Raw genomic sequence first — 72,089 nt, forward strand, 5'->3', positions numbered from 1 at the left:
TGTGCATGTGTAAACAAAAGAGAAAATCATAAACGATAGTTCTCCCGTGTTCATCTAATGGTACCATGAAAACTGCGGAATAGACCGACAAGACGGTTAATGATCCACACATACAAATAATCAGCCAAGTCTACGTCCTCAACACATGGGATACTGCGCGACTAAAGTTCATAAACAAGTTTAAGACTCTAAGTTTGTATGAACACATGAACATCCCAAAACGTTAAAAGCAAAAAGGGATTAGGTACGAGATTACTCACTTGATAAACGATGCGGTGTAAGATAAAGCAAGAACCAACTTTAAACAAGCACAAGTTAACCTATAATTAAAGATTATTGTTTTAATGATTGGTTTTAAGTCTTGATTACAAGTTAGCGTAGTTAATAAGTAAGTTATTATATATAATATATTACCGGAAAACAGGGCAGAACAGGGAGGAAGACGGAGGCAAAGAGGGAGGCGGCAGAGAGAGCAAGGAGGAGGACAGGAGAGATTGAGTGTTTTGTGTGTGTAGTGTTAGGAAAATAATACTATTATTTATAGAGAAACCCTAGGGAACACAATCCCTAGAAAAAGGGGAAAAGATCTCAAAAAGTAAAAGATTCCAAAAGCAAAAGATATCAAAAGATATGGCAGCTGCAGGGGGCAAGATAAAGCTGTCAGGGAACAGTAAAAAGGCATGGGCGGTCAGAAAAAGGTACTGGTCAAGCATGGCAAAAGCAGATTCTCAAAAGATTAAGTCAGTCACTTTATCTGTCAACCAATGGGGTTGGTGCGCATGCTGCGCCGAAAGTAACTTTTCAGACATAAAGCAGATTAGGTCAACAGCTCAAAAGATAAGACAACACAAAAGCAAACGGCTAGATTAAACAGAAGAAAACTCAAAGGGTTTAGCGCGAGAAGGCTAAGGCGCGAAGGCATACACAGAAGGTCAAGAGAGCGCGAGCGCGAAGGCAGACAGAACTAACCTTAACGCGTCGCGGAAAGAACTTCATTTCTAAGCGCGCCGCGGGAAGAATCACATTTCTTAGCGCGCCGCGGGAGGAACTAAAATTCCTAGCGCGCCGCGGGAAGAACTATAATTCTTCGCGCGTCGAGGGATGAACTACGATTCTTAGCGCGCTGCGAGAAGAACTACAAATCCTTAGCGCGTCGCGGGAAGAACTACTGTTCTTAGCGCGCTGCGAGAAGAATTACAATTCTTAGCGCGCTGCGAGAAGAGTTCGTCTCGCGTATCGCTGAAACAGGTGGTCTTCACGCAGGATTCCTTGTAAGGGGTCTGGCGCGTGGAGCTGCGCAGACAACCTTAGGCGGGAAGGAACAAAGGACAAGCAAAGAGTTAGAAGAAAAAGAGGGAAACAAGGCTTAAGGGCGGGACGGCGACAAGAGGGAAAAGAAGGCGGAAAGAGAGAAGGAGAGGGACGGGACGGCGGAAAGAAAGAGAAAGAGGCGGGAAGGAAAATATATATTATTATTAAAAGTAAAATATAAGTATAAATAAATATTAAATCATAAAAGAAAGAGATCGGATAAGGGAAACGGGTACCTGGGTCGGGTCGGATTCGGGCAGATGTTACATTAAGTGCCTTGTGCGTGTAGCCTTGCTGCGCGGGTAGCCTTCCCTGATGGCTTGTATCCGCAGCTGCGGGAACAGGCGGGGTACTTCACCATTGGGAGGCTTTTCCTGCGGGAACAGCTTGCGTACTGCGCGTAAGGACGTCACGTCTCTGAGCATGGTAGGTCCTGCGGATCCAGTTGGTTTCTGCGCAGACGTCCCTCTTCAAGGTGAGTTCTGCGAGTTTAGCCTTTGCGCAGACGTCCCTGTTGAAGGTGAGTCTTGCGGGTTCAACTACGCAGGCTTCCCTCTTTGAGGTGAGTCTTGCGGGTCCAACTGGGCTCTGCTGGGACCTACCTCTTCACACAGATAAGTTGGCAAGTAGTGGCGTCATCTCTTCAAGCCTAGCGTTAAAAGTAATAAAAATTATCGAAGTAAGTGACGCCGAACATAGAATAAGAAGTCATTTCTTGGGAGAGACTTTTACATATTTGTGACGCTACTCCATCAAATTTTAACCGTTTTAAAAGAATAGCATGTCATATATATATTTTTAAAAAATTTCACAACAAATTGTATTATACGACTTTTATATAAAAGTTAAGTAAGACACTTAATAATTAAAGTAATTTTTTTAACAATACTAAAAATCTAAGACGTCATATGTCAGCATGTCGCACAATGCTTCTACATGAAGATTGTTTACTACACATAACAAACAAGTTAGATTTGTATTTTGTAAGACAAAAGCAACATGTAAAGATGAGGAGATAATGATAAATTAGACTCATACATAGGTTGCAAACAAATTAAGAAACAAAATAATATGTTTCATAAAATCGAGGCATTATGTCATACTAGGAACAGATGACAAAACTATATCAATCACAAAACACGAGGAGTTATCAACACCACCCGTAAAACATGAGGAGAATCAGAATCTGTACTTTCTTTGTCTTCTTTAATTTTTATATCACTTTAACCACTAGCATAAATATTTGTCTACACAACATAAACATGAATCTCGATTTTCTTACACAAATTGTTATTGCTTTAACTAGGGTGGTTAACGAGCCGAGTTTGAGGTTATTGCTTTAACTAGGGTGGTTAACGAGCCGAGTTAAGGCGAGCTCAAACTCGGCTTGAAATTTAAATCAAACTGAAAACTTGACGACTAGGTTTACTTTGGCTTTAAAAAAAGTGGCTCAGTCTGGTTTAAGGTAGTTTAAATTGCTATAACTATGAAAAATTAAAATCTTTTAATGTGAATTGAACCAAATAATATAAAGAGGTGTCAATAAGTTTTAACTCGATTAACATTATAAGTGAAGCAAAGATTTGGGACCGCAAGGTCTTAAGTTCGAATATGTCTTAATCAGGTGTTATCGTAATGAGTCTTCGGGTGGCGGGTTTTCTCCGAAACAGGAGATGGTGGGCTTTAGCTGCCCGACGCTCTATGCGATTGAAGTTGTATGTGATCACCCTTTGCCATTGGGTTATCCTGGTAGCCAGACTTTAGTTGGCCGTTCAAAGATAATAATAATAATAATAATAATAATAATACGGAGTTGAGTTTGAAACATTGAGGGAGTGTTTCTTTATTAAGTCAATAAGTTACAAAGTGTAATTTATGGAAATTTTTCTCTCAGAATATAAGCAATCCCAAAAACCTTATTACTTGTTAAAAGTTTATAAGTTATAAGTTGGTGAAAATAAGCAATCCCAAACACCCCTTGAACGCGTTTTACTTTTAATATCAAACGTTAAAAGTCGTGGTTATGCTAAACAAGTCAAACGAGTGAGCCAACGTTCACTTGAACTCGACTCGTTTACAAACCGAATCATCCTTTAAGTTTTTTTCTAAGCAATCATCGAATGATGCGAAGAAATTAAAAAAAAAACTTTATAAATTTGGTTCTAATTTAATTTAGAAATCCATAGAATAATGGTACTTTCACCTGCCCTGAAAAATTTAAAGGATGGCAGTGTAATAACGTGTAGTAACAGCAATGGTAGACTGAGGGAGGTCAGTGGTTTCTGAGTCTTCAGTTTTTTTACTTTAAATATGCAAAGTAAAATCATAAATCTTTTGCCAATATTCCTTTGTTACTGGCATAGTAAATATACTAAATGGATGGTAGTTGGATTCAATTACTCTTCTTGTTACTTTTACTTCACTTCTTGCATTGCATTATATATTTATAGATAAATTTGGTGCTATGCTTTAATGGGACTCAGATTTTTTAACAAAATAGCTTAAATGATTATGTTAACTGAAACAAACTTGTGTAAATGAATGCACCTAGACATAAGTCATGAGCCAAACTGTGTTTGCGTTAAGGGTGTGCGTGGTGTGGTTTGGTGCGGTTATTAACTAAAACCGAACTTTTGGTTTTATGTTCTTTTAAAACCGTTCGGATTTGGCTTTTCGGTTCGGTTCGGTTTTGGATGCGGTTTTTTCGGTTCTGCTAATCGAGCGAGAACATTTTGGGCAAAAAAAAAATACTTACCCAAAATATTAAAATTGGGCATGATATAGATGTTAAAAGGATTGATGTGTAGCCTCAATTATGTTTTAAACTTGTTATAGATGTGTTAGCAAAGTATGTAACAAGTTTAGAAGCGTTCACGAGTCCCATGGGATTGGAATTGCTTGTTTGAAACTCACACAATGGCATTTCACATATCATTGAAAACCTTTTACGAGCAATCCAACTTGCTACGCCCAATGAAAACGCCAAATGGGTGTACAATACGCCGACTTGGCTCACTTTGTGCCTTTTGCGGTGTGTTTAATCCGTTTCACGCACCATCATTACTTATTCAATGTTTTTACATCATATTACTTATCCTTATGTTATGTTTGTCCTAGGTAAAGCCAAAAGTTAAATGGATGAAAGATCGAGAACTCGAAAGGTACAAGAACACCGCGTCTTGAAGTCCAATATTTTGTAATTTTAATAAAGATGTTAGTATGTATGTAACAATGACACGATGATGAAACTAAACTTCTATATATCCAAATTAAAAGAAAAAAAATGGAATAAACTTTTTCACATTAAACAAATGTAAAGTCATTTCTAACTTAGAGTGTTACAATACCTAACCTATTCAGATAAAGTAAATTATGTTTTTTTATCTGATTTCCACTAAAAATTGGCGGATTTAAACGGAAATCTTAAGAATGCTCAAATATTATTATTTTTTACAATATTTCATACAATGTAAACGGAATTTTTTTTACCGTATTTCGTACATCAACCGACTTTTTTTACTATAGTTCGTATAATAACTTTTTTTAAACTTGTTGGACATATATCATTATTTTATTAGAATTTTCTGCTAATAATATGTTGTTGTTTCATCTTCCAAGTTCCCTAATTTAAAAAAAAAAACCTAATAAATTTCAATTTACAATGTCCAAATATCCAATAATCCATAATCAATCATTCAAATATTTAATTGCCCATAAACAAATCCAAATTAACAATTTATATAAACAAACTAGCAATTACAAATTTAGATAAAAGTAGAAATTTACCTAAATTGAAAAGGTAGAAGTCGAACCGTGGATGAGGGACTGAGAACACCAGTCGTCGACTGCAGGGTGGAGGTTCGATGACCGGAGGAGGATAGCAGGGGGCGGAGCAGCATGGGGTGGAGGCAACGTGGGGTGGAGAGTAGCTGAATGAAACTTTGTTTTGTTGAATGTTGAAACCCAGCCTAGTCCAAGCGTAAGGGAGCAACGAACAATGGTTTATTTGGCTTGGGCTTTAATTGGTTTTAGCTTTTAATTTGGTTGAACTTTAAACAAATAAGGGTAACGTTATATTTTTTCAGAGGTAACAAAATACGAAAACCGACTAAATAATTTTTTTTTACACTACGACGAAAAGTTGAGGGGTAGCGAATGTTACCCCTGGTTAGAAGTTACGTCCGCCCCTAATATCAAATCTGTACTAGATGCTACTTGTTGCAAGTAGAGGTGCACAGTCTAACCGGTTAACCGATTAGTAACCGTTTCTAACCGTGTCTCTAACCGGTCCATCTCTAACCGGTTGCTAACCGGACCGGAAAAAACGCTGGTTAGAAACCGGTTTATATTATTGATTTTGAAACCGGTTAACCGAACCAGTTAACCGATTTTTTTTATAATTATTCTATTAAAAACTGATTATTTTTCGGTTATTCACCGGTTAACCGGTTCAGTTATACCCGAAACTGGTTAGACTGGGTAGGGGTTTCTTATCTCAAAACCGGTTAGTACCCGACCCGATTAACCGGTTAATTCCCACCAACTTACTAACCGTTTAGAAAATTAACCGATTATTGGTTAACCGGAATGTGCACCTCTATTTGCAAGCAACTTGTATGCTTGTATAGTGGCATAGTGCTATTCCAAACTCAGTAAACAGGCCTTGGCCCAACAAGTGTTGATACACATTACATGTTCCTGAACCTATATCCAAAAATTGGGTTTTAAGTTATTAACTATGGGCTATTGGGCTGGGCCATTTCAAAATCAAGAATTTTTTAATGAACACAAAAGTCACAAACCTTTAGTAGTAGTAATGTAGTATACTAGTATAGTACTTTTGGATCAATCTGAAAAATATCATTTGATAAAAGTCATAAAGATAAAGTTTGTTTGATGGATTAGGTTGGAGCTCATTAATCAGACACCTGTCACACTTTATTGTGTCGGTTAAGAAAACAAAGTGAAAAAGAATGAGACAAAAACATATGATGGACCAGGCATATTGCATTATGTTGTTTACTGTACTTAGTTGATGCATCTTATTAATCTCTGGAATTGACTAAAAGCCCTCCCACCTGGATTAAAGAATCCCTTGTTTTCTCATGTTTTCTTCCTCTTTCCACGTCTATCTATTTTAATCATATTATTTATATATTCCTTTATTCCATTATACCATTTCTCATTAATCGATCCATCTATATTATGCTACATAACAAACATGTATCTCTCAATCTTATTCACAAATTAAGATTATAAAGGGCTCTTTTGTTTACCAAAAAAATAATAAAAAAAACTACAATCTAACCCATTATAGTTTCTGTCTAGGGCCGTCTTTAAAAACGCACGGACTCTCAAGAGCCCCGTATGACTAAGAAAAATGAGGCCCTAATATAAATGAGGCCCTAATATAAACATATATGTATATATAATCGATAATAGAACATAAGTGTAAAGATGCAAAATTACAAACTAGTTAAGCTATTGTTTCAAGCGTAGGGACATGTTTAAAAAGAAACCATATAAAAGTGGAGAACTGAGAATCATGTATTTTACATGTAAAAAAAAAGTTCATTTTTACATGTAAAAAACACATTTTTATATAAACACATGCAGAAGCCGTTTTCATAAAAAGAAATTAAAAAAAACATTTTAAAAAAAGGTGATATATATATATATATATATATATTACAAAATTATTTTTTTTTACATGTGAAATCGAGCTTTACATTAATTTGTTACACCCCCCCTTTCCCTTTTTCAAGTGTATTTATAAAATATATAGATTTAAGAAGAAAAAAATAAGGCCCCTGGGTTAGTGGGCCCTGTGCGTCTGCACACCCCGCACGAGGTATTGAGACGATTCTTGTCCTTCAAGCAATAACGCAAGAACGAATTCTAATTCGCCAAGAACAAAACGAGTAATAATTCGACGGTGGGAAAATGGAATGGGGAAACAAAAGGTGCTACCTTTATTCTTGATTTACAATGTATTCTTTTGCAACCAATTAGCATTTGACATAATAACTTCCAGATTTGGTAAAAAAAGGTATGATTGATGCAAACTTGAATATGGGAATGAATCTTTTTAGCTTATATGATTAAGCCACCCAATACTGATATTTCCATGCATTTGTACTATAAAAAGGACTCTTAACAATCTTACACATTATCACATTATACAATCTACCATATAACAAGTGATATATTACTATATTAGTGTATAAGCATGTCACTTGTAGTAGGGAGGGTGATAGGAGACGTTGTTGATCAATTCACGCCGAGTGTGACTATGGAAGTCGCGTATAATTCCCAATACACGGTCTCTAGTGGTCACGAGCTGATGCCTAATATCATTACCTCTAAACCTCATGTTCATATCGGCGGTGTTGACATGCGTTCTTCTTATACCATTGTAATTCATTTCATTACCTCTTCTCTTTACAGTTTTTTCACATATCTAGATTTATAAATTGTACTGATTTATGTATCTGTTTTTACTTCAAGATCTTGACCGACCCCAACGCACCTAGTCCAAGTGATCCTTACTTAAGAGAACACCTCCATTGGTAAGTCTATATATAATTTTTTCATGTCATTATGTTATTGATTATTGTAACATTATTCGATCTGATAAAAGAGTTCGAATAACTATATGTTACAGGATTGTCACAGACATTCCTGGTACAACCGACGCAACTTTTGGTACGTCGTGCATGGGCTATACTTTTTATAATAAACCGTCCTTTAAAAATTGACATAAGCTGAATTTATTTAAAATATGAAATGTAACAGGAAGGGAAATTGTGAGCTATGAAAAACCTAATCCGGTTATCGGAATCCACCAATACGTGTTCTTACTGTTCAAACAGAGAGCAAGGAAATCAGTTAGACCACCTGCTTCCCGAGACTATTTCAATACACGGGTCTTCTGTCAAGAAAATGACTTAGGGTTACCGGTTGCTGCTGTCTACTTTAACGCGCAACGTGAAAATGCCGCACGTAGAAGATAACTCAATTTTATAACATAAGTATGCTGCTATGCATTTTGCGCGAATAAAACAATAAAACCTTATAACTAATAGTTTCATTATGCATTTTTCTTATTTTGATGTGTTTATGATATGTAATTTGCTTCCATGTTTTAAGTTGATTTGTATTGTATTTATATAAGTTTGGTATGTAATGCAGAGACGCAGTGATGTTGTTGATTTAATCTAGATAGGGTTCGGTGTTGTGAAAATCACGATTAAGTGCCGATTAATTGGTGATTAAACGGAAATCGGAGGGCTACAATTCGATTTCACCTAATCGCCCCGTCTAATGTTGGTCAAAATTGGTCAAATTTCGGTCAGAGTTGGTTAAAAGCGGTCAAAATCATTTGGGACCTGTACCTATCCTAATCCCGAAATTCGGAAATATTTGGTACCTGTACCGGTATCGGTTTGGTACCGTGCAAAATTTGGGTAATACTGGTACCGAAAACTCAAAACTTGGTATCGATTCGGTACCGACACCAAATTGGTACCGAAAACGCTCATCCCTAGGGTGACCGCATCAATACTTATAAAAATTTTCAAATAAAATCACAAAAATTGACACTACTGAGCGAAAAAACAGGGGTGACCAGGGACACCCCTCCCCATCATAAGCCACGCCGTTGGCTCAACTGATCGATAGTCTCATTAACTGTTCAAGACGATAAATAAAGTTATCGCTAGCAACCAAACTAACTAACTAACTAACTAACCAACTACAAAAGCTACACATTCAGTCCCTCAACTAATTACAAAATTACAACTAAGCAAACAGATAGGGTTTCTGAAAAGGGGCTTTAGACCTAATTACTACAATTTAGTTAATAATCAAACTATAATAATAATATAAATATATGAAGATAATCAGTTTAAATGATTTGATTTTTCTGTTAACTAAATAACTTCAAATGCAATTTCAAATAAAAGCATATTGAGTAAGCCTAATTATTTATAAATCAAATTAATTACCTGATAACACTAAATTATTCGTACAGCAACATCGGATGATCCTTTGTCAACCAACAATGACATGATTCATAATCATACGAGATCTCTGTCTTCTAAGAGAAGAGGATGTCATTTAACTTTAAAACTTAATCGAATCGAACACATATTTTGTGTTCATGTTCGTTTATTTAAAAAAAATGAACATGTTCGTATTCGTTTATGTCCGTTTGTTTAAAATCTAAATGAACAATTCACGAACATAAGTAAACAAAAATTAGCAAACATATATGAACAAATGTAAATGAACATAAACAACCATAAACGAACACAAATAAATGAATATAAAACTATTAAGAAGATAACTCATGCAGATAAAATTTAATTATTTTCTATTAATACGTAAATGAACATGAATAAACGAACATAAAAGAAAATAAATAAACGGAACATAAACTAACACAAATTTTTTGTTCATGTTCGTTCCCTTATTAAATAAACGAACATAGATGAACTTTCCGCCGAACAGTTCACTGAACGTTCAGTTCGTTTACAAGCCTAGATTTGAAATTAATACATAAAAGTTAAAAAAAGTAAAACTTAAAACGCACAAGGCTCGAGTTCGGCTTGATAATTAAAAAAACTTTTTATCGATTCGAGTTTAAGTAGATCCCGAACAGCTCGACTCGTTTGTACCACTAAGTTTAACACTGTTATATTCATGTTTGAGCTTAAAACACAATAATGTGAAACACGACACGATTTTAAGCGAGTCTTATAATTAAAAATAAAAAACTAAAAATTTCATAGTTCATATTTGCTCTAGATCTCTTTATTTTTTATTTTGCATATGGGCTTTCTACATTGGGCAAGAAAAGCGGGCTTCTTTTTTTGATCTAATTAAGGGTGTGTTTGGGACTGCTTATTTTCATCAACTTGTGACTTATTAACTTTTTGAAAAGTTAAAAGGTGCTTGGGATTGCTTATGATGTGAGGGGAAAAGTTTCACAAGTTACAACTTTGTAACTTATGACTTTTCTATAAGTCATAAGGAGGTCAAAATAAGGAATCCCAAGCACCCCTAAATGTGGTCTCCGGCCTCACACCGCCAGTCTTGAAATTTCTACTCCTCGACGACAGCCCAAGTATCCATCGGTCATAATGTCTAATTAATATCAACTTGTTTCTATATTTTGGTTTGTATCAATCGGATTCATCAGAGTAATTTAATCCGACAAAATCTTCTTTTTGACAGTGGGTCCGACATACACGAACATGCATATTTGAGTTTGTGTTTAAGTTATCATTTTACTAACCCATCACGATTGACACCCCTAAATCCCTAATATAGACATGAATGCAACAACCAAATCAATGACTTCACTTAATATCGACCTTCTAACACCTCTTCCATGTTAGCAAAAGCTACAAACGGTATTCCAAATTTCTAATGGGTTTTTCATAACCCCTCCAAAATCACCTTTGGCTAAATTGAATGCCATCGTCACATTTCTCCGTTCAATATATGATGACATAACTTATGTTTTGATTCCCACAATCCGACTACAAGATAAAACTTGATCCAACTACTATAATGAATTTAATCATAGTAAAAGTTTTTTACAATCAAAAGCAGTTATATTCAAATCACTAAATACATGCATGCATGTCTTTATAATTGTTTCAGTTTGAAAATTTGATTTGTTGGTCAGTTTAATTTATGGAAATCTTATTATTACATATATTTCGTTAATATTTCGTTATTAATAGTTAGGAATATCTCTATCAATCAATACTTTTAATTAATTAATTAATTAATTACATTATAGTTTTGATTTTTCATCATCATTTTTTCAAAAATGATATTTTTCCTTTCCATATTATAATGTAACTTTGATGCTAACTAATCTACATGCGATAGATTTTTATATGTATGCATCACATAAACTCTAACAATAATATATCCTCTTAATTTTATGTCTAAAAATGTTTTTATTTGAACATTTAACCATAAACTTAAAAAAAATCACCCTCACTCACTCTCATATATGGATACCAAAGTATTTATGAGAATTAAATTTATTCCTACATTTACATTACCAATTTCAATACATTTTTTTTAAGAATAACTCGATGAATTGAATTTTTCTTGAATGACGGATTTCTTTTAATCATTTTTGTTTGTGGACATGAAACCAAAACATCTCCACTCAAATCTAGGTGTTTTAACATTTTGTCTTGGTCAATGGATCACCACTTCATTCATAGCTTGATAAATAGATAGAATACAAAACAAACAGTTAGAACTTTAAGAATAAAAAGAAATATAGTAAATTACTTAGATGCATGGTCATATAAATGAACAAATGTAAATGAACACAAATAACCAGAAACGAACACAAATAAATGAATATAAAACCATTAAGAAGATAACTCATGCAGATAAAATTTAATTATTTTCTATATATACATAAATGAACATAAATAAACGGGTATAAAAGAAAATAAATAAACGAACGTTCATGAACATAAACTAACACAAATTTTTTGTTCATGTTCGTTCCCTTATTAAATAAACGTACATAGATGAACTTTTCGCCGAACAGTTCACCGAACGTTCAGCTCGCTTACAAGCCTAGATTTGAAATTAATACATAAAAGTTAAAAAAAAGCAAAACCTAAAACGCACAAGGCTCAAGTTCGGCTTGATAATTAAATAAACTTTTTATCGATTCGAGTTTAAGTAGCTTCCGAACAACTCGACTCGTTTGTACCACTAAGTTTAACACTGTTATATTCACGTTACGATTTAAGTGAGTCTTAAAATTCAAAACAAAAAAAACTAAAAAGTTTATAGTTCATGTCTTTACAGTTTACATATTTATTCTAGTTCATTTTATTTTGCATATAGCATTTCTACATTGGGCTAGAAAAGTGGGGCTTCTCTTTTTGATCTAATTAAATTTAGGCTCTGGCCTTACACCACCATAATGTCTTATTAATATCAACTTTTTTCTATATATTTTGCATAATGTCTTGTTATTTAATCCGACAAAATCTTCTTTATGACATTGGGTCCGACACGAAACACACACAAACAAACACGAACATGTATATTTGAGTTTAAGTCATCATCTTATCAATCCGCCACGACTGACACCCCTAAATCCCTAATATAGACATGAATGCAACAACCAAATCAATAACTTCACTTAATATCGACTCTCTAACACCTCTTCCATGTTAGCAAAAGCTACAAACGGTATTCTAAACTTGTATGGGTTTTTTATAACCCATTCAAAATCACCTTTGGCTAAACTGAATGCCATCGTCACATTTCTCCGTTCAATATACGATCACCTTACGTTTTGAGTCCCACAATCCGACTACAAGATAAAACTTGATTCACCATCAGGCGATCAACCACTATAATGAATTTAATCCTAGTAAAAGTTTCTTACAATTAAAAGCAGTTACATCCAAATCACTAAATACATGCATGCATGTCTTTATAATTGTTTCAGTTTGAAAATTTGATTTGTTGGTCAGTTTAATTGATGGAAATCTTATTATTACATTTATTTCGTTATTAATAGTTAGGAATAGAGGTGCACAAAACACCCGCAACCGGACCCGAAAAAAACCCTGGAACCGGTTTTTTTAAACCCCGGTTTTTAATACCCGAACCCAATCCTGACCCTACCCAGAGGGTACGGATAGGGTATGACTTTCAATGCTGAAACCCGTATCCGATCTAAAACCGATAATACCCGAAACCCGGTTCTAATTGTACCCGAAACCCGACTCTAGTTATACCTGAAACCCAGGTTTTTTGCATACCCGAAATGGAATTTTTTGTATATCCGGATATTAGTGTTTGTGCAAATGTGTCTGTGTGGAACTTGGCAGTGTTTGTGTGGCTATCCGCAGATCTACAGTCATTCTCCAACGGATATTTTTTGAATCACAGATTTTATATAAACACTTATTTAGAGCAGCGCCTTTTGATATACCAAACAACAATTTAGAACACATAAAAGATTTGTTTTTTATATCAATTGTTTAGTTGTTTATATATGCTTGAATGAAATTTGAAGTTTGTATGCGAGAAAACGGAGTTAGGATAAAGAAAATGAAGTGGGCCCAACAGAAGAACACTATCGAAAAATGTTTTTTTTAATACCTGAAAATAGATTATTCAAATACCAGGAAAACATGTTTTTTCAATACCCGAAAATAGGGTATTCAAATACCCGGGTATTGAAGGCTGGTTCAATACCTGACCTGGACTCTATACATAGGGTATGGTTTTTCAAGCCAATACCCGAGCCTGAACCCAAACCCGACGGGTATTACTAATACCCGATTTTCAATACTCGATTATACCCGAACCTGGTTCCATACCCGAACCCTTCTAATATCCAGTATGTGCACCTCTAGTTACGAATATCATCAATTAATACTTTTAATTAATTAATTAATTACATTATGGTTTTGATTTTTCATCATCATTTTTCCATAAATGATATTTTTCCTTTCCATATTATAATGTAACTTTTATGCTAACTAATCTACTTGCAATAGATTTTTATATGTATGCATCACATAAAATAACTAAAAATCCTTAAAGATATATCCTCTTAATTTTATGTCTAAAAATGTTTTTATTTGAACATCTAACCATAAACTTAAAAAAAATCACCTTCACTCACTCTCTCTCTATATATATATATTATATAAGGAACTACTGAACTCAATCACTTCCTGCCGTTACTTTTCAGTTTTCTGTTGAGGTCTATCCTGTAGAGGTACTCAAATTGAATCAGTGATCGATTTCTAGGTTTCGTCGTAAACCTAATTGGTGTATATATATATATATATGGATGCCAAAGTGTTCATGAGAATTAAATTTATTCCTACATTTACATTACCAATTTCAATACATTTAAAAAAAAAAAATAACTTGTCAATGAACCCAAAACATCTTTTAATATTTTTAATATTTCAAAACATCTGTCTATATATATATATAGACAGATTTCTTTTAATATTTTTTTTTTTGGACATGAACCCAAAACATCTCCACTCAAATCTAGGTATTTTAATATTTTGTCTTTGTCAATGGACCACCACCTCATTTATAACTTGATAAATAGAGAGAATACAAAACAAACAGTTAAAACTTTAAGAATAAAAAGAAATATAGTAAATTACTCAGATGCATGGTCATGTCTAAGACAATGCCTAGTGGAGCGAGAAAAAAAGGCGACGTGGGCGCTTGTTTTGAGGAACACCGCCTCATGCGATATTGGGCCAATTTGTTGTGGTGGTGGGGTGGGGGGGGGGGATGAAAATTTGTCGCCTGTTGTTGTTGATAATGTTATATTATTATAATATTTTGTGTGTGATATATATATATATATATATATGGCTACAAAACCATTACACCCCTAAAATAAAAACCCACATTTGACCGGGTGCCACATGACCCAAGTCGCCCCATTTTGTAGCCCCTCCACTACACATAGCCTAAGGCTAAATTAAATTTTATCAAAAAGTATTTATTGTTTTAAAATTTTATCGAAAAGACAACTCATATACACATTTACGTGATATCAAAAATAAATTTACAATACTAAAAGAATGTAAACGATATTAAATAAATCCACAATAATAACAAATAACTGAATAAGGATCAACCCTTGACACTAATACTAGACTCAAATACATAGTTCAACCACCAGTCTACTCTTATTGTCGAATAGATCGAACCATTTTTTTTAATTCCTAGAACTGTTCGTGACACTAGATCATTTATGGTGCTGATGGTTTCCGTCTTGAGGTTTGGGGTAGCTTGTAATATTTGGTATCCCACAGTCACCATGGATCCACGTTCACCACCCGGTGCACCTGTGCTATCTTCACCATAACCCGGGACAATAGATATCCCTGATGGCAAAAGTGCCACCGAAGAAGTGTCTTTGCTATACATCAGCAAGGACACTGTTGGGTAATCCATTGTTGCATAGACAATGAGTGATCCTGTCATGTCACTCGAATTCTCCTGGAAAACCATAATTTGATCATCTGCCGCGAGTGTCTACATGAGAAAAAAAATGAAGTTAGAAAATAAGCATTTGATTATTAAGACTAGTAAGTATAAGTAGAAAATAGCTATTTAAACTTACATTGGAATTCAAAATCAAGATGCTATTAGAGTCGGTTTTATCTTGACCCAATGGGAAGTTGATCATGTCATTTGTAGCAATCCTATGGCATATCAAATCCCACATACACCTCAAGTCTTTTCTTAGCAACAAACCAAACAAGTGTTGATGGTTTGTTGGTATCCATACTGAATAGGTTGCACTAGTGATTATTCTTAATGATTCGCTAGAACCAACTACGCACTTGCGTGCCATGATCCTTGGTCTTCCTGGTGCTTCCGAAATTAAATCCCATCCATGACCACTAGTCAAACAAATCCCAACACAAAAGATACTCTTCATGCGTTGTGCTAGGCATTTCAAGCTTCTTTTTGCATCTTTAAGCAAGTGGGTGTTAAGAGTGGGTGATGTGGTGGCTCTTACACCCTCACAATGCCGCAAAAGTGCGCTAATCAATCTTTTCGCCCCAAAGCCAAGACCCGACCTAATTAACTTGCGATACTGATCGGGGACCAATTGCTCATTGTATTCAACATGTTCGATCCAGGTAATCTACACATATATAATTATATTTTAATCAGTGATTATGCAATAAAAATATATATATACAAATTATTTTACACACACATATATATATATACACCTTTGATAAACCCTTTGGCATATCATGTATGATACAACCAGACGGACACCTTCTTGTTACATGGCTATCCATTCCATAATTAATGGATACATCAGCCACAATCCATAGCCCCTCTGCTTGTTTGACGAATCTTACAAACTTAAGGACTCGAACTGGTACTAAAGGTGAGATGACTTGGATTTCATCTTTCATCTGCATAAAAAATTGATATTTTAGCATATGCTAAACAATAACTTTAATAGAGGAGATTAAAAGCAAAAAAAAAAAAAATCCAATAAGGCTTACTAGTTGGAGAGCACCGCTTCTTGAACCTGCTACGCCTTGAGAAATCACTTCCGTTGTAGTACAACTTCCGATCAAACCCGTAAACATCTCTCTCCATTGATCCTGTAGTACACAAAATTAATCAAATTTTCGTATAACTTAATAAAATGTTGGTTTTGGTTTTCTTTTAAACTAACAAAGACAAAAAATAAAACTTACCGCATTGAGTAATGCTTTCACAAGGGTTGAACCACTTATTGGTACCACACTACTAGCCCTTGTAGCCTCGGATACGAATCCAGGTGGTTTGGTGCCAAGGCAAGGAGTAAAAGCCTTTACATATTCGACGAACTCAAGGGTTTCTCCTCCACCTTCCTTGTTTCGTTTCCATAGCGGAGCATTAACTAGCCCAAGCCTCAAGATCTCTTCCACGGCCCTTGATGCTTGCTCAAAATATCCATTCCTTTGAATATCTACTTTGTTGCGTATTTGTGATTGCGACTCCGTGGGCTTATAATATAATTGTTGGAGCTTCCTTCTGTGAATTTGACATTATTATTTGTTAGTAACAAAGCAAGAAAGTTTATAAAGTGAAACATTTGTAATATATGAGATGTATTAAAATGTAAACATTTATGTATACCTGTTGACTCTTCCATGTTTGTGTCATTAGACTTGTCATTTTGTTTGGCAATGGACTAGAAAGTGTCGAAGGCGTGCTAAGCGTTTTATTCAAGACCCTCGTCACTCTACTAAGCTTCTCTTTTAATCGCTCGTTCTCTATCTTGAGCTTTTGTTGTTCAATGAAACTGTCCGAAATTGTTGCTTGCGCACCGCATTTGCTGCAAATCGGGTTCTTTATAGCTTCTTTCAATGCTAAAATCTCAAGCTTAAGTTTCTCATTCTCTTTCTTTAGAGAACTAATTTCATCACGCTCCATTTGAGCCTACACAAATGTAGTTAATAAATTATAATACCACTTAATTAGATGCCATCCAAATAATAGTGGGTCTAGGTCTAGGAGTAGGGCGCAAACGAGCCGAGCCGTTCGCGAGCTACTCGAGATCGGCTCGTGAAAAAGCTCAATCTAGCCGAGCTTATCGAGCTGGAGCCTAAAAATAAGCTCATTTAATATACGATCCCAAACCCGAACCTCACTTATCGAGCTCAATCCGGCTCACGAGCCTAAACAAGCCTGTCATTTATATAATTTTTTAAAATATAAATTTAATAACTACTAATTAGTATATATAATATTATGGAAAAATAACTAAATAATATATATTATTTTATACATAAAATTATAATTGAAAAAAATCTATACAAAAGAAATTAAAATATATAAAAAATAATAATAATAGTAAACGAGCCAAGCTCGAGTTTGAAAATATACTCATGAGTCGAGCCCAAGCTTTGAGAATAGAGCTCGAAACAAAACGAGCCGAGCTCAAGCTTCATGTAAGTTAAACAAGCCAAGCTCGAGCCTAGTCGAGCTCATGTTCGGCTCGTTTGCACCCCCATATAGGAGTGAATAGTAGAAGCAACATATTTGTTAAAAAAAAATAATGGGTCTAGGGTTCTTTTTCAAAACCACATATATTAATTTCTTTTCCAAAGCCATATATATTAATATTAGAACATTATTTCAAGTTTATGCATTAAAATGTCAGATATTTGTATATTTCTTGAACTTAAATTTTTTGCCACAAAAGTATTCCAAAAGTAAATATATTATCAAACATTACCTTTATTTGAGTTCTTTTATTTTGAAACCAAAATTTGACCTTTTTCTCTTCGATATTGAGTTTCCTTCCAATATCTATCATTTCTTTCTCACCAGGGTGATCGTTCTTCTTAAATAACCTAGTAACACAAAACAAAATAAACAAAACAAAATAAATAACTATATATGCATGGACTCTAATTTAATTTAGTAAATACCAGAAAGAGGAAAAATGAGTATTACTTTTCGAGTTCTTCAATTTGATATGGTGAATGTTGTACCCGTTGTGAACCTGAAGAACGATGGATTTCCTGTTCGTTACTTGATGCTAATGTTGAATTCTCGTTTCCACCAGATGCGGTTGTAGGCACTATTTCTTCCCCATAAAAACTATATCCTTCCATTTTTGACTTTCGTCTGCAGAATCGTAAAGCAAAATGCACTTTATTTAAAATCCGCTACTAATAAAGTTGAGTGGATTCTTAAAAAAAAAACTACACGAGAAGACAATAATAAAAAGATGTATGTTTCTAGTTTTTGTGAAACGTATTTACTATAAATTAAATCAAATATTAATCTTGAATTATTTGAAGCTTTTGTAACAAACAGCTAGACGTGATAATATTTCATTTTATGTTATGAAATGACAAAAAAACAAAAAACTTTTCTTTTTCATGCAGTTAAAATAATAAGCAATAAGTTATGACAAAACATCATTGTTTGTTTAATTTCACCAGCTAAAAGATCTAACCAACAAAAAAAAAGTTACAAGTTTGGGTGTTATATCGAAAGACTTGATTTTTCATAACAAAAAAAATGTAGTCTTTAATATATATTTTTTTCCTGAAAGGCAAGGATTATATTAGAAAATCTTCATCGGTAAGAAACTAGAAAAAAAAAAGACAAAATCTGATAGAAATATGACCCATTGCTAAAGATTCACAAAAACATAAGCAAGACTAAAAAGATAAAATGATATGTAACAAGTACAAAATAAAATTGAAGAAGATACTTTATCACTTGTTAAGAACTACTAATCGACAAATGAGCTTTCTCCTTAAATTATTTTAAGTAACAGGACAAATTGTGCAAGTGATGTACTGATGTGAAGGGATGCAAAGATATATATGCACACACATACACACCAAGAAATGAGATGTAAATAAAAATATGTTAAAACTTTTATTTTAATTCTTTTCCATTAGCTTCAAATTTAAGATTCGTTCTCAATATGAAAGTATATCCCATTTCACATAGTCATTGCATTTAACCCAATCTAACTTTTAAATATAAAACAATTCTCATAAATTAGTTATTTAAACCTTTTATGAGAAACCTAATTAAGTCTAACTTGATTATGTAATATTATAGAGATTAATTTAAAACCTCTTAAACAAATTAGGAGTAATTATGTATCTACGAACTCATTTTTACATTAATGTATATATATATTCGACCGATTCAGTTAAGTTAGATGTTGTCATCACCAATTTAGTGGGGGTGGTTGGAGAGGTTTTCCCAAATGTTCACTTCGTATGGGTGGTCAGGGGGGTCATTGTAAGGGAAAATTTGTTAAAAGTACATTTCAAGAACAAAGATGTATTAGCTGTTAAAACAAAGATTAAATCAAATGTTGTAAGTTTTCAGAAACAATAAGTATTTAAGTGATTGTTTGGTTAATATAAACAATGAAATAAAACAACGATTTCTAAAAAAAAATGTTGAAGTTTATCGTGTTGTATAATAATCTTATAGCTATCATACTAATAATTAAATTCATATTTGTGGTCAAATTTTCTTTACTTTGACACTTTTTTGTTTATTAAATTATCTTAAATGTACAAAGCAATCATTTTTTTGTCTTCCCATAAATAAATGAAAATCTGAGAAATATTAAATGATGATTAAAATTTTTTATCCAGTAATTAGATGTAATCATTCAAATTAAAATATCATTTATTTTTTATTATTATTATTTTTTATTTTTTTTCTTTATCATCTTATCTAAAACAATTTTTTTTCTTTGAAGTTATTACACTATAATATTGTCATCTACTACTTTTTTTTTAAGGAAATGTAAGATAAATATAATATTTTTTAAAGAAAAAATAGAGTTTTTAAGGTGCAGACTACTAAAGATAAAATACAAAATCAAAAAATAAAATGAAATAGAAAATCGTAACGATATAAATATATTTCCATCTCATAAACCAGAGATCATAATAAAATTTTTGAAACAATTATAGTTAATTATTATTTTCATTGTATTATCATTTTTCCATTAACTATGTTTTTTTGGTTAAATTAATTACCATAAACTATTGATATTTAATTAGTAAAAAAAAGGATGTTTAACTTTTTTAGGCATTGAAGTAAAAATTAAAATCTATCATGCATATATTAATACATTCTTCTAATATATTGCATGATAATAATGGTTTTTATTTTAATCATCTTACCAAATTTTTAGAAACTTGAAAATATTTCGGCAAAGAAGGAGATGTAAGCATGGTCCATTGAAATTTGAGGTAATGACAACTAAAACAATATATTAATGACAATAAAAACAATATACTAATGCCAACCCAATTATATTAATTAATGCTTGAATAAAGAGAATATCACACATTATATTTTTATACTATTTTTTTAAATGGCCAACAATCATAGAATGCATACGTATTTTGTACGAGGTGATCCAATAGAAAAAGGTCCCCACAAGCTGGCCCAACCTGTCGTACGAAACCCTTAAGTGCTTCCAAGTTATCTCTGGTTCCGGTAAAAACCCACCCGCCGGAAGACCCATTGGTGGTAAAACCCGGACGCCCTCAGGATCGAAATGAAGATTACAAAGATCCCAACCTTCCTTCATTTAGCAACCCATGTCTCCCCCAAAGTATTGTAAGTAGGATTTGAACTTAGGTATTCATTGAGAAACCCATATTTCCTACCACTCACCACATTTAAAAATGACACTTTTACACTATTTAATAAAAGAATAAAATATACAACATTTTAAATTATCAATAAAATATACACCATGTTACATAATCAATCATCCTAGAATTTGTTTATTTAGTTATTATTATAAATATAGGCATTTTTGTTTATGTTTCTTTTATTATATATGTAGTTCAATTCATCATGACCATATGTCTTGAACACCTTATGTAGAAACCAGTTTGAAACAAACTGAAACCATAAATTTAGAACCGGTTTGTAATTCTTTCTACCCAAATCGGTTAATTGTATCGAAAACTGTCCAAAACTGGTCGTAATCGGTCAAAAACCGATCATAAATCAGTTTTGACTTTTGACAGTTGTAGACTTAGCGAACAAGGTTCAGCCCAAACAGGTTAAGGGATTAAAATCAGTTTGTGCATCTTTACGTATAACAAGTGAAATACTAGTGCATTTTCTAAAGATCAACTCCCAAATAACTATTTGATCATCAACACGTTAATCTAAAAAAATAGTCATAACTCTGATTTGTTTACAAACGAAAACCAAAGTATTAACCTAGATTATGATTGCCATATATAAATGTCTTTTGGATTAATATACATATGTAAATAAAGAAAAAAACTCGCAATAGATTTTTTGTATGCATATGAATAGAATAAAATGAATGACATGCGATAACCTGAATGTGAGACGGATTCGAGTATTTCGTAGCGGAAAACCATATCGATATAAAGAGGCCTTTGTTGGAGTCTTCAATCAGATGACAAAGGTATTTGATCGCGTTTTAAGAAGTAACAAGAACTTGATTGTGTTACAAATAATGTTATAGAAAAACAAGCGAAGAAAGAAACTTTGATTTAGGGTAACGAGACTGACAATAGAATATTTTTTTCGTTTGGGTACCAATGCTAATATATAGAGCGTTTTTTCATTGGGGTTATAATCTTCTGTGTACGCAACATACTGTATCGTATTTAAACGCTAGGAAAAAATCATAGTTTAGTTGTTAGAAATAATTAAATAAAGAAGTTACATATTTGCTACATCTACTTTTATTATATTATTATAATTTAGGTACATTGGTTTTAATTAATCTCAACTGTCATCTTCTGGTCGATGTCGGTATCAACTAAAAAAATTGGCTGCTGACGGTCCCATCTTTTAACGTTTTCATTCATAACGGTCCGCGACTGACAGAATCATAACGACGTTACTTGCCGGTTACTGGAAAACGCTTTTGTCCGGACAAGTCACATATTTTAAATGACTAATTTCTACTTGGTTATTTGTTTTATTTTATCGCATTCGAAGAGACCCATCATAATTACATTATAGTATGATCATCCGACCGTCGTAGTAGCCAAAGCCCGATTCGCTAAGCAATGGTTTACCGACACCCTTTGATTGTTCATACTCACAATAACAGTTTTGCGTTTTAATATATATTGTATTAAAAACTGGTGACTTTCTCACTCAACCTAATTTTGACAAATATATGTTGTTTTTTACGCATTCGTAGGTTATCAGTTGGTTTGAAGTCAAGGTGAAGAACACGTAGAGATACCTTCAGAATTTAAAACTTATTCCAAGACTATTTGTTTTTATTTTGGGTTTGTTTTGGACTTTCTTTGAATTTTATGTACTTGGATGATATTTGGTTATTTAAAATAATTAATTAGATATTGTCACATTTTAAATTGCATGATAGTACCTTATGAGCTGTGAACCAACGGTTCGCACCCCGACATTCCGCCGTAGGTTGGGGTGTGACACATTTGGTTTGGCCAACTACGTAACTTTAGTACATATTCTTTATTTTGTGCAAATGGCTACCTCGGTTTCAAAAAATTGCATTTTTAATACTTTTTTTCTAATCCCGTCTATTTTTTTGTTAAGTCAGGGTTGGTAACTTCCTTATTTTCTTTGTTTTTTTTTCTTTTAAACGCTTATATCTTGTAAACCCTAAATCCCCAAATCATAACATAAATTCAAACCCTAAATCCCCAAACCCTTTCTCCTTTATCAATCATTGATTCATTAGAAGTACACACATGTATTCAATTAGCCTCTCGATTACCAACATTTTGACATCGACTCCATAAACCAGATCCAATACACACCGGCGCCACCGCCACCTCCGTCACCGCTAGTCAGTTTTCCGGTGAAACTCTGACGACACGTTATGATTCCATAAACCCAAATCCAACACACGCAGGTAATCGAATTTTTTTGAAACCCATACAGCTGGTTATGATCCCGATAATATTCGCACCTACGAAGTCGCGATGTTTAATTTTGATCCAAATCCCGCCTGAGAAGAGAACACCGATGAGTTCCGGTGTTTGGTTGAGTGTATAGCGGGTGAAGAATGGCGGTCACGACATGACTTAATCTGATGACAACATTCCGACGAAGCCGCCAAAGAAGACGAAGAAGTATGCTAGCTTGAAGGTATGGTTTACCCATCTCAAAGAGAAAATCGTGGAGGCTCGTCGGCAGGAGACCGTTAAAGAAAGAAGGCCGACGATTAAGGTTGTTACAGATGATAATAATATGGAGAAATTGTTTGTGGATTTAGGATTTGGATTTTGATATTATGATTTGGGGATTTAGGGTATATAAGATATAAGCGTTTAAAAGAAAATAAAAAAACAAAGAAAATTATAAAGTTACCAAATTATCTGTGACTTAACGGAACAAATAGACGGGTTTAGAAAAAAAAACTAAAAATGCAAGTTTTTTGAAACTGAGGTAGCCATTTGCACAAAATAAAGAATATGTATTAAAGTTGCGTAGTTGACCAAACCACATGTACTAAAACGACACTTAACTCTTTATTTTTTTCTTTCCTTTCATTTTTTTATTCTTATATTATATTTATCATTTTTATTTTATAGACTTGACAAAATTTAAATAATCAAGTAATAATTTTTTCTATTTTATAAAATTGTTTACTTTTAATAATTTATAATTTATTTATTGTTTCTTTAAATAACTTATAAGGTCATGTGAGATGTAGAGTATCAAATAACACAAAATGTGCACCCCAAGATTAGATAGATGGTTTAATATTGAGTTCTCAGTTCACCACTTTTTTAATGTTCTCTTTTAAGCACCCCCCAACGCGTGCGCGCGCGCGCACACACACACACACATATATGATTAGGATCATGTAAGAACCATTTTGAAAATTAGAACTTTGAGAACCATTTTGGACCACAGAAAATTCTTTTTAAGAAAAATAAAAAAAATTATGAATATTGGATTTTAATAATCCATATTGAATGATATTGGCCGATAATAATCCCTATTCATTTTATCGCCACTGACGGTCCCAAATTTAAAAAAGTTGGCCCCCAATGGTCCCCCGTTAAAAAGGACTTAACGGCGTTATACTTTTTTCCGAATTTCAAACTAACTTTTAAGGACTATTAATCGGAAGAAAGATACGAGTCGAATGATATAAAACTTAGCTCCAAACAATGATCTAAACGACTTGATTTTGGTTAATTGTAAGTTCAAACACCCGAATTGAAGCATTGCTTCGTCATTTTGAAACATTGTTTCGAACTAAGTTTTACACCAATCAACTCGTATCCTCCTAACGATCAAAAGCCCTAAAACATTGGTTTGAAATTCAGAAAAAACTATAACGCCGTTAAGTCATATTTAACGAGGGACCATTGAGGGCCAAATTTTTGGAATTTGGGACCGCCTGTGGTGATAAAATGAATAGGGATTATTATCGGCCAATACCATTTAATAGAGATTATTAAAATCCAATATTCCAAAAAATTATTAAAAAACGAAAAATAAAAAAAGTTAAAAACAATAAACAAATAATTTAAAAAATACGGGTTTTAGCAAAATTATACATATATGAATAATACGTATTTTTTAATTTTATACAAGCTATTCTTTATACAGACATGTACAATTAAGATAAATGATAATGTACATATTTGTACATTGTGTAAATCGAGATTAAATAAAAATATACATATGTGTATAATTAGGGTTTTTTTTTATGAAACCGGAATGAAAAATAAATTGTTTTGGTTTTTTTACTTTTTAAAAATTTTAGTTTTTTTTGTTTTATAACTTTTTTTAAAAAAAATTTTAAGGGTTTTTTTGTGGCTCAAAATGTAAGTTCTCAATTTTCAAAGAGTTCTCTTAGGATCCTCACCATATATATATATATATATATATATATATATATATATATATATATATTTATATATCAACCCATGGACATAAGGCACCTATAATTCAACCATCGGGGCCTCGATTGGTGCATGTATCCTTCTCTTTCGGCTATCAACGCCATCACATGATGCATGATTATTCTTCTGCCAGTGTTAACGTTATTTTCACGAAATTAATAAAAAAAATATCAAAATTAGTGCAATTTGACTTTTCCCCCATGCCCACACATATATAGATTATATACCCATACCACAAGCAGGGCATTTGGTTTAGTAGTTAAATTCACACATAGATTATATGAGATGGTAATATCTTTATATCATTTAAATTTCTATTTATTTATATTTTTTTATTTTGTAATTTATCTTTAGTAGTTAAATCCTTAACAAACTCTATTCTTCTTCAAAATATATTATATTTATCTTACATTCATTAGAAAAGTAGTAAATGAAAATATTATGGTGTAATAACTTCAAATAAAAAAAAATATTTTTGATAAGATGATAAAGATTAAAAAAATAAATATAGATAAAAAACCAAAAGACAATTTTAATTCGAAGGGATTACAGCTAATTACAGAATAATAAATTTTAATCACCATTTAATATTTCTTATTTCAGATTTTCATTTATTTATAGGATACAAAAAGTTGAATGCTTTGTATATTTAAGATAATTTAATAAACAAAAGAGTGACCAAAGTAAAGAAAATGTGACCACATATATGATTTCAATTGTTAGTACGATGACTATAATATTATACAATACAATATACTTTATTTTTCTAAATCATTGTTTTTATTAACTTTGTAATTACTTAAATACATATTGTTTCAAAAAAACTTAAAATATTTCCATTAAAGCGGTGATGACAACAACTGATTTAATTTAATCGGCCAATATATATATTAATTCACAAATGAATTTGTAGATAAATAATTACTAACTCATTTAAGAAGTATTAAATTAATTTTACACAATAATAAAATTGGAATTAATTTTATTTCTCATGAAACATTTAAGGTAAATAATTTATGAGATTTATTTTAACATTTAAAAATTAGGTTGGGTCAAAAGCAATGATCTATGAAATGAGATATTTTCATAGTGAGAAGGAATCTCAAATTCAAAGTTAAAAGAATACAATTATAATTTTAACATATTTCTATGTACACACGTAAAGATACAAGTTCTCTTTCTTGTTTCACACCAAACACCCCCCCGCCTTCTTTCTTGGTGTGTGTATATATACCTCTTCCTCTCTTCGCATCATTTACACAAATTCATCATCTTGGTTAAAAGAATTCAAGAAGAAAGCTCCTTCATTGATTAACTACTCTACTGGGAGAATTACTAGATGCGGTAACTTATCTTTTTGTTCTTGTTAGTTTGATAGAATATCGAAGATCATATCGACTTATATGAAAAAATGATTACATGTATTACAGGATAAATATAGAGAAATGTTTACAAGCATGATCGGAAGTTGTAGTACCATGGAAGTGTTTTCAAATGGTATAGGAGGTTCAAGAAACAGTGCTCTACAACTAGTAAGTCCTTGTATTTAAATTGATGTTCTTGAAATACAAAAAATGCTAAAAGCTCAAAATTTAAATTTATGCAGATGAAAACCGAAATTCAATTGATTTCGAATATCGTGCTGGTTCAATCAATGAAGTTTATTCGGTTCATTGTAAAGCGAGAAGGGGGGCCATGGATTGTCATTGATTTGTCCGTTGATAATGGTACAGAAGAGCACTTAACAAGAAGGTGTCCGTCTAGTTGTATCCTAGAAGATATGCCAAATGGTTTTACAAAGGTATAATGTGTATACATAATTACATCTATGTATATTCGTTTGTGCATATGTTTTTGTATCACATAATGTCTAAGTTCTAACAATGAATTTATTTGTATCAAATATGTAGGTTATCTGGATAGAACATACAGAATACCCGGATCGGTCGATCCACATTAAGTATATTCAGCTAATCAGATTTGATGTGGCCTTTGGTGCACAAAGATGGATCAATGCACTTTTGCGTCATAGTGCGTGCTTAAGAGATGTCACGTTAAACAACAACAATTTGTTTGTAAATGTTAGAAAATGCTTAAAAGGGCTAGCACGTAGATTTTGTGATGCTATTTGTTTGACTGGTGGCCAGCAATGGAGGTTGGTTGTGGTTGCACCGGGAGCTTCGAAGATCATGGCTTGCAATAGCGTTGGTGTTCGTGAACCAGCAGAGTAGTCTTGTGTGTCACCTATTCGTTCTGGACCGTAGCAAAACATCGACACTTGTTTAATATGTTGATGAATAAAGACTTAAGAAATTTGTGGGACATGATAGCCCACGGGTTTGCGATGAACCAACTGATGGACCGTGTAGTTCGGGGGATTAATACATTAATTGCTCAACATGGTCAATAAAGAAGAAAGTAGACGAGTGATTGAGTCGTGTTTTAGCGTCTAGGGTTAGTGAACACCCGTTGCTTAGTTTCGGTTTGGGTTCGGGCATTGACTGCTGTCTCAATTGTCCTTTGGTTCTGTAGGTTTTTGTTTGCCAACTTAAACTTTGGCTTGTTGTTTTATGTTGTATGAGTTTGATTGTTTTTCATTTTATATTTATAGGATTGATGACTTATACATTATGAGTATGAGTTTTGCTATTAATCGTAAATGAAGTTAGTATTGAAAACAAGAATGATATATAAACTTATTAAAGTTTAAAATCTATATTAGAATGAATGCATTAGATAGTTTTTGAACGAAGATGAAGATAATCGAGTAGGTCCGAAAAGAGTTAGCTTTTGAATTGGTTCCAATTTACATAGAAAGTCATATGGAGTTGAAATGTGTAAGATAGTTATCAATATTAAAAATACAAGCTATAGTCATAAATTAACTTTAAATTAAAATTATATATAACAGTAATAATAATCCTAGCTAAAATAATTAATAATACTATTCCAAATCGTAATAACAAAGTTAAAAGATAACAAAAAAATAAAAATAAAAACAAATAAAAGCTTTTATCTAACTTAGTAACTGGGTATTAAGTATATGAGTATCGTTTGAAGTAATTTGCTCCTGATTGAGTAAGGGTTATTTTTGCTATGGGTTTTCTCTCGGTGAGTCAAGTCATCACCTTTTGTTCTTCAGGTAAAGAGTGATCTATTTGTTAAGGTGATCCCGAGTATATGAACCTTTTTGCTGTTAAAAAAATTAACTATTAAGTGAAACAAAGTTGAAGGTTGTGATAACTGATGAGTCAATTAAAAGGATTAAAGTAAAAACATAAAAATAGATTGATGAGTTAAGAGTGGATGTGGAACATATGATAATAGTTGCATTTAATTATATTTAATTATGAATCAATTCTGTTATGATTTAAAGTTGGTGGAGTTATTCATTTGTCTTCATCCCAACAAACAACTAATTTGTATGTAACTTTTTATATTTGATCTCATTACAAGTAACTTATATAATTTAAAGAGAGTAAGGTTGTGATATAATTTAATAAGTTTATATATCATTCTTGTTTTCTATACTAACTTCATTTACGATTAATAGCAAAACGTTTACACATAATGTAAAAGTCATCAATCCTTTAAAATGAAAAGTAATATATCAAACTGATACAACATAAAACACCAAGCCAAAGTTAAAGTTGGCAAACAAAAACCTACATAACCAAGGGAAAATGAGACAACAATCGACACCCGAACCAAAACAGACACTAATCAACGGGTGTTCACTAACCCTAGACGCTAAAACACGACTCAACCACTCTCTTCTTTATTGACCATGTTGAGCAATTAGTGTATTAATTCCCCGAACTATACGGTCCATCAGTCGATTCATAGTATTGACGGTGTGGATGTCGATACTCCACATATCTTGACCTGGGTGTGATAAATTGAACCCCACGGTCACCATTGATCCATCTTCACTACCATTTTCACCATAAACGGGGACAATACCTAACCCTGCCGGGAAGAGAGTTATTTGAGAAGTACTTGATGCCTCGTTCATCGCCGCAGTTGCTGAACGAGAACTCAGAGCTGAATAAACAATGAGTGACCCCGTCATGTCACTCGTGGCTTCTTGTAGTACCGTGACCGGGTGCTCCTGCCAAAAGATAATAAAGTTTCAATTAACTAAAAACATAAAAGTCGTAATATGTCCACAAAAATATCGAAACATGTTCGGTTTGTTATTCTATTTGATGTTAATGATAATAATGAATATTTATTTAGTAACAAACAAAAATATCGAAACCTGTTTAGTTTGTTATTTTATTTATAACTAAAATCATTAATAATTTTTACTTTTATTCTACTATCTTATAAAATTTAATTAACTAAAATATTAAAAACAACAAAACCAAATTTATATGTGAAAGTTTATATAGCACAAAAATTAGAAAAAAAATGCAATATTAATATATATAGATATATAATTACTAGTATACCTTTAAGGTATACAAAGGAACTTTGTAAACTTACATTGGAATCAAAAGTCGAGATGCAATGAGAGTTGGCTTCATCTTGGCTCAATGCAAAACATATATACTCCCGGGTAGCAAACCTGTGGGCTATCATGTCCAACAAGTGCCTTAAGTCATTATTCATCAACAGATTAAACAAGTGTTGATGTCTTGCTACGGTCCAGTACGAATGGGTGACACACAAGACTGCTCCTGCTGGTTCACGGACGGCAATGCTGTTGCGAGCCATGATCTTGGAAGCTCCCGGTGCAACTGAAACCAACCTCCAATGTTGACCATCAGTCAAACAAATAGCATCACAAAATCTACTCGTCATGCGTTGTGCTAGCGCTTTTAAGGATCTTCTAACAGATACAAACAAATTGTTGTTGTTTGAAGTGATAGCTCTAAAGCACGCACAATGACGCAAAAGTGCGTTGATCCATCTTTGTGCACCAAAGGCCACACCGGATCTGATTAACCGAACATATTTATTGTGCATCAATCTATTTGGGTATTCGGTATGTTCGATCCAGGTAACCTACATAATTGTTACATATAAATTCATTATTAGAACTTAAAAATTATGTGATACAAAAGCATATGCACAAACGAATATTAATACACGTATATGTAATTATGTATACACATTATACCTTTGTGATACCATTTGGCATATCTTCTAGGATACAACCAGATGGACACCTTCTTGTTAAGTGCCCTTCTAGTCCATTATCAACGGACAAATCAACGACAACCCATGGCCCCCCTTCTCGCTTTACAGTGAACCGAATAAACTTCATGGATCGAACCAGCACGGTATTTGAAGGCAATTGAATTTCGGTTTTCATCTGCATAAAATTAAATTTTGAGCTTTTAGCATTTTTTCTGTTTCAAGAACATTAATTTAGATACAATGGCTTACTAGTTGTAGAGCACCGTTTCTTGAACCTCCTATACCATTTGAAAACACTTCCATGGTACTACAACTTCCGATCATGCTTGTAAACATTTCTCTATATTTATCCTGTAATACATGTAATCATCTTTTCATATAAATCAATATAATCTTCAGTTTTCTATTAAAAAAAGCCTAACAAGAACAAAAAGATAAGTTACCGCATCAAGTAATGCTTTCACAAGAGTTAAACTACTCATAGGTATAACACAGCTAGCCCTTGTTGCCTCGGGCACAAATCCTTGTGGTCTTGTGCCAAGGCAAGGACGAAAAGTCCTTGCATATTCGACAAAATTTAGGTTTTCTGTTACACGTTGCACGTTTCTATTCCATAGGGGAGCATTAGCCATCCCGAGCTTCAAGAGCTCATCCACGGCACTTGATGCCAACTCAATATATCTTTCCGTTTGAGAGATCTTGTCCATACTCATTGGTGACGAGGCGGGCATACCAAACATGAACCGGTTGAGTTTACTAATCTCCGATTTTATCCACACATTTTCTTGTCTCAATCGATCTAGCTCTGTTGGTGCTTGTACTTCTTCCCTGGCCATTTAATTATAATAATAGAAAAGTATGTGTTTTAGTTTTTTAGGAAGTAAAAGGATACTTAAATAAATTTTATAAATTCATCCTTAACGAATAAGTTTAAATTTTAATAGTGTTTTTAAAAGCTAAATGTAACGTGGAAAAAGAGGAGAGCTGAAAAAGGATTTGAACCCCCCTTGACCCTATAGAAAGAGAAATTATTTAACACACCGAGATATAATTGCATTAAATGCATATATATTCTTTGTGGTGATTAAAGATATTTTTTTTATAGTTTGTGAGATCTAATCAACTCTTTATTTATATTATAACCTAACTAGTTCATTTAATGTGTCTGTTATAAATATTAAAAGAACTAGTTCATAAATTAAGACAATAGTTAAAAAAATAAATATTATAATTAACTATTGAAAATTAATATGAAAAATAAAATTGTCATTTCAGCTTTGGTTGGTTTTTATATCCTTTTGCTTTTTTAAGAGAAGAACATGGTTCAAATTCTGACATGACGTAGATTTCATCTTTAAGTAATTTAGTAGTATGAGTAGAGTAGATGGTGTATGAGTCGTCGATCAAAAATATAAATTTAGAAATATACCTTAATCACAATGCTAAATTAATTATGTCTTTTTTTATTTTTTTTATTAAAAACACACCCTTTTTTTATTAAAAACACACCCACAGATGTTCACCACCTGCCCACAAATAGATTAGATTTCTAACCACTTGGAGGATTAACACCTTGATACCATTGAGCTATAAGCCGTTCTAGGAAAACGGTTTATTTTTCTCAAAAGATTTTAGCAATCGAACTATTTTAGAGATCCGCTATTAGGTATATTCGAATTTTATCAAAAAAGAAGGAAAATCCAATGTAAATTTGATCTATTTATTAACAATCAATCGAAGCCAATTATAAGTGAAGAAGAGATCAATAACCTGATTTGGAGACTTTGTCGAGTATTCGATAGTGAATCACCACATTGATTTGAAGATCCGTATGTTGGAGTATTCATTATGCGACTAAAGGATTTGATCTTGTTTGCGTGAAGAGAAAAGAACTTGTTATAGAATGGTTGAATGTTATGGAATGGTCGACGAAGGAATACAATTTGTTTCTAGGGTAACGAGACTCGGTATTCAATATTTATTTCGTTTAAGGATTGAAATTAATATATAGAGCGTTTCTCATAGACAATATAATATTTTATGTATAACGTACACTACATTGTATTAAATTCTAGGAAGATTATAATTTTATTCGGTATGTTACAACTAAAATGTCGAGCTGTAATAGAGTGGTAAGAGAGAGACTTGATGTTCCATGTGGCCCATGTTCGATTTATGCCTCAAAAAAGTTAGTTTTAGAGGCACATGGGTGATGATGGGAGACTAGGCGAGTATGTGGATTTTTCACTAGTTGGATTCTTGAACTGAACGAGTTTTATTTCACCGTGATGTCGTGCCTTCAAGCGAGTGTTGGCGGGCGTTAGCCTCGAGTGAGGGTTTTTCCCTGATCGAAAGAAGAGTGTATCCCGATGTGATGAATTTAGGCAGTAGCCTATTTTGAGGATTCGTTGGCCATTCAAAAAAAGATGTTACAACTAAATATAGGAAAAAAAAACATTTTTACATTATAAATGTTTTTGTGTATTTCATATGCAAATAACTGTTTTAAGTTAAAAAGAATTACATGAATAGTCCCTAAGATATATTTACTTTACCGATTTGATTACTGTTATTCACTAGTGGGTCTTTGAGACTAACTGAGAATAAAAAGTATGTTAGGTTTTTGTAACATGACTATATAAAGACTGCTGTCTAACTCAGCTAACACTAAATGGCAAGAATGTGTTTTCTTCCTCTCTTCGATGTTTGCCATAATATCTTAAGAAAATTTTTAAATCACATACATACAAACATGATTGCGATGACATATCATGTTTAGACCGCTATCAAACAACTATTACTTCATAAGAAATAAACCCGTGTTCTTTAGCTAGAACAACAATTCTCCACCATCACTTTGAGAATAACACCGCTACCCAATATTGCCAAGAAAAAAGATAGTCGACAACCTTTCTAAAGTAGAATTCCTGTTGCAAATAGAATCTGTATCCTTCAAATTCTAAGAGGACTCCTCGATGGCTACTAAAGTCTTATCAATGTCATCACCCACCTCAAACCATTTCCATCGTGTTTGTGAGGATGAATTCGAGTATGCCATTTTGAATACCATATTAAGCCATTGTTGGGTTCCTCATTCAGAAAACATAGAGATTTGTTTGTGTTTGTGAGAAAAAAAGAAATAAGTTGACGTGTTTGTGAGAAGAACAATGAACTTGATCGCTATTGAATGATTAACGATGAAAGAAATTTGTTTATAGGGTGACGGGACTCTCATTCTGATTTATTTGTCTGGGGATAAACATTACTATACAACATTTTTCATATAAGTTATAAAAAAAAGTTAGCGAACACGAATTATTGCAAAAAGTAAATATATTAAAATTTTTATGGGTTATAGCCATATATATTGTTTATAGGGTAAAAGATGACATTGAAACATAAGAAAAGTAAAATGCAACATGTCATCATCTAAGTGACATTGTTACTATTCATAGTTTGTGCTTTGTGTATATATTCTAATGAAATTCCTTTACACGTAAAACATTTGGTATATATATATTGAGAAAACATAAAGTATTGTATGCAATAGTATCATACCTAAATTAAATAAAAGATGTGACAGCAAAATAAAAGTTAGCAACTTAACATGCGATCTAAAGAGCTTCAAAGGGGATCCAAACCGTTGGGAACTAATGGTAGACAACAAGAGCTCCTATTCATGGTTTGCTGATTTTTTGGTAATCCACATTAAGATAAACTAAATCGAGTCATTTAAAACAATAGTCTTTTGATCAACTAAATAACTCTTAAAGTGAGAAGCGTACAAACAACTAAAGTAAATGGGTAATTATGTTAACACTAGAGTAATTAGTTTGGTTTAGTTCCAGCATAGTCACGAACGTAACCAATATTATTATTGGTTTAATACACAATTATTTAATACACGATTATTATTGGTCTTTTTAAACAATTCACATAACACATGCTTTTAGGTTTCATACATGCCACTACATGTGAAGATTAAAAAACACGTGACCTAATTTCAAAAGTGTTCTAAACGATTTGTTTAAATAAAAATTTTGTAATAAAAACGATTTAGTTTTATTTGAATAGTTACTACACGTGGATTTTTTTTTCATTTACACAAAAACAAGTTAGTTTATAATTTCGCGACAATTCGTATATACTATAAATTTAGAAGACATAAAGTCAATCCTGTAGAACAATAAAAGAGCCACAAAAGAAGTGGCTTTGCCGGTCATCATCACGGATACAGACGGATAATCTCCAGTTGCATAGACAATGAGTAACCCGTCATATCACTCGAAGTCTCTTGCAGCACCATAATTTGTTCTTCTTCTATGGGCAATATCTTTACATGCAGGAAAACAATTAACTTTGTAAACTTACATTTGATTGCAAAATCAAGAAGCTCGTGCTTCTAAGCTTGTTTTTGTATCTTGTAACAAGCAGGCGAAGTGGTGGCTCTTAAGCCCTCACATTGTCGTAAAAGTGCACAAATCCATTTGCGTGCATCAAAACCCACACCGGATCTAATTGGTAAACGATACTTATCTGGATCAGTTGTTGTTGGTACTCTGTATGTTCGATCCATATAACCTACACATATCCGTTACATATTATATCATATAATTAGACATTATGAAACTCAAAAACACATAAAAAAGTGATTGCATATATAATATACCTTTGTGAAACCATTTGGCATATCATGTATGATACAACCAGAAGGACACCTTCTTCATAAGTTAGTCTCCTTCCACCCCGTAATCAATGGTCATTCAACCAAAAACCATAGCCCCTCTACTTTATGTTTGTTGAACCAAATAAACTTCATGGATCAGACCGGTACTAAATTCGATATGAGTTGAGTTCGGCTTTCATCTACTTAAATTTTTGATATTTTAGCATTTGTTCATTTCAAAAACATTAATTTAAATACTGACGGGCTTACAAGTTGGAGAACGTCATTTCTTGATCCTCCTATACCATTAAAAAACACTTCAATGGTAGTAGAACTTACAATTATGCCTGCAAACATTTCTCTCCATTGATCATGTATTCAAGAAATCATGCATGTTTTTATATAACTTAATATAATCTTTAGTTTTCTATGGAACCAACAAGAATAAAAAGTGAAGTGTTACCGCATTGAGTATACTTCTATAAAGGTTGAACTAGTCATTGGTATCGTAGTTAGCCCTTGTAGCCTTAGCTACAAATCCATGTGGTTTTTGGCCAAGGCAAGGAGGAGACGCTCTTGCATATTCGACAAAATTAAGCGTCTCTCCTCCGCCTTCCATGGTTTTATTCCATAGTAGAACATTGGTCATCTCAACATGGGCGTAAGTATACCCCCCCACCCACTTGTTTTGTTTTTGCGCAGTAGTGTATATTTACCCGTTTTTTGACAAAAAAATTTATAGGTAGTGTAAATTTACATGTTTTTGACCGAGAATTTGAGCCTGACCCCCTCGTTTATGAAAATTTTTATACATTTTGAGATTCCCCCTCTCTCCCGGCGTCTTCGTCCAAGATTTTCAACTGCATATCCAGCTTTAAAAACTCATTGATGGCACTTAATGCTAGCTTAAGATATTTTTGGCACGGCTATGCTGGTGCTTGTATTTCTTCAAAGCCCTTTAATTATGGGATATTTTTGGCACTTGATGCTCCTTCCCCTACATTTTAAATTCATTCAACAATTTTATTTTGCATATTACTACCTTCTAATATTTTTAAAATTTTGTTCTCTCTTTAAAAGTTTTAATTTTGATTTTTTTATTACTATAATGTTTTATTTTTAATTTTTTTTGTTTATCTCATTTTGTGTTTATTGTCTTTGATCATAATAATATTTACAATTATCATTGTTGATGCATTATTATATTTATAAAACTATATATAATATGAGAGAGAGAGAGACTGTACTAATATCAATACAATTATGAATATTAAGAAATATTAATATTATTTACAATGATAATAATAATAATAACTAATAATAGCAAAATGATTTTTTTAATAATGAACTTCTTTTAAATTTTTGTTGTCTATGGGTCTTGAACCCAATAGCTCCCCTTCCCAAACCTTGGTATTTAAAGGCTTTATCTTTGTCAATGGACCATCACCTCATTGATACAAAATGATTTTTAATTTGATATATTTAGTGATGACTATTAAATGAAATAAAATGCTGGAGAGAATAATATGCATGTAATAATATTAAGGGAAAATAATAATTGATTTTAATAAGTTCAATGAAATGTATATTTAATAAAAATTGTATAGAAGATGGTACGTTTATCAACACCTCTAATTATATATAACAATAGAAAAGTGCATGTTTTTAGTTGTATATTTAGTTGTTCTTTTAGGAAAATACAGTAATTATAGCTCATGATTGATCCCGGCGATACCAAAATATACATTCCTAGGTTTTATCCTCGTATTGCGGGGTTATTTTCATTTTTCGTTAATAATATTTATATATTTTTTATTTTATTTTTATTTATTAAAAGAGAGTTAATAATATACTTAGGGTTTGATGATTAAAAGGGTTTACAAATAAATGAGTTGATAACCCGTTTAATGCTATCTAAGTTTGGTGAGACCAATGATCTTCTTATTCTTTTTACTACAAAATTATTTCTTGATTATAAATAATATCTTTTCTTTAAAAAAATGATACTAATTTTTAGTATATCCCTATTTTATAGGATTTTTCATATCTAATATTTGGTGAGATTAATTTTTTTAATACAATGAGATGTTATGACTCGTTTAAGGGTTATCTGGGTTTGTTGAGACCCATACATGTGAATTCAAGTCAAATGCATGAGAATACTCTATTTACAAATAAAACAATTTGGTGAGTTGAGAGAATGAAGAAAACAACCACAGAACTTTTAAAGGTTTCATTTATATATTTAATATTCTAATATATATCAACTTGTTCTTATATTTAGGTCTGTATTCAACCGGATTCATCCTAGTAGTTTAATCCAACAAAATATTCTTTTTGACAATGGGTCTAACACGAAACAACACAAACAAACACAAACATGTATATTTGAGTTTAAGTTATCATCTTATCAACTCGTCACGATTGACAACCCTTAATAGACACAGATGTAACAGTCAAATCAATAACTTCACTTAATGTCGACCCTCTAACACCTCTTCCATGTCAGCAAAAACTACAAACAATATTTTAGTGAGTTTTTCATAACCCCTCCAAAGTCAACTTTGGCTAAAATGCCATCGTCGCATTCTCCATTCAATATACGATCACATAACTTGTGTTTTGAGTCTCACAATACGACTACAAGCTAAACTTGATTCACCGATCAACTACTATAATGAATTTAATCATAGTCGAAGTTTCTTACAAACATATAATTAGAAATACCAAATGCGTGTAAAATAACCTTCAAAATTACCATTACGATATCCGGTCAATGATCACTTTCATAAAAGTTTCAATAGTAGTTACATCCACATCACTAAATTAAATACATGCATACATGCATGCATGTCTTTATAATTGTTTCAATTTGAAAAATTGATTTGTTGGTTTAATTTATGGAATATATATATATATATATATATATATATATATATATATATATATAAATCCTTAAATATCATAGAAACATCCAAACGATTTGGCAGGTAAGCGGGCAACAAGCTGCGCCGCAACCCCTTTCTGAATAGCAAAACCAATCCTACTAAAAACAAAGTTTCAATTAATAGTGGAATCGCTATATTAATAGTGGAATCGCTATCAATTAATACTATTTAATTAATTATTTAATTAATTACTTAATTAAGTAATTACATTATGATTTTGATTTTTCATCATCATTTTTTCAAAAATATGAAAAAATGATACTTTTCCACTCTTTCTTATAATGTAACTTTTAGTTAACTAATCCCATTTGGTAATACTATCAAAATTTTGAACGGGCACAGGGTGGCGTCAGGGTATAACTATTGATCCGATTCTTTGGTATGTTTATAAAATATTGTATGGAAGTCTCCAAGACCGAATTTCTAATCCGATTAAGTGGTTTGACCCATACTCAGTTTTTTTCTCCGGCTCGGTGAACATACCCCTTTGGCAATACTGGCAAAAATTCAAACGGGCCCCGGGGTGGCGTTAGAGCATAATTATTGATCCGATTCTTTCGTATATTTATAAAATATTGTATGGAAGTATCCAAAACCGAATTACTGATCCGATTCGGTGGTTCAACCCATACTCAGTTGTTTCTCCGGCTCGGTGAAGATACCTCTTTGGCAATACTTGAAAATTTTCTAACGGGCCCTTGGGTGGTGTCAGGGCATAATTATTGATCCGATTCTTTCGTATGTTTATAGAATATTGTATGGAAGTCTCCAAGACAGAATTTCTGATCCGATTCAGTGGTTTGACCCATACTCAGTTCTTTCTCCAGCTCGGTGAACATACCCCTTTGGCAATACTGGAAAAATTTCCATTGGGCCCAGGGGTGGCGTCATGGCATAATTATTGATCCGATTCTATCGTATGTTTGTAAAAATATTGTATGGAAGTCTCAAAGACCGAATTTCTGATCCGATTCAGTGGTTTGACCCATACTCAGTTTTTTCTCCGGCTCGGTGAACATACCCCTTTGGCAAAAGTGGCAAAATTCCAATGGGCCCGGGGTGGCGTCAGGGCATATTTATTGATCTGATTCTATCGTATGTTTGTAAAAACTGTATGAAAGTCTCCAAGACCGAATTTCTGATCCGATTCAGCGGTTCGACCCATACTCAGTTTTTCTCTGGCTCGGAGAAAATACCCCTTTGGCAATACTGGCAAAATTTCGAATGGGCCGCGGGGTGGCGTCAGGGCATAAGTATTGATCCGATTCTTTCGTAGGGTAATAAAATATTGTATGGAAGTCACCAATACGAAATTTATATTCCGATTCAGTGGTTCGACCCATACTCAGTTTTTCACCGGCTCGGTGAACATACCACTTTGGCAATACTGGCAAAATTTTGAAAGGGCCCTGGGGTGGCGTCAGGGCATAATTATTAATCTGATTCCATCGTATGTTTGTAAAATATTGTATGGAAGTCTCCAAGACCGAAAATCTGATCCGATTCAGTGGTTCGACCCATACTCAGTTTTTTCTCCGGCTCGGTGAACATACCCCTTTAGCAATAATGTTAAAATTTCGAAAGAGCCCCGGGGTGGCGTAAGAGCATAATTGTTGATCCGATTCTTTCGTATATTTATAAAATATTGTATGGAAGTCTCCAAGACCGAATTTCTAATCTGATTTAGTGGTTCGACCCATACTCAGTTTTCTCTCCGGCTCGTTGAACATACCCCATTGGCAATACTGGAAAAATTTCGAACGGGCCGCGGGGTGGCGTCAAGGCATAATTTTTGATCCGATTCTTTCGTAGGGTAATAAAATATTGTATGGAAGTCTCCAAGACTGAATTTCTAATCCGATTCAGTGGTTCGACCCATACTCAGTTTTTTCTCCAGCTCGTTGAACATAGCCCTTTGGCAATAGTGGCAAAATTTCGAACGGGCCGCGGGGTGGCGTCAGGGCATAATTATTGATCCGATTCTTTCGTATATTTATAAAATATTGTATTTGTTGGAACTTATGTATTAGACCGACGCATCGAATTATTTTGTGGGTGAAAAATATATTGTTTGGTCTCAACCAAGGGTGGATGGCTTGAAGACCAAGTCATGCTAGACTAGTATAAATAGATGTTTTTATTCATTTGTCTAGTATGAGTGAGTGTATTGTGTAATGAGTGAGATCTAGGGTTTTATCCCTTTGAGAGAGTCTCCGCCTCCAGGATGAGCTCTCCTGGTGGCGGCTGATATTTCTTAATCGATTGTATGTATGAATGTATGTATGAGTGTTTCATCTTAATGAGAATCATTCGGCTAATATTTCGTACTACCATTTATATCTTTTGTGTTTTGATTACAATTGTACATCCTATTATTGATTGTTAATCAAATCAGGCTCTCTCCCAATACATCTCATCCGTCCAAACATCTTTCAAGAGTGAATAATGAGTGAGATTCGATCCTAACCCTTGATCCGAGCTCCACAAGGTTAACACCGATTATTTTTATGCTTCCGCACCGGGGCTCGGGTATCACAATTGGTATCAGAGCGGGGTTACCGAATCGTTCAGACTAACCGCTGAACTGATTCATTTCGCTCTTGAATCCACCATGGACGTTAAACGATGAAGTTCGATGAAATTATTTTTGGGGGTTTTGAAATTATTTGATGATTCGGAGAAAATTTTATGAATTGATGTTTGGGTTGATGACTCGTTTGGAGATGCAACATCAATTTCATGTTTATTTGGTCAGAATGGTCCAGATCTGATGTAACAAGGTTATTTGGCTCGTTTAGGGGCAACTCTGTTCATTTGATGATTTCCAGATCTGAAATGGTTGTGGATAAGATTGAAGATAGATTTCTTTTATTTATTTCGAGATGACCTAGATATTGCTCATCGATTCTTTTCAGATTTCGGAACTATTTTTTCGATCTAAAAGAATTAGGGTTTTGTTTGCTCGATATTGATTTTGATAAGTGTGCTGCACAAACAGGATATGGTATGTTGGAAAACGTTGCCGTTGGTACTAACAGGTATGAAGAAGGTACAAGTCAAGAATGAACATGTACTAAAGGCAATATTATCATTGTTTGTTGTATCAAATGCAAAGTGAATATTCAAGCAGGTTCTGCAAGGGCAAATCAGTGATTGATGACGCATAAATGAATTTTTGATGTGTCGGGTATACAATGAACATATAAGATTGTTCTCGATTAATGATAATGGTTAAGTGTTGCTTCGGGCACAGATTTTGTTTTGCCCAAGCACAATTTTTGGTTCGGTCACACTTTATCTCAGGCACATCTTATCTCGGGCACATCAAGTTCCAGTGTCGAGTAACCCCTTGCATATCTTTGGTCTTCTGAAGAAAACTATCTTTAAGTCCCAAGCACACTTTGTGCTAGTGAAGTGCTTCCGAGCACACTGCGTGCTAGTGAAAAAAATGAAAAAATCACAAGTATTTTGCTTTCCGGGCATACTTTGTGCTAGGAAAGTGCTTCCGAGCACACTTTGTGCTAGGAAAGTGCTCCCGAGCACACTTTGTGCTAGGAAAGTGATCCCAAGCACACCGTGTGCTAAGAAACATAGTTTGTGAAACATTTCAAAGTTTTGAAAAAACTTTTGAGATTTTTGGTGCTGTTGACCGTTTGACCAAGCTGTTCTCTACGGAAGATATATACCAGGGGTATTTTGGTAATTTTTCTCCAATCATCAATAAGCTTATGGAATTCAAACCTCATCCAATTTCACGACTTCATCAAAAGCTTTACAAGAACAAGTGTTGACCATGCTTAAGGATTTAATCACTTTTAGTGTCAACCAACATATGAATATGTTTATTTTCAGATTTTTACAATCTTGATAAGGATGGTCAAGATTGCATTACCCACACTTGATTTGAAGACACATTCATTAAAGACAATTGAAACGAAATTGGGGGAGTAAAAATCTTTGAATTTCATTGCAAAATGGCAAGCTTCAAATCAAGTAAAAGACTCAAGTTAAGGAAAAGTTGATCAAGATCAATAATCCAAGATTTTTCAAAGATGTTTCATCGTTTGTCAGTTTTCAGATTTCCTAGTACGGATGAGAAGATAGAGTCATCTCGAGCAACAATGTTGAAAGGATGATCAGTAGAGTTCAACCTCCTATGAAATAGTCACTTGAACAGTCAAGAACGGGTATGGTTGATTTGAATGCTATCTTAATTCAGGGAATGCTTTGAAGATGATTTACAGGGGAAGAGACAAATTTGAAGAATTGAAGATTATTTGATGATCACAATGAGTTTATTTCTTTTTGTGATAACCTTGTTACTTGAAGTTGATCTTTGAAGTTCAAAGCCTCATTCATATGCCCATACAACTATATACAAAAGTGGAATAAGAGTGATAATTCTAAATGAACAATGAGAGAAGCTTAACATGAGGGGGAGAATTTCAATGAAAGACAACGAGTTATGAGGTGATCATGGAAGAAATTCGATGGCATCGGTCTAAGGGGGAGATTGCTGGAACTTATGTTTTAGACCGACGCATCGAATTAATTTGTGGGTAAAAAATATATTGTTTGGTCTCAACCAAGGGTGGATGGCTTGAAGACCAAGTCATGCTAGACTAGTATAAATAGATGTTTTTATTCATTTGTCTAGTATGAGTGAGTGTATTGTGTAATGAGTGAGATCTAGGGTTTTATCCCTTTGAGAGAGTCTCCGACTCCAGGATGAGCTCTCCTGTTGGCGGCTGATATTTCTTAATCGATTATATGTATGAATGTATGTATGAGTGTTTCATCTTAATGAGAATCATTCGACTAATATTTCATTCTACCATTTCTATCTTTTGTGTTTTGATTACAATTGTTCATCCTATTATTGATTATTAATCAAATCAGTCTCTCTCTCAATACATCTCACACATCCAAACATCTTTCAAGAGTGAATAATGAGTGAGATTCGATCCTAACCCTAGATCCGAGCTCCACAAGGTTAAAACCGATTATTTTCACGCTTCCGCACTGGGGCTCGTGTATCACAGTATTGTAGTCACCAAGACCGAATTTCTGATCCATTCAGTGGTTCGACCCATACTCAGTTTTTCTCTGGCTCGGAGAACATACCCCTTTGGCAATATTGGTAAAATTTTGAACGGGCAGCGAGGTGGCGTCAGGGCATAAGTATTGATCCGATTCTTTCGTAGGGTAATAAAATATTGTATGGAAGTCACCAAGACCAAATTTATATTCCGATTCAGTGGTTCGACCCATACTCAGTATTTTCACCGGCTCGGTAAACATACCCCTTTGGCAATACTGGCAAAATTTCGAAAGAGTCCCGGGGTGGCGTCAGGGCATAATTATTAATCTGATTCCATCGTATGTTTGTAAAATATTGTATGAAAGTCTCCAAGACCGAAAATCTGATCCGATTCAGTGGTTCGACCCATACTCAGTTTTTTCTCCGGCTCGGTTAACATACCCCTTTGGCAATACTGGAAAAATTTTGAACGGGCTGCGGGGTGGCGCCAGGGCATATTTATAGATCCGATTCTTTCGTAAGGTAACAAAAGATTGTATGGAAGTCTCCAAGACCGAATTTCTGATCCGATTCAGTGGTTTGACCCATACTCAGTTTTTTCTCCGGCTCAGTGAACATACCCTTTTGGAAAAACTGGCAAAATTTCGAACGCGCCCCGTGGTGGTGTCAGGGCATATTTATTGATCTGATTCTATCGTATGTTTGTAAAATATTGTATGAAAGTCTTCAAGACAGAATTTCTGATCGGATTCAGTGGCTCGACCCATACTCAATTTTTTCTCCGGCTCGGAGAACATACCCCTTTGGCAATACTAGCAAAATTTCGAACGGGCCGCGGGATGGCGTCAGGGAATAAAAATTGATCCGATTCTTTCGTAGGGAAATAAAATATTTTATGGAAGTCACCAAGACCATATTTATGTTCCGATTCAGTGGTTCGACCCATACTCAGTTTTATCACGGGCTCGGTGAACATACCCCTTTGGCAATATTGGCAAAATTTCAAACGGGCCCCAGGGTGGCGTCATGGCATAATTCTTAATCTGATTCTATCGTATTTTTGAAAAATATTGTATGGAAGTGTCCAAGACCGAAAATCTAATCCGATTTAGTGGTTCGACCCATACTCAGTTTTTTCTCCGGCTCGGTGAACAACCCTTTGGCAATACTGTCAAAATTTCGAAAGAGCCCCGGGGTGGCGTAAGGGCATAATTGATGATCCGATTCTTTCGTATATTTATAAAATATTGTATAGAAGTCTCCAAGACCGAATTTCTGATCCGATAATATGGTTCGACCCATACTCAGTTTTTGCTCCGGCTCGGTGAATATACCCATTTGGCAATACTAGCAAAATTTCGAACGGTCCCCGGGGTGGGTGGCGTCAAGGCATAATTATTGATCCGATTCTTTCGTACGTTAATAAAATATTGTATGGAAGTTTCCAAGACCGAATTTCTGATCCGATTCAGTGGTTCGACCCATACTCACTTTTTTCTCCGGCTCGATGAACATACCCCTTTGGCAATTCAGGCAAAATTTCGAACGGGCTGTGGGGTGGCGTCATGGCATAACTATTGATCCGATTCTTTCGTAGGGTAATAAAAGATTGTATGGAAGTCTCCTAGACCGAATTTCTGATCCGATTATGTGGTTCGACCCATACTCAGTTTTTTCTCCGGCTCGGCGAACATTCCCCTTTGGCAACACAGGCAAAATTTCGAAAGGGCCGCGGGGTGGCGTCAAGGGATAATTATTGATTCGATTCTTCCATATATTTATAAAATATTGTATTTAAGTATCCAAGAACGAATTTCTGATCCAATTCGGTGGTTCGACCCATACTCAGTTTTTTCTCCGGCTCGGTGAACATACCCCTTTGGCAATACATGCAAAATTTCGAAAGGGCCGCGGGGTGGCATCAGGGCATAACTATTGATCCGATTCTTTCGTAGGGTAATAAAAGATTGTATGGAAGTCTCCTAGACCGAATTTCTTATCTAATTCAGTGGTTCGGCCCATACACAATTTTTTCTCCGGCTTGGTGAACATACTCCTTTGCCAATACTAGCAAAATTTCAAACGGGCCGCGGGGGTGGCGTCAGGGCATAGTTATTAATCCGATTGTAACGTATGTTTATAAAATATTGTATGGAAGTCTCCAAGACCGAATTTCTGATTCGATTCAGTGGTTCGACCCATACACAGTTTTTTCTCCGGCTCAGTGAACATTCCCCTTTGGCAATACAGGCAAAATTTCGAAATGGCCGCGGGATGGTGTCAAGGCATAATTATTGATACGATTCTTTCATAGAGAAATAAAAGATTGTATAGAAGTCTCCAAGACCGAATTTCTGATCCGATTTAGTGGTTCGACCCATACTCAGTTTTTTCTCCGACTCGGTGAACATACCCCTTTGGCAATACTGGCAAAATTTCGAACGGGCCCCGGGGTGGCGTCATGGCATAGTCATTGATCCGATTGTATCGTATGCTAATGTAATATTGTATGAAAGTCTCCTAGACCGAATTTCTGATCCGATTCTATGGTTCGAACCATACTCACTTTTTTCTCCGGCTCGGTGAACATACCTCTTTGGCAATACAGACAAAATTTCGAACGGGCCGCGAGGTGGCGTCAGGGCATAACTATTGATCCGATTCTTTCGTAGGGTAATAAAAGATTGTATGGAAGTCTCGAAGACCGAATTTCTGATCCGATTATGTGGTTCGACCCATACTCTTTTTTTATCCGGCTCGATAAACATACCCCTTTGGCAATACTGGCAAAATTTCGAACGAGTCGCAGGCTGGCGTCTAGGGATAATTATTGATTCGATTCTTCCATATGTTTATAAAATATTGTATTTAAGTATCCAAGACTGAATTTCTGATCCGATTCGGTAGTTCGACCCATACTCACTTTTTTCTCCGGCTCGGTGAACATACCCCTTTGGCAATACAGGAAAAATTTCGAACGGGCCGCGGGGTGGCATCAGGGCATAACTATTGATCCGATTCATTCGTAGGGTAATAAAAGATTGTATGGAAGTCTTCAAGACCGAATTTCTGATCCGATTATGTGGTTCGACCCATACTCTTTTTTTATCCGGCTCGGTGAACATACCCCTTTGGCAATACTGTCAAAATTTCGAACGGGTCGCGGGGTGGGGTCAGGGCATAATTATTGAACCGATTTTTTCGTAGGGTAACAAAAGATTGTATGGAAGTATCCAAGACCGAGTTTCTGATCCGATTATATGGTTCGACCCATACTCAGTTTTTTCTCCGGCTCGGTGAACATACCCCCTTGGCAATACAGACAAAATTTCGAACGGGCCGAGGGGTGGCGTCAGGGCATAACTATTGATCCGATTCTTTCGTAGGGTAATAAAAGAGAGTATGGAAGTCTCCAAGACCGAATTTCTGATCCGATTATGTGGTTCGACCCATACTCTTTTTTTATCTGGCTCGGTGAACATACCCCTTTGTCAATACTGGCAAAATTTCGAACGAGTCGCAGGGTGGCGTCAAGGGATAATTATTGATTCGATTCTTCCATATATTTATAAAATATTGTATTTAAGTATCCAAGAACGAATTTCTGATCCAATTCGGTGGTTCGACCCATACTCACTTTTTTCTCCGGCTCGGTGAACATACCCCTTTGGCAATACATGCAAAATTTCGAAAGGGCCGCGGGGTGGCATCAGGGCATAACTATTGATCCGATTCTTTCGTAGGGTAATAAAAGATTGTATGGAAGTCTCCAAGACCGAATTTCTGATCCGATTATGTGGTTCGACCCATACTCAGTTTTTTCTCCGGCTCGGCGAACATTCCCCTTTGGCAACACAGGCAAAATTTCGAAAGGGCCGCGGGGTGGTGTCAGGGCGTAATTATTACTCAGTTTTTTCTCTGGCTCGGTTAACATTCCCCTTTGGCAATACAGGCAAAATTTCGAACGGGCCGCGGGGTGGTGTCAGGGCATAATTATTGATTCGATTCTTTCGTAGGGTAATAAAAGATTGAATGGAAGTCTCCATGACGGAATTCCTTATCCGATTCAGTGGTTCGACCCATACTCAGTTTTTTCTCCAGCTCGGTAAACATACCCCTTTGGCAATACAGGCAAACTTTCGAATGGGCCGCGGGGCGGTGTTAGGGCATAATTATTGATCCGATTCTTTCGTAGGGTAATAAAATATTGTATGGAAGTCTCCAAGACCGAATTTCTGATCCGATTATGTGGTTCGACCCATACTCTTTTTTTATCTGGCTCGGTGAACATACCCCTTTGTCAATACTGGCAAAATTTCGAACGAGTCGCAGGGTGGCGTCAAGGGATAATTATTGATTCGATTCTTCCATATATTTATAAAATATTGTATTTAAGTATCCAAGAACGAATTTCTGATCCAATTCGGTGGTTCGACCCATACTCACTTTTTTCTCCGGCTCGGTGAACATACCCCTTTGGCAATACATGCAAAATTTCGAAAGGGCCGCGGGGTGGCATCAGGGCATAACTATTGATCCGATTCTTTCGTAGGGTAATAAAAGATTGTATGGAAGTCTCCAAGACCGAATTTCTGATCCGATTATGTGGTTCGACCCATACTCTTATTTTATCCGGCTCGGTGAACATACCCCTTTGGCAATACTGGCAAAATTTCGAACGGGTCTTGGGGTGGGTTCAGGGCATAATTATTGAACCGATTTTTTCGTGGGGTAACAAAAGATTGTATGGAAATCTCCAAGACCGAGTTTCTAATCCGATTATGTGGTTCGACCCATACTCTTTTTTTATCCGGCTTGGTGAACATACCCCTTTGGCAATACAGACAAAATTTTGAACGGGCACCGGGGTGGTGTCAGGGCATAATTATTGATCAGATTCTTTCGAAGGGTAATAAAAGATTGTATGGAAGTCTGCATGACCGAATTTCTTATCTGATTAAGTGGTTCGTCCCATACTCAGTTTTTTCTCAGGCTCGGTTAACATTCCCCTTTGGCAATACAGGCAAAATTTCGAACGGGCCGCGGGGTGGTGTCAGGGCATAATTATTGATTCGATTCTTTCGTAGGGTAATAAAAGATTGTATGGAAGTCTCCATGACGGAATTCCTTATCCGATTCAGTGGTTTGACCCATACTCAGTTTTTTTTCCGGCTCGGTGAACATACCCCTTTGGCAATACAGGCAAAATTTCGAACGGGCCGCGGGGTGGTGTCAGAACATAATAATTGATCTGATTCTTTCGTAGGGTAATAAAATATTGTATGAAGTCTCCAAGACCGAATTTCTGATCCGATTATGTGGTTCGGCCCATACTCAGTTTTTTCTCCGGCTCGGTGAACAAATCCTCTTTGGCAATACTGTCAAAATTTCGAACGGGTCGCGGGGTGGGGTCAGGTCATAATTATTGATCTGATTCTTTCGTACGTTAATAAAATATTGTATGGAAGTTTCCAAGACCGAATTTTTGATCCGATTCAGTGGTTCGGCCCATACTCAGTTTTTTTCCGGCTCGGTGAACATACCCCTTTTCAAAATTTCGAATGGGTCGCGGGGTGGCGTCAGGGCATAGTTATTGATCCGATTGTATCATATGTTTATAAAATATTGTATGTAAGTCTACAAGACCGAATTTAAGATCCGATTCTTTCGTAGAGTCATAAAATATATGTATGGAAGTATCTAAGACCGAATTTCAGATCCGATTAAGTGGTTCGACCCATACTCAGTTTTTTCTCCGGCTCGGTAAACATTCCCCTTTGGCAACACAGGCAAAATTTCGAACGGGCCGCGGGGTGGTGTCAGGGCATAATTATTGATTCGATTCTTTCATAGGGTAATAAAAGATTGTATGGAAGTCTCCATGATGGAATTCCTTATCCGATTCAGTGGTTCTACCCATACTCAGTTTTTTCTCCGGCTCGGTGAACATACCCCTTTGGCAATTCAGGCAAAATTTCGAACGGGCCGCGGGGTGGTGTCAGGGCATAATAATTGATCTGATTCTTTCGTAGGGTAATAAAATATTGTACGGAAGTCTCCAAGACCGAATTTCTGATCCGATTATGTGGTTCGGCCCATACTCAGTTTTTTCTCCGGCTCGGTGAACAAACCCCTTTGGCAATACTGGCAAAATTTCAAACGGGCCGCGGGGTGGCGTTAGGGCATAATTATTGATCTGATTCTTTCGTACTGTATGGAAGTTTCCAAGACCGAATTTCTTATCTGATTCAGTGGTTCGGCCCATACTCAAATTTTTCTCCGGCACGGTGAACATACTCAATTGCCAATACTGGCAAAATTTCAAACGGGCCGCGGGGTGGCGTCAGGGCATAGTTATTAATCCGATTGTATCGTATGTTTATAAAATATTGTATGGAAGTCTCTAAGACCGAATTTCTGATTCGATTAAGTGGTTCGACCCATACTCAGTTTTTTCTCCGGCTCAGTGAACATTCCCCTTTGGCAATACAGGCAAAATTTTGAAAGGGCCGCGGGGTTGTGTCTGGGCATAATTATTGATCAGATTCTTTCGAAGGGTAATAAAAGATTGTATGGAAGTCTCCATGACTGAATTTCTTATCCGATTAAGTGGTTCGTCCCATACTCAGTTTTTTCTCAGGCTCGGGTAACATTTCCCTTTGGCAATACAGGCAAAATTTCGAACGGGCCGCGGGGTGGTATCAGGGCATAATTATTGATTCGATTCTTTCGTAGGGTAATAAAAGATTGTATGGAAGTCTCCATGACGGAATTCCTTATCCAATTCAGTGGTTCGACCCATACTCAGTTTTTTCTCCGGCTCAGTGAACATATCCCTTTGGCAATACAGGAAAAATTTCGAATGGGTCGCGGGGTGGTGTTAGGGCATAATTATTGATCTGATTCTTTCATAGGGTAATAAAATATTGTATGGAAGTCTCCAAGACCGAATTTCTGATCCGATTATATGGTTCGGCCCATACTCAGTTTTTTCTCCGGCTCGGTGAACAAATCCTCTTTGGCAATACTGTCAAAATTTCGAACGGGTCGCGGGGTGGGGTCAGGTCATAATTATTGATCTGATTCTTTCGTTGGGTAAGAAAATATTGTATGAAAGTTTCCAAGACCGAATTTCTTATCTAATTCAGTGGTTCGGCCCATACTCTATTTTTTCTCCGGCTTGGTGAACATACTCCTTTGCCAATACTGGCAAAATTTCAAACGGGCTGCGGGGTGGCGTCAGGGCATAGTTATTAGTCCGATTGTATCGTATGTTTATAAAATACTGTATGGAAGTCTCCAAGACCGAATTTCTGATTCGATTCAGTGGTTCGACCCATACTCAGTTTTTTCTCCGGCTCGGTGAACATTCCCTTTTGGCAATACAGGCAAAATTTCGAAATGGCCGCGGGGTGGTGTCAGGGCATAATTATTGATACGATTCTTTCATAGAGAAATAAAAAATTGTATAGAAGTCTCCAAGACCGAATTTCTGATCCGATTTAGTGGTTCGACCCATACTCAGTTTATTCTCCGGCTCGGTGAACATACCCCTTTGGCAATACTAGCAAAATTTCGAACGGGCCCCGGGGTGGCGTCATGGCATAGTCATTGATCCGATTGTATCGTATGCTTATGTAATATTGTATGGAAGTCTCCTAGACCGAATTTCTGATCCGATTCTGTGGTTCGAACCATACTCACTTTTTTGTCTGGCTCGGTGAACATACCCCTTTGGCAATACAGACAAAATTTCGAACGGGCCGCGGAGTGGCGTCAGGGCATAACTTTTGATTCGATTCTTTAGTAGGGTAAAAAAAGATTGAATGGAAGTCTCCAAGACCGAATTTCTGATCCGATTATGTGGTTCGACGCATACTCTTTTTTAATCCGGCTCGGTGAACATACCCCTTTGGCAATACTGGCAAAATTTCGAACGGGCCCCGGGTGGCGTCAGGGCATAATTATTGATCCGATTCTTTCGTATGTTTATAAAATATTATATGGAAGTCTCCAAGACCGAATTTCTGATCCGATTCAGTGGTTCGTCCCATACTCAGGTTTTTCTCCGGCTCGGTAACTTACCCTTTGGCAATACTGGCAAAATTTCTGACGGGCCCCGGGGTGGCATCAGGCATAATTATTGATTCGATTCTTTCGTATTTTTATAAAATATTGTATGGAAGTCTCCAAGACCGAATTTCAGATCAGATTCAGTGGTTCGACCCATAACAGTTTTTTCTCCGGCTCAACGAACATACCCCTTTGGCGATACAAGCAAAATTTCGACCGGGCCGCGGGGTTATGTCAGTGCATAATTATTGATTCGATTCTTTCGTAGGGTAATAAAAGATTGTATGGAAGTTTCCAAGACCGAATTTCTGATCTGATTCAGTGGTTCGACCCATACTTAGTTTTTTCTCCGTCTCGGTGAACATACCCCATTGGCAATAAAGGCAAAATTTCGAACCGGCCGCGGAGTGACGTTAGGGCATTTTTATTTATCTCATTCTTTCATAGGGTATTAAAATATTGTATGGAAGTCTCCAAGACCGAATTTCTGATCCGATTATGTTGTTCAGCCCATACTCAGTTTTTTATCCGGCTCGGTGAACATTTTTCCTTTGGCAATACTGGCAAAATTTCGAACGAGCCTCGGGGTTGTGTCAGGGCATTATTATTTTCCGATTCATCTGTAGGGTAATAAATGATTGCATGGAATTCTCCAAGACCGAATTTCTGATCCGATTCACTGGTTCGAACCATACTCAGTTTTTTCTCCTGCTCGGTAAACATACCCCTTTGGCAATACCGGCAAAATTTCGAACGGGCCCCAGGTTGCGTCAGGGCATAATTTTTGACCCGATTGTATCGTATGTTTATAAAATATTGTACGGACGCTCCAAGACCGAATTTCTTATCCGATTCTGTGGTTCGACCCATACTCAGTTTTTTCTCGGCTCGGTGAACATACCCCTTTAGCAATACAGGCAAAATTTCGAACGGATCGCGGGGTGGCGTCAGGGCATAGTTATTGTTCCGATTTTTTCATATGTTTATAAAATATAGTATTTATTTTCCATGACTGAATTTCTTATCCGATTCTGTGGTTCGACCCATACTCAATTTTTTCTCCGGCTCAGTGAACATACTCCTTTGGCAATACAGGGAAAATTTCGAACGGGCCGCGAAGTGGTGTCAGGGCGTAATTATTGATCCGATTCTTTCGTAAGGTAATAAAATATTGTATGGAAGTCTCCTAGACCGAATTTCTGATCCGATTATGTGGTTCGGCCCATACTCAGTTTTTTCTCCGGCTCAGTGAACATACCCCTTTGGCAATACTGGCAAAATTTCGAACGGGCCCCGGGGTGGCGTCAGGGCATAATTATTTATCCGATTCTTTCTTATCTGCGAACATACCCCTTTGGCAATACTGGCAAAATTTCGAACGGGCCCATACTCAGTTTTTATAAAATATTGTATCGAAGTTTCCAAGACCAAATTTCTTATCAGATTCAGTGGTGCCGCCCATACTCTGGTTTTTCTCCGGCTCGGTGAACATACCCCTTTGTCAATACTGGAAAAATTTCGAACGGGCCCCGGGGTGGCGTCAAGGCATAATTATTAATCTGATTGTATCGTATGTTTATAAAATATTGTATGGAAGTCTCCAAGACCGAATTATTTATCCGATTCAGTGGTTCGACCCATACTCAATTTTTTCTCCGACTCGGTGAACTTACCCCTTTGGCAATACTGGCAAAATTTCAACGGGCCCCGGGGTGGCGTCAGGGCATAATTATTGATCTGATTCTTTCGTACGTTTATAAAATACTGTATGGAAGTTTCCAAGACCGAATTTTTGATCTAATTCAGTGGTTCGCCCCATACTCAATTTTTTCTCCGGGTCGGTGAACATACCATATTAGCAATACCGGCAAAATTTCGAACGGGTCGCGGAGTGGCTTCGGGGCATAATTATTGATCTGATTCTTTCGTAGGGTAATAAAATATTGTATGAAAGTCTCCAAAACAGAATTTCTGATAAGATTATGTGGTTCAGCCCATACTTAGTTTTCTCCGACTCGGTGAACATATCCCTTTGGCAATACAGGCAAAATTTTGAACGGGCCGCGGGGTGGTGTCAGGGCATAATTATTGATCCGATTCTTTCGTAGGGTAATAAAAGATTTTATGGAAGTTTCCAAGACTGAATTTATGATCTGACTCAGTGGTTCGACCCATACTCAGTTTTTTCTCCGGCTCAGTGAACATACCCCTTTGGCAATACTGGCAAAATTTCGAACGGGCCCGGGGGTGGCGTCAGGGCATAATTATTTTTCCGATTCTTCGTACGTTTATAAAATATTGTATGGAAGTTTCCAAGACCGAATTTCTTATCTGATTCAGTGGTGCGGCCCATACTCTGTTCTTTCTCCGGCTCGGTGAACATACCCCTTTGGCAATACTGGCAAAATTTCAACGCCCCGGGTTGGCGTCAGGGCATAATATTGATCTGATTCTTTCGTACGTTTATTAAATATTGTATGGAAGTTTCCAAGACCGAATTTTTGATCTGATTCAGTGGTTCGGCCCATACTCAGTTTTTTCTCCGGCTCGGTGAACATACCCCTTTTCCAATATTGGCAAAGTTTCGAACGGGTCGCGGGGTGGCGTCAGGGCATAGTTATTGATCCGATTGTATCATATGTTTATAAAATATTGTATGTATGTATCCAAGACCGAATTTCTGATCCGATTCAGTGGTTCGACCCATACTCAGTTTTTTCTCCGTCTCGGTGAACATACCCCTTTGGCAATACAGGAAAAATTTCGAACGGGCCGCGGGTTGGTTCGTCAGGGCATAATTACTGATCCGATTCTTTCGTAGGTTAATAAAAGATTTTATGGAAGTCTCCAAGATCGAATTATTGATCCGATTCAGTGGTTCAACCCATACTCAGTTTTTCTCCGGCTCGATGAACATACCCCGTTGGCAATACAGGAAAAATTTTGAACGGGCCCCGGTGTGGCGTCAGGGCATAATTATTGATCCGATTCTTTCGTATGTTTATAAACTATTGTATGGAAGTTTCCAAGACCGAATTTCTGATCTGATTTAGTGGTTCGGCCCATACTCAATTTTTTCTCCGGCTCGGTGAACATACTCCTTTGCAAATATTGGCAAAATTTTGAACGGGCCGCGGGGTGGCGTCAGGGCATAATTATTAATCCGATTGTATCGTATGTTTATAAAATATTGTATGGGATTCTCCAAGACCGAATTTATGATATGATTAAGTGGTTCGACCCATACTCAGTTTTTTTCTCCTGCTCGGTGAACATTCACCTTTAGCAATGCAGGCAAAATTTCGAAAGGGCCGCGAGGTGGTGTCAGGGCATAATTATTGATCCGATTCTTTCGAAGGGTAATAAAAGATTGTATGGAAGTCTCCATGACAGAATTTCTTATCCGATTCAGTGGTTCGACCCATACTCAGTTTTTGTCTCCGGCTCGGTGAACATACCCCTTTGGCAATACAGGCAAAATTTCGAACGGGCCGCGGGGTGGGGTCAGGGCATAATTATTGATCTGATTCTTTCATAGGGTAATAAAATATTGTATGAAAGTCTCCAAGACCGAATTTCTGATCCGATTATGTGGTTCGGCCCATACTCAGTTTTTTCTCCGGCTCGGTGAACGTACCCCTTTGGCAATACTCTCAAAAGTTCGAACTGGCCCCGGGGTGGCGTTAGGGCATAGCTGTTGATCCGATTCTTTCGTATGTTTATAAAATATTGTATTGAAGTCTTCAAGACCGAATTTTTGATCTGATTCAGTGGTTCGACCCATACTTAGTTTTTTCTCTAGCTCGGTAAACATACTCCTTTGCCAATACTGGCAAAATTTCAAACGGGCCGCGGGGTGGCGTCAGGGCATAGTTATTAATCCGATTGTATCGTATCTTTATAAAATCTTGTATGGAATTCTCCAAAACCGAATTTCTGATCCGATTCAGTGGTTCGACCCACACTCAGTTTTTTCGCCTGCTCGGTGAACATACCCCTTTGGCAATACTGGCAAAATTTCGAACGGGCCCCAGGTTGCGTCAGGGCATAATTATTGATCCGATTGTATCGAATGTTTATAAAATATTGTACGGACGCTCCAAGACCGAATTTCTTATCCGATTATGTGGTTCGACCCATACTCAGTTTTTCTTCGGCTCGATGAACATACCACTTTGGCAATGCTGGCAAAATTTCGAACAGGCCCCCGGGTGGCGTCAGGGCATAGTTATTGATCCGATTGTATCATATGTTTATATAATATTGTATAGAAGACTCCAAGGCCGAATTTCTGATCCGATTCTGTGATTCGACACATTCCCAGTTTTTTCTCCGGCTCGGTGAACTTACCCATTTGGCAATACAGGCAAAATTTCGAACTGGCCCTGGGGTGGCGTCAAGGCAAAATTATTGATCCGATTCTTTCGTATGTTTACAAAATATTGTATGGAAGTCACCAAGACCGAATTTCTGATCCGAGTCAGTGGATCAACCCATACTCATTTTTTCTCCAGCTCGGTGAACATACCCCTTTGGCAATACTGGCAAAACTTTAAACGGGCCCCGGGGTGGCGCTAGGGATTAATTATTGTTCGGATTCTTTCGTATGGTCGTGAAATATATGAAAGTCTCCAAGAATGAATTTCTGATTCGAATCAGTGGTGCGACCAATACTCGGATTTTTCTCCGGCTCGGTGAACATACCCCTTTGGCAATAATGCAAAATTTCGAACGGGCCCCGGTGTGGCTTCAGGGACAGAGTTATTGATCTGATTGTATCGTATGTTTATAAATTATTGTATGAAAGTCTCCAAAACCGAATTATTTAATCCGATTCAGTGGTTTGACCCATACTCAATTTTTTCTCCGGCTCGGTGAACATACCCCTTTGGCAATATAGGAAAAATTTCGAACGGGCCTCGGGGAGGCGTCAAGGCATAATTATTGATCCGATTCTTTCGTACGTTTATAATATATTGTATGGAAGTCTCCAAGACTGAATTTCTGATCCGATTCAGTGGTTTAACCCATACTTAGTTTTTTCTCCGGCTCGGTGAACATAACCCTTTTGCAACAATAGCAAAATTTCGAACGGGCCGCAGTGTGGCGTCAGGGCATAGCTATTGATCCGATTCATTCGTATGTTCATAAATATTTTATGGAAGTCTCCAAGACAGAATTTCTGATCCGATTGAGTGGTTCGACCCATAATCATTTTTTCTCCGGTTCGGTGAACATACCCCATTGGCAATACTGGCAAAATTTCAAACTGGCCCCGGGGTGGCGTCGGGGAATAATTATTGATCCGATTCTTTCGTATGGTCAAAAAATATTGTATGAAAGTCTCGAAGAATGAATTTCTGATCAGAATCAGTGGTTCGACCCATACTCAGTTTTTTATACGGCTCGCTGAACATACCCCTTTGGCAATACTCGCAAAATTTCGAACGGTCCGGGGTGGCGTCAGGGCATAACTTTTGATCCGATTCTTTCATATGTTTATAAAATATTGTATGGAAGTCTCTAAGAAAGAATTTCTGATCCGATTCGGTAGTTCGACCCATACTCAGTTTTTTCTCCGGCTCGGTGAACATACTCCTTTGTAATGCTGGCAAAATTTCGAACGGGCCGTGGGGTGGCATCAGGGCATAGCTATTGATCCGATTCTTTCGTATGGTCATAAAATATTGTATGAAAGTCTCCAAGAACGAATTTCTGATCCGAATCAGTGATTCGACCCATACTAGGTTTTTTCTCCGGCTCGGTGAACATACCCCTTTGGCAATACTGGCAAAATTTCGAACGGTCCGGGGGTGGCGTCAGGGCATAGCTATAGATTCGATTCTTTTGTATGTTTATAAAATATTGAATGGAATTCTCTAAGACCGAATTTCTGATCCGATTCAGTGGTTCGACCCATACTCATTTTTTCTCCGGCTCGGTGAACATACCCCATTGGCAATACTGGCAAAATTTCGAACGGGCCACGTGGTGGCGTCAAGGAATAATTATTGATCCGATTCTTTCGTATGGTCATATAATATTGTATGAAAGTCTCCAAGAACGAATTTCTGATCCGAATCAGTGGTTCGACCCATACTCGGTTTTTTCTCCGGCTCGGAGAACATACCCCTTTGGCAATACTGACTAAATTTCAATCGGTCCGGGTTGGCGTCAGGGCATAGCTTTTGATCCGATTCTTTCGTATGTTTATAAAATATTGCATGGAAGTCTCCAAGACCGAATTTCTGATCCGATTCGGTGGTTCGACCCATATTCAGTTTTTTCTCCGGCTCGGTGAACATACCCCTTTGGCAATACTGGCAAAATTTCGAACGGTCCGGGACGACGTCAGGGCATAGCTTTTGATCCGATTCCTTCGTATGTTTATAACATATTGTATGGAAGTTTCCAAGACCGAATTTCTGATCCGATTCAGTGGTTCGACCCATACGCAGTTTTTTCTCCGGCTCGCTGAACATACCCTTTTGGCAATACTGGCAAAATTTCGAACGGTCCGGGGTGGCGTCAGGGCATAGCTTTTGATCCGATACTTTAGTATGTTTAAAAAATATTGTATGGAAGTTTCCAAGAAAGAATTTCTGATCCGATTCGGTTGTTCCCATACTCAGTTTTTTCTCCGGCTCGGTGAACATACCCCTTTGGTAATACTGGCAAAATTTCGAACGGGCAGTGGGGTGGCATCAGGGCATAGCTATTGATCCGATTCTTTCGTATGGTCATAAAATATTGTATGAAAGTCTCCAAGAACGAATTTCTGATCCGAATCAGTGATTCGACCCATACTAGGTTTTTTCTCCGGCTCGGTGAACATACCCCTTTGGCAATACTGGAAAAATTTTGAACGGTCCGGGGGTGGCGTCAGGGCATAGCTATAGATTCGATTCTTTTGTATGTTTATAAAATATTGTGTGGAAGTCTCTAAGACCAAATTTCTGATCCGATTCAGTGGTTCGACCCATACTCATTTTTTCTCCGGCTCGGTGAACATACCCCATTGGCAATACAGGCAAAATTTCGGACGGGCCCCGGGGTGGCGTCAGGGAATAATTCTTGATCCGATTATTTCGTATGGTCATAAAATACTGTATGAAAGTCTCCAAGAACGAATTTGTGATCCGAATCAGTGGTTCGACCCATACTCGGTTTTTTCTCCGGCTCGGAGAACATAGCCCTTTGGCAATACTGACTAAATTACAAACGATCCGGGTTGGCATCAGGGCATAGTTTTTTTGTTCCGATTCTTTCGTATGTTTATAAAATATTGCATGGAAGTCTCCAAGACCGAATTTCCAATCCGATACTCAGGTTTTTCTCCGGCTCGGTGAACATACCCCTTTGGCAATACTGGCAAAATTTCGAACGGGCCGTGGGGTAGCATCAGAGCATAGCTATTGATCCGATTCTTTCGTATGGTCATAAAATATTGTATGAAAGTCTCCAAGAACGAATTTCTGATCCGAATCAGTGGTTCGACCCATAATAGGTTTTTTCTCCGGCTCGGTGAACATACCCCTTTGGCAATACATGCAAAATTTCGAACGGTCCGGGGGTGGCGTCAGGGCATAGCTATAGATTCGATTCTTTTGTATGTTTATAAAATATTGTATGGAAGTTTCCAAGACCGAATTTCTGATTCGATTCAGTGGTTCGACCCATACGCAGTTTTTTCTCCGGCTCGCTGAACATACCCTTTTGGCAATACTGGCAAAAAATTTCGAACGGTCCGGGACGACGTCAGGGCATAGCTTTTGATCCGATTCTTTCGTATGTTTATAAAATATTGTATGGAAGTTTCCAAGACCGAATTTCTGATCCGATTCAGTGGTTCGACACATACTCAGTTTTTTCTCCGGCTCGGTGAACATTCCCCTTTGGCAATACATGTAAATTTTCGAACATACCCCAGGGTGGCGTCAGGGCATAAATATTGATCCGATTCTTTCGTATGTTTATAAATTATTGTATGGAAGTCTCCAAGACCGAATTTTTGATATGATTCAGTGGTTCGACCCATACTCAGTTTTCTCTCCGGCTAGTTGAACATACCCCTTTGGTAATACTGGCAAAATTTCGAACGGGCCGTGGGGTGGCTTCAGGGCATAGCTATTGATCCGATTCTTTCGTATGGTCATAAAATACTGTATGAAAGTCTCCAAGAACGAATTTGTGATCCGAATCAGTGGTTCGACCCATACTCGGTTTTTTCTCCGGCTCGGTGAACATACCCCATTGGCAATACTTGCAAAATTTTGAACGGGCCCCGGGGTGGCGTCAGGGAATAATTATTGATCCGATTCTTTAGTATGGTCATAAAATATTGTACGAAAGTTTCCAAGAACGAATTTCTGATCCGAATCAGTGGTTCGACCCATACTAAGTTTTTTCTCCGGCTCGGTGAACATACCCCTTTGGCAATACTAGCAAAATTTCGAAAGAGCCCCGGGGTGGCTTCAGGGCATAATTATTAATCTGATTCCATCGTATGTTTGTAAAATATTGTATGGAAGTCTCGAAGACCGAAAATCTGATCCGATTCAGTGGTTCAACCCATACTCAGTTTTTTCCCCGGCTCGGTGAAAATACCCCTTTGGCAATGCTGTCAAAATTTCGAACGGTCCCTGGGGTGGCATCAGGGCATAATTATTGATCCGATTCTTTCGTATGTTTATAAAATATAGTATGGAAGTCTCTAAGACCGAATTTCCAATCCGATTAAGTGGTTCGACCCATACTCAGTTTTTTCTCCGGCTCGGTGAATCTACCTCTTTGCCAATACTGGCAAAATTTCGAACGGGCAGCGGGGTGGCGTCAAGGCATAATTATTGTTCTGATTCTTTCGTATGGTCGTGAAATATCGTATGAAAGTCTCCAAGAGCGAATTTCTGATTCGAATCAGTGGTTCGACCCATACTCGGATTTTTCTTCGGCTCGGTGAACATACCCATTTGGCAATACATGCAAAATTTCGAACGGGCCCCGGGGTGGCGTTAGGGCATAGCTATTGATCCGATTATTTCGTATGTTTATAAAATATTGTATGGAAGTCTCCAAGACCGAATTTTTGACCCGAGTCAGTGGATCGACCCATACTCATTTTTTCTCCGGCTCAGTGAACATACCCCTTTGGCAATACTCGCAAAATTTCGAACAGTTCGGGGTGGCGTCCGGCATAGCTTTTGATCCGATTCTTTAGTATGTTTTTAAAATATAGTATTGAAGCCTCCAAGACTGAATTTCTAATCCGATTCAGTGGTTCGACCAATACTCCGTTTTTTCTACGGCTCGTTAAACATACCCCCTTGGCAAATACTAGCAAAATTTCGAACGAGCCCTGGGGTGGCGTCAGGACATAGTTATTGATCTGATTGTATCGTATGTTTATATAATATTGTATGGAAGTCTCCAAGACTGAATTTCTGATCCGATTATGTTGTTCGAACCATACTCAGTTTTTTCTCCGGCTAAGTGAACATCCCCGTTTGGCAATACTGGAAAAATTTCGAACGGGCCCCAGGGTGGCTTCAGGGCATAGCTATTGATCCTATTCTTTCGTATGTTTATAAAATATTGTATGGAAGTCTCCAAGACCGAATTTCTGATCAGATTCAGTGGTTCGACTCATACTCATTTTTCCTCGGCTCGGTGAACATACCCCATTGGCAATATTGGCAAAATTTCGAACGGGCCCCGGGGTGGCGTCAGGTAATAATTATTGATCCGATTCTTTTGTATGGTTATAAAATATTGTATGAAAGTCTCCAAGAATGAATTTATGATCCGAATCAGTGGTTCGACCCATACTCGGTTTTTTCTCCGGCTCGGTGAACATACCCCTTTGGCAATACTGGCAAAATTTCGAACGGTCCGGGGTGGCGTCCGGCATAGCTTTTGATCCGTTTATTCTGTATGCTTATAAAATATTGTATGGAAGTCTCCAAGACCGAATTTCTGATCCGATTCAGTGGTTCGACCCATACTCAGTTTTTTCTCTGGCTCGGTGAGCATACCCCTTTGGCAATACTGGCAAAATTTCGAACGGGCCCCGGGGCTGCGTCAGGGCATAATTATTGATATGATTCTTTCGTACGTTTATAAAATATTGTATGGAAGTTTTTAAGACCGAATTTCTGATCCTATTCAGTGGTTCGACCCATACTCAGTTTTTTCTCCGGCTCGGTGAATCTACACCTTTGCCAATACTAGAAAAATTTCGAACGGGCCGCGTGGTGGCGCTAGAACCTAACTATTGATCAGATTCTATTGTATGTTTTTAAAATATAGAATGGAAGCCTCTAAGACCGAATTTCTAATCCGATTCAGTGGTTCGACCCATACTCAGTTCTTTCCCCGGGTCGGTGAACATACCCCTTTGGCAATACTGGCAAAATTTTTAACGGGCCACGGGGTGGCGTCGGGGCATAGTTATTTATCCGATTGTATCATATGTTTATATAATATTGTATGGAAGTTTCCAAGACCGAATTTCCGATCCTATTATGTGGTTGGACCCATACTCAGTTTTTTTTCGGCTAGGTGAACATACCCTTTTGGCAATACTGGCAAAATTTCGAACGGGCCCCGGGGTGGCGTCAGGGCATAGCTATTGATCCGATTCTTTCGTATGTTTATAAAATATTGTATGGAAGTCTCCAAGAACGAATTTATGATCCAATTCAGTGGTTCGACCTATACTCAATTTTCCTCCGACTCGGTGCACATACCCCATTGGCAATACTGGCAAAATTTCGAACGGCCCCCGGGGTGGCGTCAGGGAATAATTATTGATCCGATTCTTTCGTATGGTCACAAAATATTGTATGAAAGTCTCCAAGAACGAATTTCTGATCCGAATCAGTGGTTCGACCCATACTAGGTTTTTTCTCCGGCTCGGTGAACATATCCCTTTCGCAATACTGGAAAAATTTCGAACGGTCCAAGGGTGGCGTCAGGGCATAGCTATTGATCCGATTCTTTCGTACGTTTATAAAATATTGTATGGAAGCCTCTAATACCGAATTTCTGATCCGATTCAGTGGCTCGACCCAGACTCAGTTTTTTCTCCGGTTTGGTGAACATACCCCTTTGCTATACTGGAATAATTTCGAACGGGCTCGGGGTGGCGTTAGGGTATAACTATTGATCCGATTCTTTCGTATGTTTATAAAATATTGTTTGGAACTCTCCAAGACCGAATTTCTGATCCGATTCAGTGGTTCGATCCATACTCATTTTTTCTCCGGCTCGGTGAACATACCCCTTTGGCAATACTAGCAAAATTTCGAACGGGCCCCGGGGTGGCGTCAGGGAATAATTATTGATCATATTCTTTCGTATGGTAATAAAATATTGTTTGAAAGTCTCCAAGAACGAATTTCTGATCCGAATCTATGGTTCGACCCGTACTACGTTTTTTCTCCGGCTCGGTGAATATACCCTTTTGGTAATACATGCAAAATGTCGAATGGGCCCAGGGTGGCGTCAGGTCAGAGTTATGGATATGATTGTATCTTATGTTTATAAAATATTGTATGGAAGTCTCCAAAATCGAATTATTTAATCAGATTCAGTGGTTCGACCCATATTCAGTTTTTTCTCCGGCTCGGTGAACATACTCTTTTGGCAATACGGGCAAAATTTCGAACGGGCCCTAGGGAGGCGTCAGGGCATAATTATTGATCCGATTCTTTCGTACGTTTACAATATATTGTATGGAAGTTTCAAAGACCGAATTTCTGATACGATTCAGTGGTTCGACCCATACTTAGTTTTTTCTCCGGCTCGTTGATCCTACCGCTTTGCCAATACTGTACAAATTTCGAACGGGCCGCGGGGCGGCGTAGAGCATAATTATTGATCCAATTCATTAGTATGTTTTTAAAATATAGTATGGAAGCCTCTAAGACCGAATTTCTAATCCGTTTCAGTGGTTCGATCCATACTCAGTTTTTTCTCCGGTCGGTAAACATACCCCTTTGGCAATACTAACAAAATTTCGAACGGGCCCCGGGGTGGCGTCTGGACATAGTTATTGATTCGATTGTATCATATGTTTATATAATATTGTATGGAAGTCTCCTAGACCGAATTTCTGATACGATTATGTGGTTAGACACTTACTCAGTTTTTTTTCCGGCTCGGTGAACATTCCCCTTTGGCAATACTGGCAAAATTTCGAACGGCCCCTGGGTGGCGTTAGGGCATAGCTATTGATCCGATTATTTCGTATGTTTATAAAATATTGTATGGAAGTATCCAAGACCGAATTTCTGATCCGAGTCAGTGGATCGACCCATACTCATTTTTTCTCCGGCTCGGTGAACATACCCCTTTGGCAATACTGGCAAAATTTCGAACGGGCCCCGGGGTGGCGCCAGGGAATAATTATTGATCCGATTCTTTCGTATGGTCATAAAATATTGTATGAAAGTCTCCAAGAACGAATTTCGGATCCAAATCAGTGATTCGACCCATACTTGGTTTTTTCTCTGGCACGGTGATCTTACCCCTTTGGTAATACATGCAAAATTTCGAACGGGCCCCGGGGAGGCGTCAGGGCATAATTATTGATCCGATTATTTCGTACGTTTATAAAATATTGTGTGGAAGCCTCCAAGACCGAATTTTTAATCTGATTAAGTGGTTCGACCCATACTCAGTTTTTTCGCCTGCTCGGTGAACCTACCCCTTTCGCAATACTGGAAAAATTTCGAACGAGCCCCGGGGTGGCGTCAGGGAATAGTTATTGATCCGATTGTATCATATGTTTATATAATATTGTATGGAAGTCTCTAAGACCGAATTTCTGATCCGATTCAGTGGTTCGACCCATACTCATTTTTTCTCCGGCTCGGTGAACATACCCCATTGGTTCGAACGGGCCTTGGGGTGGCGTCAAGGAATAATTATTGATCCGATTCTTTCGTATGGTCATAAAATATTGTAAGAAAGTCTCCAAGAACGAATTTCTGATCCGAATCAGTGGTTCAACCCATACTCAGTTTTTTCTCCGGCTCGCTGAACATACCCATTTGGCAATACTAGAAAAATTTCGAACGGTCCGGGGTGGCGTCAGGGCATAGCTTTTGATCCGATTCTTTCGTATGTTTATAAAATATTGTATGGAAGTCTCTAAGACAGAATTTCTGATCCGATTCGGTGGTTCGACCCATACTCAGTTTTTTCTCCGGCTCGGTGAACATACCCCTTTGGCAATACAGGCAAAATTTCGAACTAGCCGTGGGGTGGCATCAGGGCATAGCTATTGATCCGATTCTTTCGTATGGTCATAAAATATTGTATGAAAGTCTCCAAGAACGAATTTCTGATCCGAATTAGTGGTTCGACCCATACTAGGTTTTTTCTCCGGCTCGGTGAACATACCCCTTTGGCAATACATGAAAATTTAGAACGATCCGTGGGTGGCGTCAGGGCATAACTATAGATTCGATTCTTTTGTACGTTTATAAAATATTATATGGAAGTCTCTAAGACCGAATTTCTGATCCGATCTAGTGGTTCGACCCATACTCATTTTTTCTCCGGCTCGGTGAACATACCCTATTGGCAATACTGGCAAAATTTCGAACGGGCCCCGGGGTGGCGTCAGGGAATAATTATTGATCCGATTCTTTCGTATGGTCATAAAATATAGTATGAAAATCTCCAAGAATGAATTTCTGATCCGAAAAATTGGTTCGACCCATTCTCGGTTTTTTCTCCGGCTCAGAGAACATACCCCTTTGGCAATACTGACTAAATTTCGAACAGTCCGGGGTGGCGTCAGGGCATAACTTTTGATCCGATTCTTTCGTATGTTTATAAAATATTGTATGGAAGTCTCCAAGACCGAATTTCTGATCCAATTCGGTGGTTCGACCCATACTCAGTTTTTTCTCCGGCTCGGTGAACATACCCCCTTTGGCAATACTGGCAAAATTTCGAACGGGCCGTGGGGTGGCATCAGGGCATAACTATTGATCCGATTCTTTCGTATGGTCATAAAATATTGTATGAAAGTCTCCAAGAACGAATTTCTGATCCGAATCAGTGGTTCGACCCATACTAGGTTTTTTCTCCGGCTCGGTAGACATACCCCTTTGGCAATACATGCATTCGATTCTTTTGTATGTTTATAAAATATTGTATGGAAGTTTCTAAGACCAAATTTTTGATCCGATTCAGTGATACGACCCATACTCATTTTTTCACCGGCTCGGTGAACATACCCCATTGGCAATACTGGCAAAATTTCGAACGGGCCCCGGGGTGGAGTCAGGGAATAATTCTTGATCCGATTCTTTCGTATGGTCATAAAATATTGTATGAAAGTCTCCAAGAACGAATTTGTGATCCGAATCAGTGGTTCGACCCATACTCAGTTTTTTCTCCGGCTCGGAGAACATACCCCTTTGGCAATACTGACTAAATTACAAACTATCCGGGTTGGCGTCAGGGCATAGCTTTTGATCCGATTCTTTCGTATGTTTATAAAATATTGCATGGAAGTCTCCAAGACCGAATTTCCGATCCGATTCGGTGGTTCGACCCATACTCAGTTTTTTCTCCGGCTCGGTGAACATACCCCTTTGGCAATACTGGCAAAATTTCGAACGGTCCGGGACGACGTCAGGGCATAGCTTTTGATCCAATTCTTTCGTATGTTTATAAAATATTGTATGGAAGTTTCCAAGACCGAATTTCTGATCCGATTCAGTGGTTCGACACATACTCAGTTTTTTCTCCGGCTCGGTGAACATACCCCTTTGGCAATACAGGCAAATTTTCGAACGTACCCCAGGGTGGCGTCAGGGCATAAATATTGATCCGATTCTTTCGTATGTTTATAAATTATTGTATGGAAGTCTCCAAGACCGAATTTCTGATCTGATTCAGTGGTTCGACCCATACTCAGTTTTCTCTCCGGCTAGTTGAACATACCCCTTTGGCAATACTGGAAAAATTTTGAACGGGCCGCGGGGTGGCGTCAGGGTATAATTATTGATCCGATTCTTTCGTAGGGTAATAAAATATTGTATGGAAGTTTCCAAGACCGAATTTCGGATCTAATTCAGTGGTTCGACTCATACTCATTTTTTCTCCGGCTCGGTGAACATACCCCATTGGCAATACTTGCAAAATTTCGAACGGGCCCGGGGGGCGTCATGGAATAATTATTGATCCGATTCTTTCGTATGGTCATAAAATATTGTATGAAAGTCTCCAAGAACGAATTCCTGATCCGAATCAGTGGTTCGACCCATACTAGGTTTTTCCTCCGGCTCGGTGAACATACCCCTTTGGCCATACTAGCAAAATTTCGAAAGAGCCCCGGGTGGCTTCAGGGCATAATTGTTAATCTGATTCCATCGTATGTTTGTAAAATATTGTATGGAAGTCTCGAAGACCGAAAATTTGATCCGATTCAGTGGTTCAACCCATACTCAGTTTTTTCTTCGGCTCGGTGAACATAGCCCTTTGGCAATACTGTCAAAATTTCGAACGGTACCTGGGTGGCATCAGGGCATAATTATTGATCCGATTCTTTCGTATGTTTATAAAATATAGTATGGAAGTCTCTAAGACCGAATTTCTAATCCGATTAAGTGGTTCGACCCATACTAAGTTTTTTCTCCGGCTCGGTGAATCTACCTCTTTGCAAATACTGGCAAAATTTCGAATGGGCAGCAGGGTGGCGTCAAGGCATAATTATTGTTCCGATTCTTTCGTATGGTCGTGAAATATCGTATGAAAGTCTCCAAGAACGAATTTCTGATTCGAATCAGTGGTGCGACCCATACTCGGATTTTTCTTCGGCTCGGTGAACATACCCATTTGGCAATACATGCAAAATTTCGAACGTGCCCCGGGGTGGCGTTAGGGCATAGCTATTGATCCGATTATTTCGTATGTTTATAAAATATTGTATGGAAGTCTCCAAGACCGAATTTCTGACCCGAGTCAGTGAATCGACCCATACTTAATTTTTCTCCGGCTCAGTGAACATACCCCTTTGGCAACACTCGCAAAATTTCGAACGGGCTCCGGGGTGGCGTCAGGGAATAATTATTGATCCGATTCTTTAGTATGTTTTTAAAATATAGTATTGAAGCCTCCAAGACTGAATTTCTAATCCGATTCAGTGGTTCGACCCATACTCCGTTTTTTCTACGGCTCGTTAAACATACCCCTTTGGCAATACTAGCAAAATTTCGAACGAGCCCTGGGGTGGCGTCAGGACATAGTTATTGATCTGATTGTATCTGTAAGGCCCAGAACCCGGTGGCCCTACATTAGCGTTGGATTTACTCATAAACGCAGTTCTAAATATCAGAGTTAATTAAAACATTCGCGGAATATAAAAGCTTTCATAAAACATTTCGTAACAAAGCACGTCTTGTCTTAAAACATTATTTTGTCTGTCAAAATTAACGAACATTAACTTAAACGTCTTGAGTCTTCCGATGCCAGCCTCTTATTCAGTGCCACGTGTCTCCTCAAGCGAGCTGCCTCATCCTACTCACCTGCGTGCATACTAAAAGTCAGCTACGCTGAGTGAGTTCTAGTTAATCGTACGCCATACAATACAACACATACATACATATCCGAAGATACATATCCATACTTCACTAGTTACCCTTCTGTTCTACATACATACTTGCTACCATACATACATACATATCTACAATCACTAACCTCAGTCTACCGAGAGTACGTTCATAGTCCGCCGTCTATACCTGTACTCACGATCGTGAACACGTAAAAGGTCCGCAGTCCTTACCTATGTTCACCATTCATGGTACGTACAAGGTCCGCGGTCCTTCCCTATACCATCATACATCCACAACACGTACAAGGTCCACGGTCCTTCCCTATGTTGCAACCTAATTCATAGCACGTACGAGGTCCGCAGTCCTCCCCTATGCTACAAATAAAGCACGTATAAGGTCCACAGTCCTTTCTTGTGCTGACGCCTATCTATATTACGTATAAGGTCCGCAGTCCTTATCTACGTTACGTATAAGGTCCGCAGTCCTTATCTACGTTGGCGTCTATCTCCTATTACACGTATAAGGCCCACCGTCCCTATCTACGTTTACATCTATCATCTACATCACGTATAAGGCTCGCAGTCCTTAACTACGCCATCACCTGCCAAGTCTATGTCCAACAGAAGTTAGAGGGATTTGCCATCCTAACTTACTATGTCGAACGTAGAACTCACATACCATTCGTGTACCTGTATACACATACTTCACATATACAATAATTACATTATAGCATAAAAACACTCTAGGCGTTGTTTACATCATTCATTAACAACCATACCCCTAGTCGATACGTGCAATATCCGAAGATCGTTCACGCCCCGACAAGTATTCATTTGTAATGTTCATACATCTTCGATATATAGTATTCGTACTTTTATTTTTAACCTGACAGTACGCGCAATATCCGAAGATCGTTCGCGTACCGACAAGCAATCATTCATATCCATCACATATATCACATATGGCATACACTTATCACTTAGGATAAATGTATTAACAACACATCGAGTATGCACACAGCCCCGAAAACATAACAAGGAATGGGGCTAGAAACTCACCTGAACTCTGCTTCTTCCTCTGATAGTTGTAAATCTCTTCTTTAACTGTGCTCGGCTGACAGTATAAGTTACACGTATCAATACTCGCCTGATTTAATCTGGCGGCCTAGTATTAGCTTACTTTTACTTATCGTTTTAATCTATTCTCTAATCGAACTTGACTTTAGGCGAAGTTAAACCTTAGGCGAACTTAGCTTTAGGCGAAGTTAAACCTTAGGCGAACTTAGCTTTAGGCGAAGTTGTCATCAGGCGAACTTGGCTTTAGGCGAAGTTGTCATCAGGCGAACTTGGCTTTAGGCGAAGTTGTCATCAGGCGAACTTAGCTTGCAGGCGAAGTTCATCAGGCGAACTTAGCTTGCAGGCGAAGTTGTCGTCTGCAGCTACTGTTCGTTCTTAAATCCCTTAATCACCTTCGTTTCTTAACCAAATAACTCGATTTAGGTACCCACGGGATCGTCTGACCAGCGCCTACAAACCCCAACCATCAAATCGACCTAACATCGATGTTTAAAGGGTGCGATTTAGGCATATAGGTTACGGGTTCTTTTTATCAATCGATTAACCCATCAAATCATAACCATTTTCAGTAAGATTAGCTTTGTTGGATTCGTTTTTACCATACAAACTCAGATCTATCATTTCTCAAATCAACCCGAACCTACACGAACGATTTCTAACTATAAACGTACCTTGAACGAGTCGAACTACGAACACGGTTAAGCCTTGATGTTGTTTTGGTCCGTCACAACGTTCCAGCACCGACAAGCTCGGGTTTTCGCCTTCGGATCTTGGTTCGGGTCGTGTGTGTTTTGGGTGTGTGTGTATGGAATATGTGAGACTGAGGATTAAATGGTGGTTAATGGTATTTATATTTAGGGATCATGGGCTTAAGCCCATGGACTCTCCTTCCTTATTTCATAACCCAAGTCCATAACCCATATCCATTACCCAACACTAGCCCGACCCATACCAACTCCTACTCTATTTATTTATTTCCCGATAACCCGAGTAAACTTTCCCTCTATTATTAAGTAATACAATTAATATTATTTTGGAAATTTCGGGATGTTACAGTATCGTATGTTTATATAATATTGTATGGAAGTCTCCAAGACTGAATTTCTGATCCGATTATGTTGTTCGAACCATACTCAGTTTTTTCTCCGGCTAAGTAAACATACCCGTTTGGCAATACTGGAAAAATTTCGAACGGGCCCCAGGGTGGCTTCAGGGCATAGCTATTGATCCTATTCTTTCGTATGTTTATAAAATATTGTATGGAAGTCTCCAAGACCGAATTTCTGATCCGATTCAGTGGTTCGACTCATACTCATTTTTCCTCGGCTCGGTGAACATACCCCGTTGGCAATATTGGCAAAATTTCGAACGGGCCCCGGGGTGGCGTCAGGTAATAATTATTGATCCGATTCTTTTGTATGGTTATAAAATATTGTATGAAAGTCTCCAAGAATGAATTTATGATCCGAATCAGTGGTTCGACCCATACTCGGTTTTTTCTCCGGCTCGGTGAACATACCCCTTTGGCAATACTGGCAAAATTTCGAACGGTCCGGGGTGGCGTCCGGCATAGCTTTTGATCCGATTATTCTGTATGTTTATATAATATTGTATGGAAGTTTTCAAGACCGAATTTCTGATCCGATTCAGTGGTTCGACCCGTACTCAGTTTTTTCTCTGGCTCGGTGAGCATACCCCTTTGGCAATACTGGCAAAATTTCGAACGGGCCCCGGGGCGGCGTCAGGGCATAATTATTGATATGATTCTTTCGTACGTTTATAAAATATTATACGGAAGTTTTCAAGACCGAACTTCTGATCCGATTCAGTGGTTCGACCCATACTCAGTTTTTTCTCCGGCTCGGTGAATCTACCCCTTTGCCAATACTGGAAAAATTTCGAACGAGCCGCGTGGTGGCGCTAGAACATAACTATTGATCCGATTCTTTAGTATGTTTTTAAAATATAGTATGGAAGCCTCCAAGACCGAATTTCTAATCCGATTCAGTGGTTCGACCCATAATCCGTTTTTTCTCCGGCTCGTTAAACATACCCCTTTGGAAATACTGGCAAAATTTCGAACGGGCCCTGGGGTGGCGTCAGGACATAGTTATTGATCTGATTGAATTGTATGTTTATATAATATTGTATGGAATTCTCCAAGACTGAATTTTTGATCCGATTATATGGTTCGACACATACTCAGTTTTTTCTCCGGCTCGGTGAACATACCCCTTTGGCAATACTGGCAAAATTTCGAACGAGCCTTGGGGTGGCGTCAGGATTTAGTTATTGATCCGATTGTATCATATGTTTATATAATATTGTATGAAAGTATCCAAGACTGAATTTCTGATCCGATTATGTGGTTCGACCCTTACTCAGTTTTTTCTCCGGCTCGGTGAATATACCCCTTTGGCAATACAGGCAAAATTTCGAACGGGCCCCGGGGTGGCGTTAGGGCATAACTATTGATCCGATTATTTCCTATGTTTATAAAATATTGTATGGAAGTCTCCAAGACCGAATTTCTGATCCGAGTCAGTGGATCGACCCATACTCATTTTTTCTCCGGCTCAGTGAACATACCCCTTTGGCAATACTGGCAAAATTTCAAACGGGCCCCGGGGTGGCGTCAGGGAATAATTATTTCTCCGATTCTTTAGTATGTTTTTAAAATATAGTATGGAAGCCTCCAAGACCGAATTTCTAATCCGATTCAGTGGTTCGACCCATACTCCATTTTTTCTCCGGCTCGTTAAACATACCCTTTGGCAATACTGACAAAATTTCGAACGAGCCCTGGGGTGGCGTCAGGACTTAGTTATTGATCCGATTGTATCATATGTTTATATAATATTGTATGGAAGTCTCCAAGACTGAATTTCTGATCCGATTATGTGGTTCGAACCTTAATCAGTTTTTTCTCCGGTTCGGTGAACATACCCCTTTGGCAATACTGGCAAAATTTTGAAACGGGCCCCGGGGTGGCGTTAGGGCAAACTATTGATCCGATTATTTCGTATGTTTATAAAATAATGTATGGAAGTCTCCAAGACTGAATTTATGACCCGAGTCAGTGGATCGACCCACACTTATGTTTTCTCCGGCTCAGTGAACATACCCCTTTGGCAATACTGGCAAAATTTCGAACGGGCCCCGGGGTGGCGTCAGGGAATAATTATTGATCCGATTCTTTAGTATGTTTTTAAAATATAATATGGAAGCCTCCAAGACCGAATTTCTAATCCGATTCAGTGGTTCGACCCATACTCCGTTTTTTATCCGGCTC

General features: G+C 37.0%; 4 protein-coding genes across 4 annotated transcripts; 2 read left to right on the plus strand and 2 right to left on the minus strand.

Annotated features, from left to right (window-relative positions):
- Positions 1 to 7,186: 7,186 nt before the first annotated feature.
- On the plus strand, positions 7,187 to 8,569 carry LOC143627021 (CEN-like protein 1). The gene is made up of 4 exons (XM_077096927.1): positions 7,187 to 7,726; positions 7,819 to 7,880; positions 7,976 to 8,016; positions 8,107 to 8,569. Exons 1-4 carry the CDS (start codon positions 7,541 to 7,543, stop codon positions 8,322 to 8,324), a joined length of 507 nt encoding a protein of 168 aa, XP_076953042.1. The 5' UTR covers positions 7,187 to 7,540; the 3' UTR covers positions 8,325 to 8,569.
- Positions 8,570 to 14,988: 6,419 nt separating this feature from the next.
- On the minus strand, positions 14,989 to 18,494 carry LOC143627047 (homeobox-leucine zipper protein ROC5-like). The gene is made up of 8 exons (XM_077096946.1): positions 18,334 to 18,494; positions 18,152 to 18,230; positions 17,011 to 17,313; positions 16,587 to 16,877; positions 16,389 to 16,490; positions 16,104 to 16,295; positions 15,482 to 16,012; positions 14,989 to 15,393 (listed from the first exon to the last, which is right to left on the minus strand). The coding sequence occupies exons 1-8, from the start codon at positions 18,492 to 18,494 to the stop codon at positions 14,989 to 14,991; spliced, it is 2,064 nt and encodes a 687-aa protein (XP_076953061.1).
- Positions 18,495 to 26,755: 8,261 nt separating this feature from the next.
- Positions 26,756 to 27,508, plus strand: LOC143627048 (homeobox-leucine zipper protein HDG1-like). Its single transcript, XM_077096947.1, has 3 exons — positions 26,756 to 26,809; positions 26,884 to 27,078; positions 27,188 to 27,508. The coding sequence occupies exons 1-3, from the start codon at positions 26,756 to 26,758 to the stop codon at positions 27,506 to 27,508; spliced, it is 570 nt and encodes a 189-aa protein (XP_076953062.1).
- A 1,547-nt stretch (positions 27,509 to 29,055) lies between these two features.
- LOC143627049 (homeobox-leucine zipper protein HDG1-like) lies at positions 29,056 to 31,258 on the minus strand. The gene is made up of 5 exons (XM_077096949.1): positions 30,866 to 31,258; positions 30,672 to 30,773; positions 30,403 to 30,597; positions 29,766 to 30,287; positions 29,056 to 29,388 (listed from the first exon to the last, which is right to left on the minus strand). Exons 1-5 carry the CDS (start codon positions 31,256 to 31,258, stop codon positions 29,056 to 29,058), a joined length of 1,545 nt encoding a protein of 514 aa, XP_076953064.1.
- Between the last annotated feature and the right edge of the window lie 40,831 nt (positions 31,259 to 72,089).

Source organism: Bidens hawaiensis, unplaced genomic scaffold, assembly GCF_021521415.1.
Source record: "Bidens hawaiensis isolate Kalapana, Puna unplaced genomic scaffold, B.hawaiensis_p1.1 tig00004595_1, whole genome shotgun sequence".
NCBI classification, from domain to species: Eukaryota; Viridiplantae; Streptophyta; class Magnoliopsida; order Asterales; family Asteraceae; genus Bidens; species Bidens hawaiensis.

Coding starts and splice junctions, on each gene's coding strand:
- LOC143627047 (XM_077096946.1), bottom strand. CDS start 18,494: ATGGAAGGATATAGTTTTTATGGGGAAGAAATAGTGCCTACAACCGCA. Junction 16,296..16,388: donor GAAGCGGTGCTCTCCAACTA/GTAAGCCTTATT, acceptor TTTTTTATGCAG/ATGAAAGATGAAATCCAAGT. Junction 16,013..16,103: donor TGCCAAAGGGTTTATCAAAG/GTGTATATATAT, acceptor ATATATGTGTAG/ATTACCTGGATCGAACATGT.
- LOC143627048 (XM_077096947.1), top strand. CDS start 26,756: ATGGAAGTGTTTTCAAATGGTATAGGAGGTTCAAGAAACAGTGCTCTA. Junction 26,810..26,883: donor GAAACAGTGCTCTACAACTA/GTAAGTCCTTGT, acceptor AAATTTATGCAG/ATGAAAACCGAAATTCAATT. Junction 27,079..27,187: donor TGCCAAATGGTTTTACAAAG/GTATAATGTGTA, acceptor TCAAATATGTAG/GTTATCTGGATAGAACATAC.
- LOC143627021 (XM_077096927.1), top strand. CDS start 7,541: ATGTCACTTGTAGTAGGGAGGGTGATAGGAGACGTTGTTGATCAATTC. Junction 7,881..7,975: donor TTAAGAGAACACCTCCATTG/GTAAGTCTATAT, acceptor TATATGTTACAG/GATTGTCACAGACATTCCTG. Junction 8,017..8,106: donor TACAACCGACGCAACTTTTG/GTACGTCGTGCA, acceptor GAAATGTAACAG/GAAGGGAAATTGTGAGCTAT.
- LOC143627049 (XM_077096949.1), bottom strand. CDS start 31,258: ATGGCCAGGGAAGAAGTACAAGCACCAACAGAGCTAGATCGATTGAGA. Junction 30,774..30,865: donor TGAAAGCATTACTTGATGCG/GTAACTTATCTT, acceptor CATGTATTACAG/GATAAATATAGAGAAATGTT. Junction 29,389..29,765: donor TCTCGACTTTTGATTCCAAT/GTAAGTTTACAA, acceptor ATCTTTTGGCAG/GAGCACCCGGTCACGGTACT.